At 34.8% G+C, this 72,089-nt stretch overlaps 1 protein-coding gene across 1 annotated transcript; it reads left to right on the forward strand.

Annotated features, from left to right (window-relative positions):
* Nucleotides 1-3,283: 3,283 nt before the first annotated feature.
* LOC131658259 (protein neprosin-like) lies at nt 3,284-42,332 on the forward strand. Its single transcript, XM_058927572.1, has 11 exons — nt 3,284-3,446; nt 3,894-3,946; nt 4,033-4,038; nt 5,544-5,657; nt 39,256-39,678; nt 39,797-39,883; nt 39,979-40,191; nt 40,710-40,874; nt 41,179-41,232; nt 41,320-41,466; nt 41,851-42,332. Exons 1-11 carry the CDS (start codon nt 3,284-3,286, stop codon nt 42,226-42,228), a joined length of 1,803 nt encoding a protein of 600 aa, XP_058783555.1. The 3' UTR covers nt 42,229-42,332.
* Nucleotides 42,333-72,089: the final 29,757 nt, after the last annotated feature.

A 72,089-nucleotide genomic window follows, 5' to 3' on the forward strand; every position in this document is an offset into this window, starting at 1 on the left:
TTATTATTATTATTAATTTTATTATCATTAGTATTTTTTTCTCCTTATTAATATTATTACTATCATTATTATTATTATTATTATCATTATCATTATTTTATTTTTATTAGTTGTAGTAGTATTAGTGTTAGTATTATTACTAATACTATTATTACTAGTACTATTATTATTATAAAAACTAAAGAGTAGAAGTGTGATGACATGCATATATGAAATTATGCATATATGATATATCATTAAATTCAAAGAGAAATCTATAACATGGATGATTTGATGCATGAGTTCATATTTTTCTTAATGAACAAAAAAAAATGGTTAACCAAATAAAGAAACTGTAGAACTAACTAGATAAGTCACGTGAAAATTCCTTAGATAATTTTTCTATACCTCATAACTCTAATAAACACCTCATAAGTCTCTATTTTATTTGTTGGACCAATCAAAATAAAACACAACTAATAACTTTTGAGTCATAAATCTAAAATCACAAATATTTCTCTAGTTTTATGTGTTGGATGAATTAAATGAAGCCAACCAATTTTTACTTTTATAAATTTATTATTTTATCTTATTAACCTTTTAAGAAATTAATATTTTATTTGGCAAAAACTAGTATAAATAGTCAAGCTCTCACCACCATTTTCATTCACACACAAAATTTCACAATTTCATACTACTCTCTTTTAAGTGTTGTTTTGGCACAAATCCAAGATAAGCTTTCGGTGACATTTTTGTTTGTTAGCGGTAAGCCGTTAAAATGCGTAAATTTTAGTATTAATTTATTTCTATTTTATTTTTGTTATAAGGTTTAAATATTTTTATTCATTCAAGATGTCATTAAGGCCATGCTCTCGGTAAATTTTAAAATCTATCAAATATAAACAAGGGTATAGTCTAATTAACATTTGAATTGAATAAATATTTAAATTTTTTCAGAAAAGTACTATTCATGTAAATAGTAATTTCGTAAATAGTGTTTTACTGTTCCGTGATTAATGTTTTTATTTCCTAACAAATCGACAAAAATTAGGCTCTTTCCAGATTTGAAAACAACGTTCGAGAAAATTTTCACAACGCTGTTAACAACAAAAGGTGGGGGCAAGATTCCGTACACGTTGGGACGGTTAGCGTAAAATAACTTAATATATATATGTGTGTAGTGGTGACCCCAAGCCCTACTAGAGATAAATAATTAAGGAGAGCCTATTCTCGGGTAATGATTTTCACGAATCACTAAACGAGGTTACGCGGGCCTTAATTATTTATCATAGGAATAATCTATGAATATTCGAGGTTGTATTGCGCTTTCATTATTTAATTAATTGTCTAAATGTTTATTTTATTTATACTTGGATGATTGTGATTGTTAGACTTAGAAAATAATATATTACTCTTTTAAGGAGAGGAATGACAACATAGTTAGATATTAAGTGTTAGGTTCCCAATAACATAAGGGAAGTTAGATACATTGAGAATTTGTATTTGCTTGGGTTCTGGCTAAGGAAAGACTTAGTCGACTATGTCCTTCACAGTCCACCCCTCTTACCTGGGAAGTCAATCATACAATATTCATTGTACTAACTGAACTGATGGTATGGTGATGAGTGATCATATAGACTTGCATTGAGGAATGTATAAGTCCACCGCCGTACGGTATGGGACGTACGAGGTTGATCGGTCGCCTGCAATCCCGACGGGGATTTTATTTATGCATGCTAGGCAAGACGAGGTTCTTGGCCTGATTTCTCAGGGACGATCGACTTATAACACCTTGACTCCACGTGAAGTTAGGTGGCGTAGCTCTTGGTAATTGGGAGTACGTTGGTGGCATGTGGTCTTGTGATATTTGATCTTGGTAAATGGGATAAAAATCCTTGACAACGTCTAATGACCTGAGTCAGCATATAGTTCAAGGATTCATTAAATAAAGGGACACTGAATAGAGATAGATGCGTGATAAGGCTACGCTTGTTTGGACTAATTGTGTTTGCCATATATATTATTATTTTACACCCCATCCCCACTTTCAAACTTGTACGTCAATCTTAGCCCTGTGTTCTTCTTGTCTTGCGTTTTTGGATTGATCTTTGACGATCAGACGACGAGCTCGAATCTTGCTTACATCCCGATAGTTCAGGATGGACGGTTATGGAGTGACATGGAGATAGATTTCACGACGTCATTATTAGAGGTTGTTAGTGTTCTGTCAAACGCTGATCACATTGTTACTATTACCTAATAGTATCCACAGTCAGTATAAGTAGGAAGTATTTGGCACTATTCTTTCTTTTGGTTTTCTTTATGTAATTTTCTTTTTAGGTATTACCTACGTGGAAATGCCACTAGTCTTAAGTGTGTCAAGCTATATGTAAAATATATTGAAGCATATATATAAGAAGAAGTATATTTTTATTTGTCCAGTCTTGTATTTTAAAAGTTTCAAATTTTCTGTATATTTTTATAAAAGTTCTAGGTCTTGGATATAATTTCACCAATGGGACATTGGTCGTCTCAACCATATTTATAATACATATATACGAAAATTTGACTCAAATATTCGTATTTAATAAATATAAAACATAAAACTACATAATAAATGTTTTTATGATATAAACTAAAAAATCCTGCAATATTTTTATTTTATAACAGTGATGTTTTTTTAACTATCACGTGCGAACGCACGAGTAGATGATTATTTATTTCCTTTAATTTTTCATCTAAAATTTACATTTTTGACGGGTCGAGACTACTTAATTTATATATTTTTATATATATTTCTTAACCATCATTATACTATATTTATTTATTATTTATAACGATATTGCGCAATTCCTGCGAAAGCACTGATATATGATATCTTAATTATTTCATTTATTTTTTCAATTAAAATATACATTTCAGACGTGTCGAGACTAAATTTATATATATTTATATACATTTCTTAATCATCATTATATTTTACTTATTTACTATTTATAGCGACATTGTACGACCCTTATGAACACACGGGTAGAAGACGTATTAACTATTTCCTTTATTTTTTCTATTAAAATATACATTTCCGACGAGTCAAAGCTTCTTAATTTAAATATCTTATATATAAATTATTTTAATATCTTATATATACATTATATTTTTTATTATTTATAGTAAAGTAGAATAGATCCCTATATTATACTTATTCATAATTTTTTAACTACACTACGAGACTCGTACGAACGCACGAGTCCTTTACTAGTACTTTTAAAAAAATCACAAATCATCAACTCTCAATAAATCTAAAATGATTGAAAGAGATGGATCAAAAGAAAAGGATGTGATTTCAAAAAAGATTATTGATAAAGACCATGAACTTAAGCTAAAAGAAAATCGCGAAGAATTTTACCCATCTTCTCATAAGAACAAGACTTGCATCCCAATTTTGGTATCAACCGGCTCACCCACAGGTTTCTACTTTAAGTCTAGGAAAAATTTAGACTTTTCTTCTTCAAAAAAAGATATTACCAGTGTACGTAAATTATTTCATATTTACACATGTTTTATATTCATGTTTCATAATTCTATTTTATATTTCTTATTTGTATCTCATATGCTGCTGTAGAGTTTATCTTATTTATTTAAAACAATAAAGGCGGTGAATCTAAAGGATGATGAGTGTGCTATGGCGTCATATTTGTTTGATTATGACACAAACAAAAATACTAATGAGTTAGTCATTTATATTGCTTATTATATTTAACTTTAGTATTACTTCAAACAAATTGATTACATTGTCAAAAAAAAAAAACAAATTGATTACACAAAATATAAATATAAATGATACATTAATTTTTATTCTTAATTATAGGACCAAAGTTTTAGTTGTTACACTTAAGATACATTATTTTGTGAAGGAACAAGAAAATTGTTTGAATGTTTAAAGCCTCGTGAACTTACTGACCAAGAGGTAAAAATATGTGGTAATAATGTTTGTTTTTAAAAATATTTTAAGATTTTATAATGTTATCATATTGTTTCAAATACTTGATTTAGCTGCATGTATGTTCACTCATGCTGAAAAGAAAGGCCATTTATTTTCAAGGTTTTGGTTTCTACCAACTACTTTTTCGGTATTAATTTCGAACAACTTTAAACTTTGTATTGTTTAATTTGTGTAACTTTTTTGTTTCAATATAACAAAATAATATTACAAATATATATTCTCTTATAGCAATATGTGCAAGCATGGAATGAAGGAATACAACGAACGATTGAAATATACCAAGACAAGTTTATGGAAATAATAGATACAATTGAGATATTGGGATTTCATGGTTAACTCTTTGACAATGACTCTAAACTCAACTAAAATAAAGGATTATCTCGTTTTTTTTATCCTTATACTACATATTGCTCAAATTTTGATGCAAAGTAAGTAATTGGTATTGTCCTTAAGTCTTACATTAAAGCTCTAATTTTGTATGATAGTTTTTATCTAATTTTATAGGGTATGATTTTCTTTTCTTTGTGTGGTATTTGTTATGTATTTTCTTGTTTCCATCATGACTATAATGATGGACAATATATTATTGAGATTTTTTTAATACAGGTTTTGTCAAAGAAGTTTGAGTATACGTTTTTCTTATTATATGATATGCTCAAATGGAATTAAATAACTGCTAATTTTCCATTGTTTTATAGAGTTGGGGCATCCTAGAGTGTTATAGCATTGCTTCTGTATGATTGTGGTGTTTTGTTAAAAGTTAAAATCAAAGTTTCCACGTATTGATTTCACCAAGCTTCTTCAAGATAGTGTATTTTTTTGTGTAATCAATATAATATTAACGGGAAAACTGAGGGTTCTCCAACTTTTTTACACGAAAGATAGTGTATGAAATGGTTAATTTGTGGGTGTGATTCATATTTAATTTTTTAAAAGTTGGGGAGGAATGTTATCCTATCAACCTAGTAAATAGTAAATAGTGGGTATCTCTCATTTATATAGTGTTTTATGGAGTATTATTTAATATAGTTATTCTCACTGCATTAAGTAACACATGTAGTCTTATTTTACTATACATTTATAGAGTATAGAGTATTATTGTATTTGAATTTTAGTGTATTATCTTTTCTATCTAGTTAGAGTATATAAATGAGCTAGTATTCTCTTTAACTCTTCATAGAAAATAAAGAGAGTTTGTACTTATGATGCTAGAGATAAATTACTACTTTTCGTATTAATTCTTCTTGAATGGAGTTGCTTAACTATAAGTTTTCTAAACAACCTGTCTCTGGAATTACACTTCTGGTTGGATTGAAAAGACTTTATTCTGACAGCCTTTATGGGACACTTCGGACATGAGACGACTATTACCAGTCAATGGGCGAATGTAATGAATCTTGGTGTTGAAGTTACCTCTTTGATCAGTGAGGGCCCATGGATTTAGTTTGTCAAATACTGTCAAGGTAAAGGCTCATTTTAATTTGGTCATTGTTTTGTTTGATTGTGTAATCTTGTCAATTAAGTAAGATCATTACTTTTAAGACGATTTTGTCATTGTCAGTCATTGGAAGGCATGGAATATTCAGACTGGTTTAAAGTTACTCTTGATGGATTTAAGGGGCAAATCCTTGCAATGAATTTTGACAATGATGATACACTTTTAGCTGGAGCTGAGGTAATTACCCACATGATTTTCTATGGCTGTTTGTTATTTGAATAAATCAAACTTTTTGAAACAGTTCTTTTGAATTTTATTATTTAAATTGCGGGATGGTATAATTTTTGCATGGAGAGACAACTCTGAAGTCAATTCCCCTTTTAAACTAGTTACACACTATGTGACCACTTTAAATCTTTTATTTGCCTTGTCGTTGGACGCCCCAATAAGCTTTACTTAGGATCCTTGGACCAAAGCATTAAGGTATTTTTATTGTTTATTTACGAGGATTTTTGTTTTTCTTTCAAAATTATGAATTGCTCAATGAAGTTTTGGTAAAATCTATAAAACTAATATTACAAAGTTCTTAGATGTCTAATTCTTCATTTTGATGTAGATATTGCTAAAATATTATTTATTTTTATCTTGTGTTGTGTTGAAATTGACATTATCATAGTTGTGGGTATACGATATACAATTTTTCGTGGTATAATATTTTACTTTTAAAAATGAAGTAACGAAATGTAATTGCTATTATTGGGTCATTGCTTTATCATTTATTAATTTTTTATTTTGTAAGTATCTTTGGGATTTTTAATTATGTACGTTGCTTTTGTTTCATGACAATATCCAAATTTTGTATTGGTTTGATTTAAGCTTGCTTTTCCCTCTTTACCAATTACAATATAAATCATCCCTTTTTCACCTTTTAAGTATGATTTGGAATAATACATTGTATCTCTTACTACCATCTATACAAAACGATATTATTTCTTCATATATTTCTCACTTCTCAAATGGGGAGGTGAATATTATGTCACGAAGAAGAATATGTTTGACATTGTTGATGCTTCGTTTATTGAAAGATTCAATGAGGTAGTATAATTTAAAATATTTTCGTATTGCATGTATTTATTGAAAAATATGTAAATTATTGTTTTGATATGCAATTGTTTAACTTATTATCTGTTGAACTGATAGATATTCACAAACACTTCATTGTATGAAAAAGGGACAATTGACCATATTCAACAACTTCGGGCTCAATGTTTTTTGCAAATGGTTAGAGCAAAAGGTTGAAGAGCAAAATCTACGACAAGACCAAAGACAAGTGGTTGAAGAGCATAAGGACCAAGGAAACAAATAAATATTGTCAAAACAAAAGAAAAGGAAGAACAATTATATATAAATGTAGGTTTTGTTCCATTAATATTTTGTAGATGTTATATGAAAAAATAACTGAATATTTTGTTGCTGTTACATGAAGAAATATTTTGACTTGTGATTGAATATTTTGTTTTTGTTACATGAAGAAATATTATAACTTCTTGATATGAGATAATTTGTTTTTGATGTATGACTTTTTTGTATTAAATAATATGATTTTTATGTAAGACTTATATATGTTGATGTTAGAATATGTTTGTTTTGCCCATGCTTTTTGTTTACCGAAGGAATGTAATATTAAAATGTTTGGTTTAATGGTTTTTTTGAAATAACATTAAAAAATAAATCACGTTCTTTTACACACGTAATAAGGTATTTGTGTACTGAATGTCCAGCGGTATACACTAAAATATATGGTTGAATGAAATAGGGTATAAATGAAATTAAATATAATTTAACTATCACATATTTTACACCAATGATAACTAAAATAGGATGTAAGTTTATTGACATTCATAGTAATCATTATTCATTTTACACCCGATTTTTATTAAATCGAATGTAAATTTGTTTGAGTTAAATGTATATATGTAACAATTTACATTCGTTTTCTATAAAAAAAGTCGTATTGTGTCATATATTTACATCCATTTCAAAATGGGTGTAAATTCGTCAGACATTTCCCACCATTTGAATTTACACTCTCTAATAACGGGTGTAAAAAGTATAAAAAACAAGTGTAAATTTCTCTTTCAGCACTAGTGCCTAAAATTTAAGATAGGATTCGATTAATTAGATAGACAATAATAAGAAGAGTCTCTCCCTCCCCAATAACAGATGGGAACAAACATTTGAAATAAGATAGATCAAGATACTTCAAATAAAGGATGTTTTTTCTTTATGCAACACCATTTTGTTGAGGGTGTGTCAACATATATGAATTTATGGATAATTTCATGTTTAATAGTGAGGTTGGAAAATGCATGATTGACATATTATTTACCATTGTTTGATCGAATTATTTTTATACCTTTTTGAAAGTGTGTTTGGACCATATTATTAAATTAGATAAATAATTATGGTGCTTCTGATTTAATATTCATTAAGAAGATCTAGTTACTCGATTACAATCACCAATAAACGTGACAAACCATTTGGAACCAAAAATATTATAGGTATGTGCGGGTCCCTAAACATCATAATGAATAACATTAAATAGTCCAGAACTCTTATTTAAAATAAAAGAAAAATAGCCACAATTGTGTTTTGCTAAGTGACAAACATCACACTTAAAAGACTCAGCATAATATTGTAAGAACAAAGATGAAAACATATACTTAATCATATAAAAAGAATGATGTCCAAAACGCTTGCGCTGAAGACAAATTTGTGAGTTAGAAGAGGAAGACACAAATTTGAGATAAAAAAGAATACCTTTGGATCATCTAACTTCTCAAAGAATTAGTGTAAAATTTCCTTTTCTCAAGCAATTTTAACCGTTGCTACCGCAAAAATCACAAAGTCGCCACTGAACTTTATTTATTCCAATAAGGGAAAGGAAATATCCAATAAACCTCAAATAAGAAAAAAGGATGATCTCACGAATAAGAGAAGGGTATGGAAGTCAGTTATGCAAGAGGAATGTGTCAATACTCCTCACGTCCGTAGTACTCTACGTGATCTACTCTTGTTGCAATGCATGAATTATTAAAGGAAAACAAAGGTTTTAAATAATTGTGCTCGCTAGGGTTTCCTGAACCCTGTGTCTATGTACCCACACTGTGCAATGGAGAAGTTAGAGCATCGTAGCTCTTCCCAACATTTTCTGTTTTGTTTGTTGTGTGCTTTTTATGGACCAGGAAGTCCTTATGCAAAGAGTATCAAAAAGTATGATCCCTAAAGAAACATGATTTGCATTGGTTGGTGTTTTTTGTTAGGTGAATTCCTCAAGTTGTCCTCTTAAATAAGAGATATAAGAGTACATTCACCTTTAACTTTGAACTTTTTTTAACATCTTAAAGTGTTTTGGATTTTTGTTAATAAAAGTGTTTTAATTTTATTAGGATGCAACAAGAAAGCAAAAGTCTATGGGGAGACTTCGTCCTAATGTTGTCATGCAAAGTGAACCTAAAGTTAGGATACATGGAATACTACCTAAGTGTTATCATGCATGGTTATGAACATAAGGTCTACTTGATTCAACCTTAATCAAAGGATCATGGTGGATCAAGATATCCTACGGGTGCATGTGATCAAACAAGCAACATATAAAAGTACCTAAACATGCAATAGGCAACCACACCACAAGGAAATGTCAAGAAATGAGAATCCTAATAAACATGAATTAGGGTAAACCAACATGTGAACATGAATCACTTTAATCAAGAAACTTAAGGAGATAACACTAAAGAAATATCACCTAAACATGAATTAGGGTAAACCAACATGTGAACATGAATCACTTTATTCAAGAAACTTAAGGAGATAACACTCAAGAAATATCACCTAAACATGAATTAGGCAATGTACACTACAAGAAAGTGTCAAGAGACGAGAGAGATCACCTAAACATGAACTAGGCAAGATATTTGAACATGAATCAGAATCAAGGAAGAAAGATTTGACTTGGATAAAAAAACCAAAATAATTGAAAAAAAATGAAAATCATGACAATTATCTACAAATGTCAAATTACCTGAAACACATTTTTACCACTTTTTTATACCAAGCAAAAATCAATTTTGAAGTAAAAAATGTGAAAGAACCAAAAAGATACATGCCACTGGCTTGGGGGTGCAAACCCTAAAAAATCTTGAACTGAAATCAAGTTACAACGTTATTGGCCCTGGAAAGGGGGGATGGGAAAAATGTAGTGTGTAAGGCCCACACATAATTAGATCCAATTACCAAATAAATCAACATTTTTCATGAATTAAAAGAGAAATAGTGACATGGCCATTCATTAAAGAAGGTGTACCAATGAGAGAAGGACACCTCACTTGTTGACCAAAAAAGAAAATAGAAAACACATTGACGCCAGAGCCCTTGCTTTAGCCGTCTTCTCCGGTGATAGGGTGTCATACCCCAAAATTTTCCCATCATATTTCAATATACTCTGACTCATATGATCTTCAGACTATGCAAGGATTGGACACTTACCTATCTCCTAAACAACAAGCCACAAATTAGGGTTTTGCTTCTCTCAAGGTGAAATCAACTTCTGATGCCTCAAGAGGACTCTATGGCCTCTCATATGCCTCACAGTATCCTCATACCAAGTTTCAGGCCTCGATTCACAAGATTGCCTAGTTAACTGCTCAAATGATCCACAGTCGACCAGTTTGACCTAAAAGTCAACTATGGTCAAATCACAGTCAAAAACTCCCGATTTTTGGTCAACATCAACATTTTGAGGTCATTTTCATCATTTGATAAAGGGTTGATCATGATTCATCAAGAAAAGCCCCAAAGTTGACAAAACTCAAAAGTTTCTAATTAAGGTTTTGAACTAAAAGTCAACCCAACTTTGACTGGCCATAAGTCTCTCATACTTTATCAAAACTTCCCCAACCAAAGCTCATTCTCAAGGAAATTCACTTCTCTACAACTTTGTTGTTGGGCCCAAGCTCAAGAAATGCTTCATTTGGGAGATATGGATCAAGACATTATAGGTTCTTCTAAAAGTCAACAAAAAGTCATCTTTTTCCAAAGAGTTGAACTTGAACATGGAAGCTTCAATGAAGATGAAACCAAAAGGGTCATTTAGAGGACACTCTAAGCTTTCTAATATGTCCTAAAACATTTCCATACAATAAAAATTGAGAGTGTTAGGATTGGTAGAAGTTGGCTAAAAATCATGAAATACATGAATAATTTTGTATTTTTGAGTTAATGGGCCTGAGACTTTGACTCCAAACATGCTTACGACCTAAAATATGACCTCTAAACCCATCCTCATATTTTTATTATTTTTATTTATATTTAATTGAATTTTATTCAATTAAAAGGTAAATAAATTAAGTGAAATATAAAAATAATTGGATTAATCCATATGGGTTCATTTTTAGTCATCCAAGAGCCCAAACAACACTCCAAAATTGTCCAAAATTCGTGGAGCTTGATGGTTAAGGGATTTTTTCAACTTTGGAAAGGTTTCATGCAAATCTTTTTTTAATACTTCTCTCAACAATAACTTGAAGTCCAAGCCCAATGTTTTGCCCTAATTCTATCCATTATAAAGCCACAACTCATTCAGCATGGGGAGGGACGAAAAATTGACAAGAGAAAGTAGGATTCCAAAGAGAGAAAAATCTTTAAAAACTAGGGCATAATCACAAGCTCTTTGGAGAAAGTTTCAATCAATTCCAAGTGTGCCATTGTCTTCCTAAAGATACCAGGAATACAAGCATATCATTCTTGCAGCCAGTCACACACCAGAACTCATTCATACATCTCTATTGGTTTGGTGATTTTCTGAAAACTCAAACTCATGATTCATGCATTACTGATTGATTTTACATACATATACTTGTTTATGATGATGTTTGGGATGATTTTGAACCGCTGTTTGCAAGTTCTAACGTAAGGATGAACTACTATCATTGTTAGGGCAATTCGGTTTGTCTTCTTCGAAACCTTAGATGCAAGACGTTTCAGCCAAAACTAACACTTCCATTGAGTTTTCGCAGGGCTTGAATTAGTGGACAAGGATCTTCCTTGTTGTTGTTTCACACATATTTCGCAGGTACATGGAGAGGATCCCGTCGGAGAAGACGGTGGCTCCGGCGTCCCAGGCGGCATGGACCAGTAACGTGCATGCGTGGCGTTTTCAGACACTTCCATTGGCCAGTCAACGATAATAAGATCCTCTCTTTCTTTTTGATTTGTTCTTCAAGAGAGATGGGGCCCGCGCGTTGACTGATGTTGAAAATCTCATTTAGCTTCTCGTTTCATATTTAATTTTTACTAATTATTTACTAACAAGAAACACACTGCAACATAATTAGTAGGTGGCTGCAGCTTGTAATCCAAAAGGACCTAGGCTCGATCCCCAGGGTCCTGCATGTTATTTTTGTTTTGTTTGTTGGTTTGTGTTTTCTACAGATCTAGCGCATGCAGTCCCAAGCACACTACGATGCACCTTCCCATCTGCACCGTCCAATCCTGATCAATCTAAATCCAAGGGCCCTGAGAACGTTGTCCACCATGCTCCTCCAGGAGAGTCCCGCACTGGATTGCAGCCTGTGCTATTTTGTTTATTTGTTTCTTATTCCAATTTTTGTTTTTTTTAACTAATCTCCTTTCTTTTCCTTATTTTTTTAATCAACCAATAAAATTAATTTAATTAGAGTTAGGTAAAAAAAAAGGTTTTAGTTTTTATATGATTAGTTTAATTAGCTTTTAGTTAATCATAAAATCTTAATAACAAAAATAACTAGAGTTTTTAGGCTAAATTAGCTTTAATTTTTTGATATAATTTCTCGCATTTAACATAATTATTTCTTTAATTAACTTTAATTAGGTTAGTCATATATAATTATTTCATTTAGGTTAACTTGTACAAATTAGGCTAATTATTTTTGACGACTAAGATTAGAAAATTAGGGTTCTCAATTAACTTTAACCCTAAATATTTTTATTAACCCTAATTTCTTCTCCTGATTCTTCCTCTCACCCCACACTCCAATGAATGTCGCGTGCTTGTTTCGAATTTCCGCCTTTTATTTAATTATTTATTTTATTATTTATTTAAATTCTAGAAATTGATGTATAGGTAGCCAAGGGTATTTTTGTAATAGCGTAGGAACCTTTTCTTTTTCGCTTTTACTTTCCGCACTATATAAACTGCAATATACTTGTTTAGATGTATGGTTAATAGGATTGTATGACAAGATAAAATCAATCGCTAGCTAACCTTAATTCAAGATAATATCTTTGAACATAACTGTCGCGCGCTCGGTTTTTTGGCCATACCTCTCGCGGAGAGATACGCGAACTGACTCTTTTTTGTTTCTGCTTTTGTGTTTGAAAATCAGAGAGTCGCCACCGACCTTTTATTTTATCCAATTAAGGAAAGGTTTATAAAAGAAACAGAAAAAAGACCTTTAAGAAATTTTGGGTAAGGGGGTAGGTTATACAAAGGGAAGGTGTTAGCACCCTTTGTATCCATGGTTATCCATGGGCTCTTTAATTTGCTTAGCTCACTTGTTTTCAATTGCTCTGAAATGCTCGTATGTGGTTTGAAATACCTTTGTAAATTGAATTTGTAATGATCCTTGTGCGGATGTATACAAAGTGTTTTTATCTTTCAAAAGATGTTTTTGAAAAAAGAACGTTAACTTCGTAATGATCCTTGTTTGGATATATAAAAAGTATTGTCTTTTTTGAAAGTTTTATTTTGAAAAACAATGATATATGAGAGATTTGTTTGTTTTGATTTGAGCAAGCAAATTAGGAGGTCTACCCTGAGTTATAAGGTCTTTATCCCATTTCCTTTAAAAATCTATCCTGTCACCGGATATAAACAAAAGTTCGATTTTGCGTTTGGAATAATAGAATTTGATTTTGATTTTGAAAAGAATGAGAAAGGGATTACCCTAAAAGGTGTAAATGTGATTGTGTTTTGATTCAGGTATTTTATCTTTGAAGTTAGTGATCTAACGATTCAATTTTATCTTTGGCATGTACGCAGTTTATATGTGCTGGAATTTAAAATGCGGAAATGTAAAATGCAGAAAGTAAATCTACGCTATTACATCGATTGTGCGGGAAATGTAAACTACGCTATTTACATGAATTTGACAACCTATACATTTATCTAGGAATTTAAATTGCAAGGAAATAAAAGAAATGTTTTTGGTTTTTTATGATTGTTTTTAATTATAATTAATGCATGACTAATTAAATTAAAAATGAGGAAAAAAGATGAAAATAAATTTCAAACCTAAAAATTAAGTTCAAAATATGTTCAAAATGCTTGTTAATTAATTTTAAAACAAAACTAATTTTTTTGGGATTTTTGAAATTGATTTGAAATTGATTAAGTTAATTAACACATAATTATATAAATAATTACACAAATAATTAAAACTTAAAGAGAAAATTATTATAAACATGTACAAAATTAGTTTATAATATATAAACAATATTTAATATAAAGAACAATTTTTTTTATGATTTTTGATTGGTTGAAAATAATTTAAAAGCAAATATATAAATATATACTAATTAATTATACAAAATATTGAAATCATGAAGAAAAATAAAATATTTTTATTTCAGAAAATAAAATATTATTTTATCAACTTAAAATTATTTTTTGTGTATTTTTTGGATTTTTGAAACTATTTTAAAATAATTTTGCAAAGAAATTAAAATAAAATAGAAAAATAAATAAAGCAATGATCATGTGTGGTAATTAAATAAGGTCCATGCTATGGGTGCGTATTTTGATGCGTTGGATTGAGAGTTAGTGAGATCAGATGGCTCAGATATTGAGGCACATGGCAATCAATACACCTGCAAAGCACTGGATTAGAGGTTTTTTTAAATTTAAAACGTGCGCGTGCCAGCCAATGGGATGAGGACACGTCTTCGTCTTCAACCTTCAGACTCCTCTTTTAACAGCGTTTGTTTTCAAAAGCGCTGTAATAGGTGAGCATCAATCCTGCAAAATAACGAATAGGGGTAAACGTGCATAGAAATTAGGCGCGATAGGTCCATTCAATTCGTCTTGTTCCACTGAATTCAACCATGCCCTTAATTTGTTTTATTTTTGGCTCTAACTAAAAACCCTAAATTTGAACTAGAAAACCCTAAAATGGTAGCTTCGTGTACAAGCCCCCAAACTTTAATTAAATGTCCAGAAACGATCAGGACATCAAACCAAACTCAAATATATGTCTACATCTTGTTAAACATGCATGAATGATCAGATACGAGTTGGTTTTTATTTGAACAAATCGTGACCTGTAGTGCTTGATTTAGTGAGTTTCAAAGCTTGCAATTGATCTGGTTATGTTTAGTGATGTTCAAGGATGATGTTTGAATGCTTAGTTTGTATTGAAAATGACTTAAACTTAAAATTCGAATTTCAAGTTTCTTTGAATTTTTACAAGTTGTTACAAGAGTGATATATGCCTATGGGAGCTTCTAAATTCGTCCTCCTTTGATTGCTGAAGTGTTATGGCCTATATATAAGCATTGAAGTGCTTATAAACTAAGCTAAGAAGCAATAAGTGCTTTGTTGAATTTTTGAATATTATATCATATGTAGCTTTGAATTCAAGCAACCATGGCTTGATTTTTCCACTCTCTTCTGCTGTACTATCCTCTTGAGGCAGAGCTTTGAATGTTTTTTGATGAGTCATGCTTAGAAATTAAGCCATCCATTATCCTTCCATTTTTCATTTTCCATTTAATCTTAAAATAGGATAAAATTAAACCAAAAAATGAATAAAATGGTGTGGGCTTTGTCTTGGTCGTGGGAGGCCCATTATATCATGGTAATGATGTTTGGATCCTGAAAACTTGGCCCCATTTGGAAAAAAATACATTTTTGAGCAATGTTGGTTTCATGCATTTTCCCAAAATTTAGCCAACTTCAACAAGATGTAAATCCCTCAATTTTTGTCATATGAAGGAGATCTTGCACTTTTTGGAAACCTCAAAGAGTCCTTTAACCAATGTTTTTGGTCTCATGTCAAAATGATATTTGATGCTCCTTGTGTATCCTTTTGAAAAAAGTGTCTTTTTGTTGACTTTGAAAATGACCTGTAATGTCTTGGTTCATATTTTTCAAATGGTGAACCTAATGACCATGGGACCAATTTCATTTGAAATATAATTGAATTTCCTTCAAAATGATCTTTGGTTTGAATTTTTTGGATGAAGGATGAGAGAGTTATGACCAGTCAAAGTTCAGTTGACTTTTTAGGAGAAAACCCTAATTTTGAATCTTAGGGTTTTATTGATTTTTGATCTTTCCTTGATGAATTATGATCATCCAATTATCAAATGATGAATCCTTTGACAAAATATGGATGTTGACAAAAAATTTCATTTTTGACTGTCTGTTGACTTTTTTGGTCAAACGGGTCGTCTGTTGACTGTTTGAGCTGCTGACGGTGCGTCTGAGTGAATTGAAGTTTGAAAATTTGTATGATGGTACTTTGAGATGTATGGAGGTCCATGAAATCCATTTGAGGTCTCAAAAACTTGTTTCTCCTGAAAAAAACAATAAACCCTAAATCAGGGACTGTTTGTGTAGGAGACAGTTAAGCGTACCTGATTTTTATGCAGTGCTGAGTCTCTGCTAATCATGTGATATTCATAAGACTTCTAGGACAAAAATCTTGGAATTTTGAAATGCAAAAGTTTGATTTGATTGATGGTACAAAACACGGAGAATTGTACTGTCAGCAGTTTGACTGTCAACTGACTATTCAGGCATGAATGTAGCAGTTAGAGTGAAAAATCAACAGTCAAAGTTAATTTTCTTTTTGTTGTTTTTGTTTTATGTGAAAGATGAAAGTTTATTTACATGACTTGTTAAAAAAAACAGACATAATAAATAACTAATATTTACTGTACGCGAGCAAAATTACCGATAATAACCCTGAAAATCATTTAATGCACAGAAAAAATAAATACTTGACTGGCAGAAAACACACAAAATATTATCTGAATAATTAAGCAACAATATGACAAATAGTACAACATTTAATACTGACAGTACAAACATTACATACTATAATGAACAGTACGACGAATAAACGGTACATTTAAGAAAATAAGAGATACGGCAAACTTTAAGAATGACGATTAATAACCCATGCTATGACCAACAGAAAATAGATGATCGGGAGTGTAACCATCGCAGGTCCACATTTTTCAGGACTATGTAGACAGAAGAAGGACATGATCACCACCACAACGGTGATGACCATAAGAAAACACGTTTCCCACCGCTTCGCCATTTTGCCGGGGAGGAAGAGAGAATGGATATGAAGTAGAAATTTGAGAAATGATTTAGAATTTGATGTGAGATTTTATGAAAAAAATGAGAGGTATTTATAGAATGAAAAGAGGGATAGAGACGTTGGGGAATGAAGTGATTCCGTACAAAAGGAAAATTTGAGTGGAAGTAAGATTTGAAAGAAAGTGTATGATAGTGTTGGGAAAAAGAGAGATGTGTAGAATAAAGTTAAGATTTGATTTTTGAAAAAGAGATTTGAAAAGAGATTTTGAAAATAATGGAATATAGTACAAAAGTTAGTGGGAAACAAAAATTAATAATAATTTACTTGTTACCAGTACAGTCTGAATCCCGGACTCTGCGCCTGCAAAAGATTTAACTATGTACCAATTGTGTCAGTACTATTTATCTGTAAACAAATATCAAATAAATAGCGTGTGTGAAGCAATAAACAGTAACTGGCGTTTGCGTAAGAATAAATTCAACAGCAAGCCAAAATACTGTATAAGAAAAAATTCTAAAAATCAAGTATTCATAAATCAGGATGTGAAAATCCAAGATTATATGAAACTCTTAATTTTTAGATTGAAATTTTCTTGAAAAAAGATGCGGGCAAATTTTGGGGTATAACAGTTGCCCCTATTCAATCTTCTTAAACCTGAAGAGATTGTCTGAAATCTGAAGGTGGAAGATGATTGAATATTTTAGATGCCCTAAAAATTTGCACTTACCTCCATCGGGAGTGATGTTGGAATTTGTCTTTGAATGTTGTCTGAGAAATGTGGTTGGAAGATTGAAACATTACCTGAGATGGGCTTTCAGATGCCATCTGGCAATTGTGTTGATGGTTTGTTCACCAGAATGAATCCATTGATTATATCTTGATGAAGGATTTGAGAACCTCTGCGTCGACCGTTTCGGAACCGTCCAAGGTTACCGTTTTAAGTCTAGGAGGATGATCGTTACGGAACTGTCCAAAGTTTTTCCGCTTTAGATTTTGAAAGTTGATCGTTGTGGAACCGTCTGAGGTATCAGCTTTAGATCTTCGATGGTAGATCATTTTGGAACCGTCTGAGGTATCAGCTTTAGATCTTCGATGGTATATCGTTTTGGAACCGTCTAAGGTATCAGCTTTAGATCTTTGATGGTAGATCGTTTTGGAACCGTCTGAGGTATCAGCTTTAGATCTTCGATGGTAGATCATTCTGGAACCGTCTGAGGTATCAGCTTTAGATCTTCGATGGTAGATCGTTCTGGAACCGTCTGAGGTATCAGCTTTAGATCTTTGATGGTAGATCGTTCTGGAATCGTCTGAGGTATCAGCTTTAGATCTTCGATGGTAGATCGTTCTGGAACCGTCTGAGGTATCAGCTTTAGATCTTCGATGGTAGATCGTTCTGGAATCGTCTGAGGTATCAGCTTTAGATCTTCGTTGCTTGTTTTTGAGTTGATAAGTGATTTGAAAGGAGAGATCTCTTCAGAATGAATCCTTGGCTTGATTATATCTGAGAGGACTGCTTATTTGAATAGAGTTCAAGAGGAACACTGTATGTGATTGAGAACATCTTTGTTGAAGACATCCGTCTGCCTGAAAAATCAAGTTAGTGATATGCAATGGCGTGATGTATGTAATGCATGAGATTCTCTAACTAAAGGAGAAATATGCATGTTATGTATGCGTTTGTCATGAAACATTATATGCTGTGTATGAATATGCGTATGACGTATGATGTATGATGTATGATGTATGATGTATGATGTATGATGTATGATGTATGATTGGGAAAATAAATCCCAGCTAGTCAGTCATCTGGGGATGAAGGTATTGTGATTGTTGATGATCTTTTGAGTGGGAATGAGGAAGATGCATAATCCTCCGATGCACTATTTGACCAAGTCCTGGTGTGGAGACCACACCTTCTGGAGATAGTAATCTGGAACAACCCTGCTGGGGGATAAGATTTCTCGAATCACTTCGTTTGGAGAGAAAAATCTTATCGAGGAATTTGCTGAGAAATGCATTTCTCTTGGGGATTTTCTTCTGATGCTGGTTTCGGGATGATGTCCAAATGATTGGGACATTACCTGAATGCTGTTCCTGTTTTTCCTGGTAAACATCAATCATATTCAAATGCACATGTTCATTCAAAATTATCATTGGGACGTTTACTTATTCAAAACAGAAAAAGGTGAAAATGTTGATTTTGAGCCTAAGCTGCATTGATTTTTGAAAAAGAGCCATGATAGGCTGATTAGTTCAAGAAAACAAAAATCCTAGTAGTAGGAAATTGTCATAAAGCTTTGAAAAATATTTATAAAGATAAATAGCTATGTGAAAACAATCCAGTCAAGTTTCAATTCTGCTATTGCCAATCTGTCTTCGAGCATCTCATCCCTCACTTGTTGGAAGAAAGTAATTGGACTGATCGGTGTCTTTGATGTGTTGAATCTTGAAGGTGAATAGGCAGCTATACAGAACATAGTTGTACGCTTTATTCCCTAACTTTTGCCTAGGCTGCCTTTTCAGGTTTTCAGCCTACCGGGATAGTATTATTTAGTCTCTAATTTTTGCCTGGACCGCCCTTTCGGGTTTTCAATCCACCGAGACGCTCATTTTTTGCCTAGGTTGCCCTTTCAGGTTTTCAACTTAGCGAGCTTTTCTTTTCAAGCGAAGTATTTTTTGACTATGTCCGCATTCACAGGGTGTGGGAAATCCTCGCCATCCATGGTGGTAAGCAACATGGCACCGCCGGAGAATATTTTCTTGATTACAAATGGTCCCTCATAAGTGGGAGTCCACTTGCCTCTGGGATCACCTTGTGGTAAGATGATGCGTTTGACAACTAAGCCACCAGTTTGGTATGCTTGACTTTTGACTTTCTTGTTGAAGGCTTTGATCATACGCTTTTGGTACAACTGACCATGACAAATAGCTGCGAGCCTCTTCTCATCAATCAAGTTTATCTGGTCCAACCGGGTCTGAATCCAATCGTCTTCGTCTATATCGGCTTCTTTCATAATCCTTAGGGAAGGAATCTGAATTTCAATTGGGAGAACTGCCTCCATACCATAGACTAAGGAGAATGGAGTTGCCCCTGTTGAAGTACGCGCAGATGTGCGATAACCATGAAGAGCAAAAGGTAACATCTCATGCCAGTCTTTGTAGGTTACTGTCATCTTTTGTATGATTTTCTTGATGTTTTTATTGGCAGCTTCCACTGCGCCATTCATCTTTGGTCGATATGGAGAAGAATTATGATGTTTGATCTTGAACTGTGTGCAAAGTTCAGTAATCATTCTGTTGTTTAGATTTGTGCCATTGTCTGTGATGATCCGTTCAGGGATGCCATACCGACAAATGAGATTGTGCTTGATAAACCGGGCCACAACATTCTTGGTGACAGAAGCAAATGAAGCTGCTTCTACCCATTTTGTGAAGTAGTCAATGGCGACCAGGATAAAACGATGTCCGTTGGAGGCAGTGGGCTTGATTTCTCCAATCATATCAATACCCCACATTGCAAAAGGCCAAGGAGCTGTCAGGACGTTTAACGGGACTGGAGGTACATGTACCTTGTCTGCATATATCTGACATTTTTACAGGTTCGGGAATGATGATGACAGTCCGTCTCCATGGTAGACCAGTAATAACCTGCTCTGAGGATCTTTTTAGCCATTGTATGTCCACTTGAATGAGTACCAAAGGCACCATCGTGTATGTCTTCCATAATCTGTTCTGCTTCCTTCTTGTTTACACAACGAAGTAAAGTTGAGTCATGGTTGCGTTTGTATAGGGTTCCATTACTTAGAAAGAATTTGGCGGCAAACCTCCTTAGAAACTTTCTGTCGTTGATGGACGCCCCTTCAGGGTACTCCTGAGCTTCGAGATATCTTTTTACTTCATGGAACCATGGTTTTTCTTCTGTTCCTTCGGCATCGATCTCATTGCAATAGGATGGTTCATCTTGTCTGTAAATGGTGATTATCGGCGTCTCATTGTCCCACCTGACTTTGAACATGGATGACATGGTAGCTAAGGCATCAGCTAGTTGATTTTCCTCGCGTGGGATGTGTTCAAAAGTGATTTCTTCGAAATAAGGAATCAGACTCATCACATATTCTTTGTAAGGAATTAGATTCGGGTGCTTCGTGTCCCATTCCTCTTTGACTTGGTAAATTACCAAGGCCGAGTCTCCGTAGACCTTCAGGAACTTGATTCTTAGATCGATTGCAGCTTTGAGACCCAGAATACATGCTTCGTACTCGGCTATATTGTTAGTGCAGTTGAAGCATAATCTGGCAGTGAATGGTGTATAACCTCCTGCAGGAGAAATGATCACAGCTCCGATGCCATTGCCAAGTGTGTTAGAAGCTCCGTCAAAAACCATAGTCCACCGGGATCCTGTCTCGGGTCCTTCTTCTGGTCCTAGTTGTTTGTAGTCATTGACTAGCATATTGTCCTCGTCTGGGAAGTCAAAGTTCAATGCTTGATAATCATCCACTGCTTGATGAGCCAGATGATCAGCTACCACACTTCCTTTGATTGCTTTTTGTGAAGTGTATTGAATGTCATATTCTGTTAGGATCATTTGCCATCTTGCTATTCTTCCAGAGAGAGCATGTTTTTCGAACACGTACTTGATAGGATCCATTTTGGAGATTAGGAAAGTGGTGTGATTTAGCATATACTGTCTTAGTCGGCGAGCCGCCCATGCTAAGGCACAGCAAGTTTTTTCGAGTAGTGAGTATCTTGTTTCACAATCGGTAAACTTTTTGCTAAGATAGTAGATTGCACGCTCCTTTCGGCCGGACTCGTCATGTTGCCCCAGTACACACCCCATTGAATCTTCTAACACAGTTAGGTACATTATCAGAGGTCTTCCTTCCACAGGTGGTAACAAGATTGGCGGTTTTTGGAGATACTCTTTGATTTTGTCAAAGGCTAACTGGCATTTGTCATTCCACCTTTCCACTTGATCTTTCTTCAACAGTTTGAAGATCGGCACACAAGTAGTGGTCATGTGGGCAATAAATCGGGCGATGTAATTCAGACGTCCCAAGAATCCTCTGACTTGTTTCTCGGTACAGGGTATAGGCATTTCTTGAATGGCTTTGACCTTGGCCGGATCAACCTCAATACCTTTGCTACTGACTATGAAACCTAAGAGTTTGCCGGATCTTACTCCAAAGGTACACTTATTTGGATTCAGTCGCAACCTGTATTTCTTGAGTCTGTCAAACAGTTTGTGTAGATGACCCAAATGTTCTTCTTCGGTGTTGGACTTTGCAATCATATCATCGACATACACCTCTATCTCCTGATGAATCATATCATGAAATAGAGCTACCATTGCACGTTGATAGGTTGCTCCTGCGTTCTTTAAACCAAAGGGCATTACTTTGTAACAAAAGGTTCCCCAGGGTGTTGTGAAGGTTGTTTTTTCCATGTCTTCGGGTGCCATCTTGATTTGATTGTACCCTGAGAATCCATCCATAAAGGAGAATACCTTGCATTGTGCAGTATTATCAACCAGCACATCGATGTGAGGTAAAGGGAAATCATCTTTGGGACTTGCCCGGTTCAGATCTCTGTAGTCTACACACATTCTGACTTTCCCGTCTTTTTTGGGCACGGGTACTATGTTAGCTATCCAAGGAGGATAACTCACAACTTTCAGAAAGTCGGCATTGAATTGCTTTTCAACCTCATCTTTGATCTTTTTTGACATATCAGGCCTACTCCTTCGTAGTTTCTGCTTGACTGGAGTGCTACCTTCTTTGATTGGCAGGTGATGAACCACAATGTCCGTGTCAAGGCCAGGCATATCTTCGTAGGACCAGGCGAATATCTCGACGTAGTCTTGCAACATTTGAATCAGTCTTTGCTTGACACTGTGTTCTAAATCAGCCCCTATTTTGACTTCTTTCTTTTCTTCGTTGCTGCCCAAGTTGATAACCTCAATTGGTTCCTCATGAGGCTGTATAGCCTTTTCTTCTTGTTCTAGCAGCCTTGCAAGTTCTCTTGGTACTTCACAATCTTCCTCACTTTCGTCTTCAGTTTGGTAGATCGGATTTTCAAAGTCATGACGGGCAATAGCAGAATCGTTATCGACTGGATCCAACGTGAATGTGAATCTGCATTTTATTTATGTGAGTGTGTGTAAGAAAACATAGCTATTTGAAAAGAAAAGAAAGAAAAAGGATCACAAAATTTGAATATGCAAACGTCCCATGATTTTATTGAATGCACATGCTCATGATATGATAAACCCTTATAAAAGGACCAGTGTGCTTCGGGCAAGGTACACGGCTTTCAAGCTCATGGTTCGATAGCACAAGAACCATTTTTATCTTTGCACAATATACACAAAGAAAACAGGAAATTGCATTTACTCCTGATCGAAGGAGATCACATCCTCAGTTTTCCAGTTGTTCAATCCATTGTTGTGAGCAGGGAGTATCCAGCTGTTCCAGTTGCAGTTGTCTTCTTCATCTCCCACAACATTGATTTCATTGGTGGGGAAATGAGCCGGTGATCTTTCGGGATAAGTAGGATGATCTGTTGGATATGAGGATCCAGGTTGAGGTACCTCTGTTGGCTGAGCGAGATACTCGATAAGGCCGTCCCATCCAGTCGGGATGATGTCTTTGAGGGAGACTTGTGCAGTCTGCTGAGTAGTGTACTGTGACAAAAAGTAACCCTCGTTATTTGGTGTTTCCCTGGTGTTTTCAGGAGTAAAATTGTCATCATAATGTTCATCCCATCCAGTTGGGACAATGTCTTCCATGGCGATTTGTGAGCTCGGAGGAGCGGAATATTTCACCATAAAGTCATATTTGCCACTTGGCTCTCCTAGTGTATCCCAAACTTCTTTAGGTGGATTTTGATATTGCTGAGTGCTGGGACTTGTGAGACTTTTGTCATTCTCAAATTGATCACCCCATCCAGTTGGGGTAATATCTTCCATAGCAATAAAAGAATTCTGAGGTGCGGCATATTGATAATTATATCCGCCGCTTGGATCTCCCAAAGTATCCCACATTCCCATGGAAATGGGCGGAATTTCATCTGGATATGGCTGAATGATATGGTTCAAGAACACTCCATCGTCTTCAATGGCGTTTACTCCTTGGCTGATGAAATGTGACATTAATCCTCCAGAACAAGGACTTTGATCATTCTTTTGATTTCCACTATCATAGCCCAGGCCTAGCTTGTCGGACTTGTAAGGTATATCGAGGAGTTGTCCCCATACTGTGCAATCACCTTTTTCGATCACAGCTTTGGCATCTTTGAGAGAAGCCATAGTTGTAGTTGGAGTAGCAGAAATATGCTTGGTGGTAGAGACATCTGGAGAGACCACCTCAAAAGATTGGCAGGGAGTTTCGATGAATTCGTCATCCAACTCGACATATTTGGAATTGCTCAGGTGACTAACCACATATTCCTCTTCGCCGTAAACTGTGACAATCTTTCCTTTTACTGGATATTTCAACTTCTGATGCAGGGTAGAAGTTACAGCATTTGCCCCATGTATCCAAGGGCGTCCTAGTAAACAGGAATATGCTGGGTGAATTTCCATTACGTAAAAGGTAGAATCAAAGATCTGAGAGCCCACTCTGATTGGGAGATTCACCTTTCCGTACACTGTTCTTGTTGACCCATCGAAGGCTCTTACCACAACATCGCTTGGTTGTAACACAACTCCTTCGAAGTCAAGTTTTTCCAGTACTGTTTTTGGTAACACGTTCAAAGAAGAACCGTTATCTACCAGCACATGAGATAGAGTGGTGCCATTACATTCAATGGAGATATGTAGGGCTTTATTGTGATTCTTTCCAGCAGAGGTTAGATCAACATCAGAGAAACCGAGGCCATTGGTCACTGTTAGATTGGCAACACAATTTTCAAATTGATCGACTGAAATCTCTTGAGGCACATGCGCAACTTTCAGGAACTTCATCAGAGCTTTGGCATGAGCTTCTGAATACTTTAACAGAGACAACATTGAGATTTTTGAAGCAGTGTGCCCCAGTTGTTCGACAATATTGTAATCACTCTTGTAGATGATTTTCAATATTTCCTCCATTTCTTGCTTCGATGGATCTTCAACAGTGACCTCCACCGGTATTTGAACTGGCTCAACTTGTGGCTTTTTGCCTCGAGCGTCGATATCTTGATTAGGAACTGGGACCTGGACTGGACCAGCAGCAATATTTGGAGAAATTTCTGGTGAAAAGATTCTTCCACTTCTTGTGATCTTGCTGGTACCCACAATATTATCCACAGTTGGAGCAGTAAAATTCAGGGCCTCTTCAGTCGAGGTATCCTGTTTAACTCCATGGACATAAACATTAGTGTCGTAACCCCACGGGACAGATTTGTCTGAGGAGTATGGAAATGGAGTTAGACTAGCAATGATTACTGATGCCACCTTGAGTGTAGCGGAAATTTTGAAAGGAGCCTTGGCAGAGATTTTGAATGGTAAGCTGGAGATCACTGAGACATCCTCTATTCTCATCCCGTTTGCAAAGACTTTGCATAAAACGTCCATAGAAGGGAGCCTCTCAAACATAATGATACGGCGATCCATCCATTTTTGAATTTCCATTCTCAGATTTTCACAACCATTGGGCAGGTATGAGCAATAAAAGCAATCAGGGTCACAACCTGGAAAGTAGCCAGCTCGGATTAGCTTTCCTTTGACTTCAAGGAGCGGAGTTGACAATTCGGTCACATCATAGATGTAAACAGTGTCTAGGATAGCATTGACAGTTTTGTCATGCTTCGGCATGGGTGCCGTGATGACATTTGGAGTTTCTCGAGGATCGAACTCAATTTCCCCAGCATCTATCATGTCTTGTATTTTATTTTTCAGGGCCCAACAGTGATCTGCGTCATGTCCTGGACAGTTTGAGTGATACGCACACGCTGCATCGGGGCGATAACTCGGAGAGGAAGTGTTGACATTCTTTGGAGGATCTTTTAATGTGATCAGATATGCTTTTAGAAAATGCTGCAATGTCTGAGAGATTGGCATATTGATTCTGGTGAAATTTCTTCTTGGCGCATCTGGTCGACGCGTATATTTTGGCTGTTGATCTTTTTGAGGTGCAGATGCGGAGATCAGAACTGCCCCTACAGATTGGTGATGCTCATTCTTGCGACCTTTCTGAATTTGCATTGTATTGACCTCATTCCTCCCACTGATGGGCCTTTTTGTAGTACCAGAGGAAGAGCCTATTTGATTTTTTCCATTTTGAATGTCGCTTTCGACACGTTCCCCAGTCAATATCAGGTCAATGAAACCTGATGATGAGCTTCCCAGCAAATGACTATAGAAAGGGCCAGTTAAAGTGCCCATGAACATGTCGACCAGCTCGCGATCAGATAAGGGTGGTTGAACCCTTCCAGCCATATCTCTCCATTTTTGTGCATATCCTTTGAAACTTTCTTTTGGTGCCATGGACATGCCCCTTAGTTGAGTACGGGTTGGTGCAAGATCAGCATTGTATTGTGCCTTTTTGATTAGGAACTTTGAACTTTGGAGGGATAACAACATCTGAGATGAGTCCCAGATCATTGAAATCTAAGCCAGGTATTTTTTGTATCTCCATAGCTTTCATGCGTTCTTCCAACTGCTGATACTTGTCATCATCCTGTTCGTCTCCAGAATGATAATCTTCTTCATTAGAAGAGAGAGAGGGTTTGGCAGAACCCTGGTTGCTGTGATTGTCTCCTTGTTCACCATCACCGACTATTTCAGGGATCGGTGGCTTTTTGAACTTTTTGGCTGGGATTTTGATCTTTCTTTTCAGTTGGCTCAAGCCTACAGATCCTTTGGGCTTCTTTTTCTTTTTGATTATCAGGGCTTTCAGTTCTTGTTGCCCTTTTGCCAGTTCCAGAATTGCCACTTGAACTTGGGCGTTCTGTGCTTCGAGATTCTTGATGCTTGTTTCAGATTCCATCTCTTCTGACTGAAATAAACAGCGAGGAGATGAGAAATCCGTCATGTGAACCTGTTATGCAATGTGTATGAATGCAATGTATATGCAATGAATGAAATGTATATGCAACGAATGAAATGTGTATGCAATGTTTTCAAGGATCTTAGAGTTTAGATTTGTTAAAACAAAAGAAAAACAAACATTTGTTAGTCAAAACAATTTATTATTATTTTTTCTTCTCTTTTTTTTTTTCTTTTTTGCCTCATTCGGGCTTACAAAACAGAAAATAAAGAAAATGAAAGATCCTTCAGGTCTCCCATGGACGCTTTCTCTTTGCACCCAGGAATGTGTTGATCTGCTGCTCTTCTTGGAGTTGTCCGGTGAGCTCCAATAATCTTCTCTCATAGTCTTGACAGTGTGCTTTGAAGGTATCTCTTTCCTCTTTTAATTGAACCCAAGATTTTTGCAACTCTTCCAGGTCAGTTGGCATATCCGGATGTAGAATAACTTGAGGTTCGTCTCCTTCGGCTTCCGGCTCAATAGTCACAGGTAGAATAGCGGGATATGGCATGATGAGTTTCTGAGCATGAGCCCGAACCCATCTGAGGTAAGGTTCCATAGGAATAGAATTCCATTGTCCCAAAGTTTTGCTTTCTATTCTATAGACACTGCCCCACGCATGTATAAACCTTCGTCGATGTCTGTGGGAATCATCCTCGTAATCAAACACAATGCCACGGATAATCATGTCATGAGGACCGTTGCTCCGTGCATATCCGAACTGGCGTAAAGCTAAAGAGGGATTGTAAGTGATGCCCCCTTTGATGCCAAGTAGTGGCACATTAGGGTACTCTCCACAATGATCAATGATAGTAATGTCTCTTTGAAAGAAGTTGTTCCACCGGATATCTGAATGAGACAAAGACATAATCCTGCGAGACCATTGCATTCTTTGTTCATTTCTCAACACTGATCGGGGAAGATGAAATGTAAACCACCTAGCCAGTAGTGGTATACAGCACATAAGAGTTCCTCGTTTCTTCATGGTACGAGTGTGTAGAGAATGTAGAATGTCTCCCAACAATGTTGGTACCGGGTTACGGGTTAGGAAAAGGTTGATGACGTGCACACTTATGAATTGGTCGGGATTAGGGAACAAAACCAACCCATAAATCAAAAGAGCCACAACCTTCTCAAAAGCTGGGTAACTTTTGTTTTCTAGTAGTAATCGAGCCTTTTCCATTAAGAACTTAGCAAGCAAACCCTTAACTCCACTCTTTGTTTCCCAATTGGACTCGATTTCTGACTTTCGCAAATGTAAAGCAGCAACAATGGTTTCAAGTTTTGGAATCCTTTCTAAACCAGTGAAAGGTAATTGATTTCGAACAGGTAATCCAATTAGTTCAGAGAATTCTTCCAAAGTGGGTACTAACTGGTAATCAGAAAAGGTGAAGCAATGATGTTCGGGATCAAAGAACTGGAACAGGACCCGTATCATGTCTTCTTCAAATTTTGAGGTAACCAAATGGAGTAGGTGACCGTGCTTTTCGGTGAATTGAACATTCCTGGGGAATTCTGATACTAAGTTTTTCAGTTCAGATGGCACCGTTGAGATGTTGATTCGGATGTAATCTCTGGTGGCGGGAGCCATTACCTGCAATAACAAAGGTAAACTCTTTGATCCTTGAAATGATTAGTGAGAAAATGATATGCTTATGATGCTTATGATGTTATGATGTCAAACATGTGGCACACAAAAACAAATCAAACAATAGCCTTAAGTTTAAAGGCTTGCATGAAGCTGATAGGTGATACCCTCCCCACTGAAGTTGAGATGGTTAAAACCTGTCCTAGAATAGTATTCGGGTTCTATGATCCTTGGAGGTAACATCTCAATACGGCGCTCGGACGGCCGATCAAAATATTCCTCGAGGATAACTAACTTCGATCAACTTCAAAGCTAGCCACTTAATAGGCCACAAGTCAAGTTCAACTAAAAGGTTCTAAGACAAATTAGTGTTTAATGACATTTCGGAAGCCTAATATACTCCTTGATCGTTTTCAAGGGACATCAGTATAAACCAAAGTATCGCACTAACGGTGACTACCAGATCAACCGTATCGGTACATGCCGTACAGTTTCCTTGGTCTATTGTCACATACTTAAGGTATCTCGAGATTCGGGTTAGAATCTTTCACACAAGCAAAATACCCAAACAACCTTTTGAAAAAATAGAGCAATCAAGTCAAACAATTGAAAACATCGGAATGATCTATTCTCTAAAGGTAACCCCTTTTGAAAACATTTTGTTTTTAGAAAGTGTCCCCAGCAGAGTCGCCAGTTCTGTCGCGCGCTCGGTTTTTTGGCCATACCTCTCGCGGAGAGATACGCGAACTGACTCTTTTTTGTTTCTGCTTTTGTGTTTGAAAATCAGAGAGTCGCCACCAACCTTTTATTTTATCCAATTAAGGAAAGGTTTATAAAAGAAACAGAAAAAAGACCTTTAAGAAATTCTGGGTAAGGGGGTAGGTTATACAAAGGGAAGGTGTTAGCCCCCTTTGTATCCATCGTTATCCATGGGCTCTTTAATTTGCTTAGCTCACTTGTTTTCAATTGCTCTGAAATGCTCGTATGTGGTTTGAAATACCTTTGTAAATTGAATTTGTAATGATCCTTGTGCGGATGTATACAAAGTGTTTTTATCTTTCAAAAGATGTTTTTGAAAAAAGAACGTTAACTTCGTAATGATCCTTGTTTGGATATATACAAAGTATTGTCTTTTTTGAAAGTTTTATTTTGAAAAACAATGATATATGAGAGATTTGTTTGTTTTGATTTGAGCAAGCAAATTAGGAGGTCTACCCTGAGTTATAAGGTCTTTATGCCATTTCCTTTAAAAATCTATCCTGTCACCGGATATAAACAAAAGTTCGATTTTGCGTTTGGAATAATAGAATTTGATTTTGATTTTGAAAAGAATGAGAAAGGGATTACCCTAAGAGGTGTAAATGTGATTGTGTTTTGATTCAGGTATTTTATCTTTGAAGTTAGTGATCTAACAGTTCAATTTTATCTTTGGCATGTACGCAGTTTATATGTGCTGGAATTTAAAATGCGGAAATGTAAAATGCAGAAAGTAAATCTACGCTATTACATCGATTGTGCGGGAAATGTAAACTACGCTATTTACATGAATTTGACAACCTATACATTTATCTAGGAATTTAAATTGCAAGGAAATAAAAGAAATGTTTTTGGTTTTTTATGATTGTTTTTAATTATAATTAATGCATGATTAATTAAATTAAAATGAGGAAAAAAGATGAAAATAAATTTCAAACCTAAAAATTAAGTTCAAAATATGTTCAAAATGCTTGTTAATTAATTTTAAAACAAAACTAATTTTTTTGGGATTTTTGAAATTGATTTGAAATTTATTAAGTTAATTAACACATAATTATATAAATAATTACACAAATAATTAAAACTTAAAGAGAAAATTATTCTAAACATGTACAAAATTAGTTTATAATATATAAACAATATTTAATATAAAGAACAAATTTTTTATGATTTTTGATTGGTTGAAAATAATTAAAAAGCAAATATATAAATATATACTAATTAATTATACAAAATATTGAAATTATGAAGAAAAATAAAATATTTTTATTTCAGAAAATAAAATATTATTTTATCAACTTAAAAATATTTTTTGTGTATTTTTTGGATTTTTAAAACTATTTTAAAATAATTTTGCAAAGAAATTAAAATAAAATAGAAAAATAAATAAAGCAGTGATCATGTGTGGTAATTAAATAAGGTCCATGGTATGGGTGCGTATTTTGATGCGTTGGATTGAGAGTTAGTGAGATCAGATGGCTCAGATATTGAGGCACATGGCAATCAATACACCTGCAAAGCACTGGATTAGAGGTTTTTTTAAATTTAAAACGTGCGCGTGCCAGCCAATGGGATGAGGACACGTCTACGTCTTCAACCTTCAGACTCCTCTTTTAACAGCGTTTGTTTTCAAAAGCGCTGTAATAGGTGAGCATCAATCCTGCAAAATAACGAATAAGGGTAAACGTGCATAGAAATTAGGCGCGATAGGTCCATTCAATTCGTCTTGTTCCACTGAATTCAACCATGCCCTTAATTTGTTCTATTTTGGGCTCTAACTAAAAACCCTAAATTTGAACTAGAAAACCCTAAAATGGTAGCTTCGTGTACAAGCCCCCAAACTTTAATTAAATGTCCAGAAACGATCAGGACATCAAACCAAACTCAAATATATGTCTACATCTTGTTAAACATCAATGAATGACCAGATACGAGTTGGTTTTTGTTTGAACAAATCGTGACCTGTAGTGCTTGATTTAGTGAGTTTCAAAGCTTGCAATTGATCTGGTTATGTTTAGTGATGTTCAAGGATGATGTTTGAATGCTTAGTTTGTATTGAAAATGACTTAAACTTAAAATTCGAATTTCAAGTTTCTTTGAATTTTTACAAGTTGTTACAAGAGTGATATATGCCTATGGGAGCTTCTAAATTCGTCCTCCTTTGATTGCTGAAGTGTTATGGCCTATATATAAGCATTGAAGTGCTTATAAACTAAGCTAAGAAGCAATAAGTGCTTTGTTGAATTTTTGAATATTATATCATATGTAGCTTTGAATTCAAGCAACCATGGCTTGATTTTTCCACTCTCTTCTGCTGTACTATCCTCTTGAGGCAGAGCTTTGAATGTTCTTTGATGAGTCATGCTTAGAAATTAAGCCATCCATTATCCTTCCATTTTTCATTTTCCATTTAATCTTAAAATAGGATAAAATTAAACCAAAAAATGAATAAAATGGTGTGGGCTTTGTCTTGGTCGTGGGAGGCCCATTATATCATGGTAATGATGTTTGGATCCTGAAAACTTGGCCCCATTTGGAAAAAATACATTTTTGAGCAATGTTGGTTTCATGCATTTTCTCAAAATTTAGCCAACTTCAACAAGGTGTAAATCCCTCAATTTTTGTCATACGAAGGAGATCTTGCACTTTTTGGAAACCTCAAAGAGTCCTCTAACCAATGTCTTTGGTCTCATGTCAAAATGATATTTGATGCTCCTTGTGTATCCTTTTGAAAAAAGTGTCTTTTTGTTGACTTTGAAAATGACCTGTAATGTCTTGGTTCATATTTTTCAAATGGTGAACCTAATGACCATGGGACCAATTTCATTTGAAATATAATTGAATTTCCTTCAAAATGAGCTTTGGTTTGAATTTTTTGGATGAAGGATGAGAGAGTTATGACCATTCAAAGTTCAGTTGACTTTTTAGGAGAAAACCCTAATTTTGAATCTTAGGGTTTTGTTGATTTTTGATCTTTCCTTGATGAATTATGATCATCCAATGATCAAATGATGAATCCTTTGACAAAATATGGATGTTGACAAAAAATTTCATTTTTGACTGTCTGTTGACTTTTTTGGTCAAACGGGTCGTCTGTTGACTGTTTGAGCTGCTGACGGTGCGTCTGAGTGAATTGAAGTTTGAAAATTTGTATGATGGTACTTTGAGATGTATGGAGGTCCATGAAATCCATTTGAGGTCTCAAAAACTTGTTTCTCCTGAAAAAAAACAATAAACCCTAATCAGGGACTGTTTGTGTAGGAGACAGTTAAGCGTACCTGATTTTTGTGCAGTGCTGAGTCTCTGCTAATCATGTGATATTCAGAAGACTTCTAGGACAAAAATCTTGGAATTTTGAAATGCAAAAGTTTGATTTGATTGATGGTACAAAACACGGAGAATTATACTGTCAGCAGTTTGACTGTCAACTGACTATTCAGGCATGAATGTAGCAGTTAGAGTGAAAAATCAACAGTCAAAGTTAATTTTCTTTTTGTTGTTTTTGTTTTATGTGAAAGATGAAAGTTTATTTACATGACTTGTTAAAAAAAACAGACATAATAAATAACTAATATTTTCTGTACGCGAGCAAAATTACCGATAATAACCCTGAAAATCATTTAATGCACAGAAAAAATAAATACTTGACTGGCAGAAAACACACAAAATATTATCTGAATAATTAAGCAACAATATGACAAATAGTACAACATTTAATACTGACAGTACAAACATTACATACTATAATGAACAGTACGACGAATAAACGGTACATTTAAGAAAATAAGAGATACGGCAAACTTTAAGAATGACGATTAATAACCCATGCTATGACCAACAGAAAATAGATGATCGGGAGTGTAACCATCGCAGGTCCACATTTTTCAGGACTATGTAGACAGAAGAAGGACATGATCACCACCACAACGGTGATGACCATAAGAAAACACGTTTCCCACCGCTTCGCCATTTTGCCGGGGAGGAAGAGAGAATGGATATGAAGTAGAAATTTGAGAAATGATTTAGAATTTGATGTGATATTTTATGAAAAAAATGAGAGGTATTTATAGAATGAAAAGAGGGATAGAGACGTTGGGGAATGAAGTGATTCCGTACAAAAGGAAAATTTGAGTGGAAGTAAGATTTGAAAGAAGGTGTATGATAGTGTTGGGAAAAAGAGAGATGTGTAGAATAAAGTTAAGATTTGATTTTTGAAAAAGAGATTTGAAAAGAGATTTTGAAAATAATGGAATATAGTACAAAAGTTAGTGGGAAACAAAAATTAATAATAATTTACTTGTTACCAGTACAGTCTGAATCCCGGACTCTGCGCCTGCAAAAGATTTAACTCTGTACCAATTGTGTCAGTACTATTTATCTGTAAACAAATATCAAATAAATAGCGTGTGTGAAGCAATAAACAGTAACTGGCGTTTGCGTAAGAATAAATTCAACAGCAAGCCAAAATACTGTATAAGAAAAAATTCTAAAAATCAAGTATTCATAAATCAGGATGTGAAAATCCAAGATTATATGAAACTCTTAATTTTTAGATTGAAATTTTCTTGAAAAAAGATGCGGGCAAATTTTGGGGTATAACAATAACACACTCCTTTTTTACTGTTCACACACTCACCTTTAGGGTTTCCCCTCTTCTGTTGCCTTCGAATAATAGTCAAGTCCCTCGAGCGTAGGGATACCTTAGCATATGCTGCCTACAATTCAAGACCATCATAGTCCCTACGGAATAAAGATCATAGTCCCTTCGATGTTGCCTACGATAAAAATGATCTCGTCCCTCGATGTTGCCTCGATAAATGATGATCGTCCCTTCGAATGCTAAGGTATCCTTACTGGCTGTCTTTATGACTATTCATATCTCATAGGACTTCCTACCCTCTTCATGGTATGGATAGCCCCTATGACGATTCGATGACCCTTCGATGACCCGCACATCCAATAGATAGGACTACCTACCCACAAATGGTATGGTTAGTCTTATCCCTTAAACGAAAGTAGAAAGTATAGGAAAGACCAAACATAAGTAGCTCTTAGTTTGCTTGCTCAATTTAAAAATACTTTTCACACCCCGTTTTTCAACATTGTCTCTTCAGACATTTCCAAAATCAAACTATTTCTCAAAACACACACACACACACACACACACACTTTCTTTTTCAAGCTTTTCAAACAAAATAAAACGAGCTAAGCAAACTAAGAGCCCGCAGATAACTACGGATGAAAAGGGTGCTAACACCTTCCCTTTTCATAACTTACCCCCCGAACTCTTTTTCTCAAAAGGTCTTTCCTGTACTTTTATACCTTTCCTAATTGGACAAAATAAAAGTCGGTGGCGACTCTTGCTCACCGTAACACATTGTTTGAGAAAAAAAATAAAAAGTCAGTTCTCTCACCGAGTTACAGAGGGCCACCAGCGGAGGTGGCCACAATGCAATATAAATGATAAACATTATGCCTACTCCACTCGGTTATTGCCCTTGATCACGGATATGACGTTTTTTTGCAAACAACAACTTTATCGTCAAGAACAAACGTGTGCAAGTTATGCCCTAAAAATGAAACTCCGTGAAAATGCTTCAAACATGGCCTGCTTCGTGGAAGGAATTCAAATGTACTCAATATGCCCTAGATGTACATGAAAATCTAGCATGAGGAGGTGAAAAGGTTGGGAAGAATACCTAAAGAAAGGATGGTTCGTTGCCCTCTTGAACCTTGCAAAGATAGAAGAAACTCTATTGTGTTGCTTCCTTAACCTTCAAAAATGCAGAGGGAAACGAAAGAGGTTCAGGATCTTGAAAAGAAATTCAGATGCAATAATGGAGAAGTTATTGAACTTGAAGGTTCTTAAACCTCGTTTTTGCGTGGCTTAGGCTAAATGCTTGGATCCAAAAAGAATGAAGAGGGTGTGCTCAAATGACGAAACTCTTTGATTCAGTTAGAGTTTGTTAGATTTCTAACAAACTTTTTTAGCGTTGAGTGTAAAAGAGAATGGATATTTTAAGCAAGATTGAAGATGGTGAGTGAGAAGATGGAATGATGCGTGTTTCCTTTAATTTGGCTGTGGAGATTGAAATATATATGGTCAGGTGAGAGAGTGGTGATGAGTCACCACCACTGATGAGGTGTAGTGAGCAAACTTCACCTACAAGGTTTTGACGACACATTTGGCTATATTTCTCTTCCATGTATGCGTAGTGCATAATTGCTTAGCCAAATGAGGTAATTGCATGATGATGTGTGCATGCTGCATGATGGTGACGCCTTTTGCTCACAATAATGACATAACATACCATTCTAAACAATTTGTCATTTTGTTATGCATGGCCATGCAACCACCTTTGTGGGAGCATAACTCATCGAGCTTTAATCCAAATGCCATGCGATTGGTACCACCTTAAAGAGGGAAGGAAAATGACGAGCTTTTATGTTCGACACACCTTGAATTGGAGTTTAGAACTTCATGAAGTTTCAGCTCAAAGTTAGTCTCTTATTACTAGCGAAATAAAAGCCTGTGTTTTTCTTCCTTGATTTCCATGGACATAACTTTTTGCTTAGGCCACCAAATGAAGAGTTCTTGATGTAAAATTAAAGAGGGAGGAAAAAAATATACATTATTTATGTTGATCACAACTTGAATTGATGCCTGGATCATCAAGATAATCAAGCTCAAAGTCAACCACTTGTTAAGCTTAAACACTTAGTGAAAATTTCAAACATTTTGCCAACTCAACTAGCATGATTTCTTGACTTTGGCCTCCAATATCTTCCAATCAAAAGATTCTTTTGGATCAAATCCTTTTACAAGCATGTAGTATAATGCAAGATCTTTCATTCAGGCCTTGGTTTGCACATTTTGGCTCGTTGATGAATGAGATATGAATCTTGTGAGTCATGCATATGACCATGGATATTTGGTACTTAGAATTTTTCTCAAAATCCTAATTTTACCAAATTTGTGATTTTCTTGATTTCTATTGATAAATCTTGACTCAATCTCATGTAATGATGGAAATTGGCTTGACATGCTCATAGTTGTCCAAATTTCTCAAAAAGTCAAACTTTGACTTTGTGAACCATATGAGTTAAACTTTGACTTCTACCATCTTTAAACCCTTGATACTTTTGAGATAGCCAATGATACACATGATGACACCTCATCTCATATCAAGAAATCTTTTTTTGGTCAAAAAGTCAACCCATAGTTGACTTTGACCAAAACCTAATTTGAGCCAGATGAATTGGACCTTGCATTTAATCCTTGAGACAATGGTCATAAATGCCCATATGATGAAACCCTCGCTTCTTGGAGAGTACGAGGAGGATGTCTTAAAACATTGAGACCCAATCACATATTTTTTTCATACAGATCATCAATTGAGACTCAGATGAAACCCTTTCTTTGATGCTTCTTGAAGAAGAGGAAATAGACAAACTTGTGTCTTAATAGATAACTTCATGATGATGAGATGCTTAATCTTTGCCTTAGTTGAGTATAGTATCATTCTCCTTGTGAGGCGCTCAAACTACAAGATCTTGATCTCTTAGCAATTAGAAGTCCAATGATATGTATGAGTACTGCATTGATCATGACCTATTGAGATATTCAAATGAATGATATTCAAGCCTTAATAGGTTTAAAATGAGAGGGAAAATTTTGGGGTGCAACACTAACCACCCCCCCTATGGCAAGGTACTGAAAACACAATAAGAATTAAAAATATTACTTTACAATTCTGATCATATGAAAGCTTATGGATGAAAATTAAATGGTTAGAAAATGTAGGAACATGAAGTACAAATTGTAACTTGAATGAAAGTTGTAAGTCAATATTTGCAGTTCCAACATCAAAGGTGAAGTACAAGAGGATAATAATGTTTAATGAAATGTCATATGATTAGGAGCACCAGAGTCAATAATCTAAATATTCTTAGGAATATTACCACAAATTGTAATAGATCGACAGTGCAAATTCTTACTAGTAATTGTTGAAGGTGTACCATAATTTATAAATTATTTCGTTGACAAGACAATTAAAAAAGGTGCGTTGAAAAACTAACAGAATAAAAACCAAACTTAAAATAAATACCTAGAAATGAAGTATGTTAGAATTCGATTTTGATCACACAGACTGAATGAGGAGGGCCAAATGGAAAAATGATGACTCGATCATAAAAAATAGATGTCAAGACAGCATCGCGTGTTGTTGAGAATATTTCTCGGTGGGTATTTATTTTATCGTATCCACAGGGATTGAAGTGATATTACCGCCGCTCTATAGTTTACAATGTTTTAAGTTATGGTTCGATTGGTTTTGGTTTTGGTAAAAGTAACATTCATAAAAGTTTGTAGCAATGAGTAAAGTTTAGAAAGATTAATATTTTAAAAGGCATATCAAGACTATATTTCATCAACCTATTTTGCATGTATTCAGTTAATCAAGCACGTGAACTTCATTTATAATCAATATAACCACATTTCGCTCATCTATACTGGTTGTGTCCATGATGGTATTATATTTTTTACCGTATGGTTTACTCGACGGTATCTCAACCTATTAAACAACACAAATAACATTTATGAACCGATACAAATTGAATATCAAATTCCACTCCATGTCTAGAATTGGACTTTGGTAGATAATAAACTTAGATCAAGACATAAAAGATGTATTTCACAATCTTGTAAACCACAAATATTCATTAAAAGCAAACATTACCATCTATATTGATTATCAAGTTATTCACACACAAAAGATTAACGGAAATACATACAAGTGAAGATTGATTACATCTAATCTTGATACAAAAGAAGTTTAGTTATCCATTGACATGGTAGCTTGTTTGACAAGGAAAGGAGAAAGATTCACAAGCATCAATGTTGAAGAATCGAAGATTAATGCTCCAAGTTATTGATTCTGAGTTCCTCTATTTTCTCAAGTGTTTTTGATCAGAAAATGAAGAGCTAACCCCAAAATATCTAGAACAACTCTGTTTATTGGGGTTTGAAAAAGCAGACTGCACTAAGCCCCAGCAGGGAGCGCTTAGCGCGGGTACGAAGATATTTAACTTAAACTGCCATAAACCCTGCTTAGCCCAAAAAAAGGCGCTAAGCGAGCTTGCCTCTGCCATAATCTTCTCTAGGCGCGCTTTAGTGCACTAAGCGAGCTTCTACTTGCACAAATCCATCCAAAATGCATCTTTGAGCTTGTTCTTTTGTCTTTGAGTGCCCAAAGCTTTAGTCATGCAAGAAAAACCTACAAAATAAATTGAAATTGATTAAACTACAAGAAGTTTACAAGAATAAGCTAAAAGTTAAATATCCATACTAAAGTTAGGGTTTTGTCATAAAACTTCGCTAAAACCAAGTGAAAAGTGCTACAAAATACTATTGAATATAAACACAATTTGACCCTTAACACGTGTGACATACATGTAGAGGCGGGAATGAGCTCACATGTTGGATTAAAAGCGACTCGTGAAGGCGCATGCAATGATTTGTGGTGATGGAGTTTTTGAGTGTGGCCGATCTAGGGCGCCAATCACTTAGGTGTCGGCATAGACATTGATAAAGGTTAAAAGATGACTAGAAACAAAATAAAGAATGTTAAATAGTGATGATCCAAGATTGATGGTTGAAAAAAGTAACAATAAACGAGTCTAAAAAATCAAGAGCTTTATAATACTATGTTGTAAAATAACATTTTGATATATTAAAAATTATCATCTAAGAGATTTAACACTACTGCATGTCTCTGACTGAATTTGAATCCATAACCTCTACTGCGTGCCTAAGCCCTCTATTGCGTGCCTAGGGCTGGAATCAAACCTAGAATCTCTGGTCAAGCTGAAAAAGACCCCCCAAATGGTCTTGGGTAAATGATTGGTTTTTGTAGTTGGAAGAATAGTCATTTTAGACTTCAATTAGAAACATATGTGCTTAATCCATAAAGGTTATTTACAGCGATACTATTTATTAACATTTAACTTTATTTATGTTTAATCTATAATATTGACATGTAAAAGTAAAACACAAGTTAAAGACAGCAAGAAACAAGAAAGTACAATCCCACACTTTACTCTATTTTATATATGTTGAGTAGGATCATAAAATTCAAACCACTATTCTTTCTTTCTCTCTCAATCACTCACTCACTCTTTTCTTGGTAATTGTTCTGTTTAGAATCAGAATCGACATGAAGGAATACTCAGTTTCCTGCAAAAGACATAGCAAACACCACACTAAAAGACAACACCATGTTGTCTCAAAACAACCATCTGCACAAAACCATTCTCTCATATTGTCCACTTCCCAAAACATTCCACCTATGCTACCTGCTTTTGTTTCTTTGCTACTTCTTCTTACTTCAATTACACCATCACTTTCTCATCACACCATTGTCTCACATTCTACTCACCACTCAAAGACTAACCAAACTTTCAAACCAAGTCAAGAGTTTCTCAAGTTAAGCAGAATCAGAACTCATCTCAAGAAAATCAATAAGCCTCCTGTCAAAACAATTCAGGCATGCATTTTTCTTTTATGTATATACCGATATACCGATATAAGTACAACGACTTATGATATGTCTGTAAGTTGTTTTCAGCCTATTTCTATAAACTTGCTTTCTCATTTTGCTGCAGAGTCCAGATGGTGATTTGATAGATTGTGTTTTATCTCATCAACAACTAGCTTTTGATCATCCTAAGCTTAAAGGGCATAGACCATTGGTAATAGTTTAATAACTATGTACTTAGAAAAACACAAAATGAACTTGCATTAGTTTGAGATAACATGAAGTAATTAAGAGGTTTAAGGTTTACAGAATCCACCAGAAAGGCCAAAGGGATACAAAAACAATGGAGAAAATGTTAGTGAGATGTTTCAGCTTTGGGCTGATTCCGGTGAAGCGTGTCCCGAAGGAACGGTTCCGATCAGAAGAACAACAGAAGAGGATATTCTTAGAGCAAGTTCTATCCAAAGATTTGGAAGAAAGCCAAAACCTGTGAAGAAAGATTCAACTAGTAGTGATCATGAGGTAATTCATTCTCAAAGTTTAAGGCATTTAGAAAATAATATTAGAGAACCGCTGAGGCCAGACCCTGTGCTGTAGCCCATGTTGCACATCCGCAAAGATGATCCTCCTGAACGCAGTTTAAATATATGGTTAATTACGTTTTAATTGTGTTTAGATGATTAATAATTTGCAAAACCTACATTAATCATCCACAAAATGTAATTAACCATTATTCATTATCCACTATTAGTCTTTCTTTATTTCATTCCCCACCTACATTTTCCTTGACAGAAAGAAAAGAACAGCACTGGCTTAAGAGACAGTGAAAGGACACCACCACTTGTGTTTGTTTGTACCAAAAAGTAATATCAAAGATTCAAAATCATGATTTTGATGAGAAAGCTCTTCTTGTACCTACATTGGTTATTTGATGCCAATCATTTAGAATTTTTCAAGCAAAACTCCTAAAAAAGGCCTATGTATGTAAATTGCAAATTTACAACATATCTATTTCTTGACAAGTTTTTATCTTATTGCAGCATGCAATTCTTTTTGTAAATGGAAACCAATACTTTGGAGCAAAGGCAAACATAAATGTGTGGACACCACAAGTAACAAATGGATATGAATTTAGTTTGTCACAAATATGGGTTATTGCTGGCTCTTTTGGTAATGATCTCAATACCATAGAAGCTGGTTGGCAGGCATGTCCTTACACTTTTTTCCCTAAATTATTCCTTTTCATGTTCATTTAATAAGTCTCAGGTTCAAATCCCCCCGATGCCAACAATTTATGTGTTGGACCAGTCCATACAAAACTTTGCTCTGACTTGTAATTGGGCCTCATATTAGTTGATCTTTAGTTCAGATACCGAGTTTTCAAAAACAAACACTTAATTAAGTGCTCATAGCATATATATACTTATCATATAAGTGCTTATACTAGATAATCTAGTTACTAGGAATGCATTTGTTCCTTCTCATAATAGGTTATATCTTTCTTCTCAGGTAAGTCCAGAACTATATGGAGACAAATATCCAAGGTTCTTCACTTATTGGACTGTAAGTATTAGTAATAGTAATTAACTTATGCAACTTTTTTTTTCTTCTTGTGCATTGATTTGAAAGACATGTGCTATTGAACAACAGACAGATGCATATCAAACAACTGGATGCTACAACTTACTATGTTCAGGTTTTATCCAAACAAACAACAAAATCGCAATAGGAGCAGCAATCTCTCCCATTTCAGCTTATAACAATAAACAGTTTGATATTGGCATAATGATTTGGAAGGTGAGCATTAAGATTATATGAACTAAAGTATTTTCTTGTGTTATATCAATGTTATTGCTTTATTTTTTATATGACTTTATTGAATTTCTCAGTAGTGGACCTTAATGGAGTCTACTTTAATTATGTTCTTTTCTATTACTTTATTAAAGCAATAATTCACGCTTTACTTTTATTCTGGTCTTACTGTAAACAGCTTCTAAATACTCAAAAGCTGAATTTTTCACCTATAGATCTATGATGTTCAATAATCAAAATATTCAAAATAATCTCTTTTAGTCAATGTGTCACTAGTGGTCCTTTCTATGACCAAATTGAATAGTACTATAAGTGCTTATATTATAACTTACAATAGAAAGCATGCTGAGAAATGATTGTGAACAACAGGATCCAAAGCATGGACACTGGTGGTTGGAATATGGTTCAGGACTGTTAGTTGGATATTGGCCAGCAAGCATGTTTAGTCACTTGAGGAATCATGCAAGCATGGTACAGTTTGGTGGAGAGATTGTGAATACACGTTCTAAGGGTTACCACACTGGGACTCAAATGGGGAGTGGACACTTTGCAGAAGAAGGGTTTAGAAAAGCTGCTTATTTTAGAAACTTACAAGTGATTGATTGGGATAATAACTTGCTTCCTCTAGCTAATATTCATGAGTTGGCTGATCATTCAAGTTGTTATGATATTAGGCAGGGGAATAGTAATGCTTGGGGGACTTATTTTTATTATGGAGGTCCTGGAAGGAATGTAAAATGCCCATGAAAAAAAGTCACACTTGTTGTATGATATATTATAGCCTTCTTTGTTACATATTTTGTATTCCTCATCATTGTACTCCTTCTAATTATAATTACATGAGCATTAACAATAATTAATTACAAATATTTTCTATTTGATTTTTTAGTCTATTTTAGGAATATAAGAATATACAATTAAGAGAATCAAATCATATGAAATCATTCCATATTAACATCCCCTCAAATTGATGCAGATAGCCAATGAACATCAATTTGTTAACAAGAAACTGATGATGTGGACGAGGAATCGCCTTTGTAAAAATATCTGCAATATGAAATTGAGTGCTAACACGAGGAAGTGATATTAGTTGATCATCATAGGCATCACATATTGAATGACAATCGATTTCGATATGTTTGGTGCGTTCGTGAAAAAACTGGTTTGCAACAATTTGGATGACACTTGTATTGTCAGGATAACGTGAAGTTAGCCTTGCTTGAAGAAATCCAAGTTTATTTAAAAGACCACGAAGCCAAAGTATTTCTAAACAAGCAGCAGACATGGCTCAAATATTCAGATTTAGAAACTTTTGCTTGCTTCTTACTTTTCCAAGAGATCAATGAAAAAATAAGAAACAAGCATCAACTAGTGATATATCGAGGAGTATCGTGACACCCTCCTCAAGTAGCATCACTATAAGCACTCAATTGAAGAGAAATTTTGACGTGAGAGGATAATTTGTGGTGAGAGGTTTCATTCAAGTAGAGAATTATACGTTGAACTCCATGCAAATGAAGATGACGAGGATAATGCATGAATTGACTTACTTGCTTAACATAAAAATAAGTCAAAGCGAGAAATAGTTAAGTAATTAAGGCTACCCACAAGTTGTCGATACAATAAGGGATCAAGCAAAAGATCACCATCATCACTATGATATTTAATACTAACCTCAAGGGGAGTATCTACCGGATTAGTTGATTGGAGACCAACCATAGAAATCAAATTTGTAGAATACTTGTGTTGATGGAGGAAGATACTCTTGGATGTAGAATAAACTTCAAGACGAAGAAAATAATGCAGTTTGCCAATATCTTGCATATGAAATGACACTTGTAACTCCTGTTGAAGCTTCTGAATGGAAGCATTATCAAAACCAATAATAACCATATCATCAACATACAAAATAAGTAAGACAATTCTCATTGATGTGCTATGAATAAATAGATAAGAATCATACTGACTCTGAGTAGAGGAGACATTTAAGTTTGTAGGTGCATGAAATGTCCGCATCGAACATTGTGTTGGTCGTGGAGGACGTGTGCGACAATTATATATAATATGACCTTGTTGCTTGCAATAATTACAGAACTTTTTTGCTGCAATAACGAGAAATATTTCCAAATTATTTGCAAGAGAAACGTTGAATTTATCTCATATCACGACCTTTACTTCTACTCTGAGCAGCATATGCAACCACAACAGACTTAGAAACGATAGCTTCAGTAGACATGTCTCCTTGAGTAATGAGACGTTGTTCCTCCCTTAAGAGTTCTCCAACACATATATTCAAAGAAGGAACAATATTTCTATTAAGCAAAGCACCTCTGACAACTTCAAATTATGGGCGAAGTTTCATGAAAACTGATCTTGGCTACTTGTTTTGTAAACCTCTTGGACAGTCGCGAGAAAAATCTTGGGAACATCAGCATGAATAATACCATAGTCTTCTGTCTACAGATTCAAAAAACCAGAATGATATTCTTAAATAGATAAGTTACCTTGTTTGTAATTGGCTATCTCTAGCACCTATTGAAAATGTTTGGGTGCATTGTCTTAGTTGTAAATACGCTTCAAATAATTCCACATTTCTTGAGCAGTTGAAAATGATCACAAATTAATGATCATTTGAGGATTAATAGTGTTGAGGATCCAAGTGATTATTTGAGCATCTTTGGTTTCCCACACATCTAATGAAACTTTCTCTGTAGGTACGTTTGACACATCGTCTAGGTGACTCCATAAGCCCTTTTGCTTCACATAATTTTTGAATTGAAATTTTCAAGTAGAATATTTCTTATCGGTAAAACGGACACAAAAATAATTTCTTTCGCTTTCCATAGTCAAGATACAAATAACAACATGTTTTAACTAAAGCTCTTGATCACGTGCAACAATATCTCTCTCTTTAAAATAAAGGGTCAAATATGTTTGTGGTCCTCCTAAATTTTTCAAATTTCATTTTTAGTCCCTCAAAATATTTCCTTCAAATAATGGCCCTCCTAAAAATTTTCATCCACACTTTTGGTCCATAATACTAAAATCGTCGCTAATTCAGTCACTAAGTAATATATTGTCGCTAAAATCGTTACTAATTCTATCGCTAAGTTGCAGGAGAGACCAAAAGTGTGGACGAAATTTTTTAGGAGGACTATTCTTTGAAGGAAATATTTTGAGCGACTAAAAACAAAATTTAAGATATTTAGGAGGACCATAAACATAATTAACCCAAAAAAACATGTAACAAATATATAATTCCAGTAATACCTCACCAAACCAATTGCCAAATCACGAGCAATTGCTGAACACAATTATGCACAAAACAGTTGCTAAACCAATCCACAAACTTCATTGAGAAATCACCGAGCAAAAAGAAACCCCAAAACAAACTGCAAAGCACAAGAAAACACGGAATGCAATCGCAAAGCAAAATCAATCGCAAAACCAAAGCATGATTACAAAGCAACATCGAATCACAAATCAAAGAACGATCACAAAGCAACACTAGATCACGAATCAACAAAGAATTCTCGATCATGAATCAACGAAGAAATCACGATCACAAGGCAACATCAAAAATAAAATGGCACGAAATCGCAAACAACTACAATCAAGGTTTTAAAAATATTTTTGAAATGATATGTTGTAAATGTGCCTTAAAACCTTTGTTGATTAAGAGAAATAAAACATGTTTCGAGATTGCCAAAAATCAAGAAGTAGAAAAAACAACAAGAATGTCCGGTTTGGGCAGTTCACGAATTTCGGGTTCGACCGATTTGATTTGCGGATCCGTTATTTATTGTTAGAATATTGGATATATATTAATTTAAAAATAGTATAAATTAATATAAAATATATTATAAGATATTTATAATATTTTATTCTAATAATTAATGAGTTGTGTTTTTTGTGCTTGAGTTTTGGCTATTATAAATGTATCTCCTTGTTGTGTTGAAAAGGTGACAATCTTAGAGCTTACAACAACAAGAGAAAGCAAGGGTTTAAATGCATAACATAGGGTTTTGGCTATTCTCAAGGGAAACCTTAAAAAGACAAGGGTTATGGGAAATCTTTGAAGTTATCTAAGGGAATTGGGAAACACTTGTTTACACCTTGAGTTTGGATTATTCATATATTGAAGCTTGAAGAGGTTGGGAAACACCTGTGTACAAAATAGGGTTAATTTTTGGGCGCCTTTAGGGTTGTTCTTGGGACTGTGAAGACAAAGGCTATTTTCTTGTAACTCTTATGTAATCTCTTATAATAACTTTCTGAGTATAGTGAATTGGAGAGTTTCTCTCTCTCTCCCAGAGTAAATCATTTGATCAAAATGGGTAAACAAACCTTCATTGTTTTCTCGCCTTATTCTGTTATATCATCTGTGTACGAATTATTATTGCTGTAGACCATTTATTTTGGTTGTTACTATTCTTTGCCTCAGAAATTGATATTGACTTTTGTCGTAATTCACAACAAGCTTCACAAAAAGTGGTGCAGTGAGCATGGAGCAAAGAGGTATTGTTTACAAGTGAATAACATGGTTAGAAGGGAGATCGAGAAATTTTCCGGTAACAATGACTGCGGGTATTGGAAAATTAAGATGCAAGCAATTTTAATTCAAGAGAAATGTATCGATGCTTGCATGACTTACACAGGTACAAAATACAGAGATGTTGGATAAGACCAGAAGTGCCATTATCTTGTGCCTCGGGAATAAAGTTCTAAGAGAAGTCGCCAGGGAGCAAACTACACTTGCTATGTGGGCAAAACTTGAATCATCGTATATGACAAAGTCTTTAGCTCACAGGTTGTATCTGAAACAAAAATTATATTCATTTCGAATGGTGGAGAACAAATCCATAGTTGAGCAGCTTAGAGAATTTCACAAGATTATTGATGATCTTGAGAATATTGAAGTGAAGATTGATGATTAGGACAAGAATTTGCTTTAGTTGAGTTCATTACCTAAATCCTTTAAGCACTTTAAGGATGCCTTTCTTTATGGTAAGGAAGGTACTATTACTTTGGATGAATTCCAGAGGCGGTGAAATCTAAAGAATTTTTAAAGTCGAAATATTTGAAGATTGAAGATAGTGGTGAAGACTTAAATGTGTAAAGAGGAGGAGGTAAACGTAAAGGGATAACAAAATCAAAGATGTCTGACAAGTCAATGGTAAAATATTTTAATTGTCATAAAATTGGTCACCTTAAAAGAGATTGTCCCGAGAGAAAGGTCAATAGAGATTCTGTTCAAGTTGCAGTTGCCTTGGGTGAGGAAATTTATGAGGATATCGTTGTACTAGTAGTATCAGGTTTGGAAATTAAAGATAGTTGGGTCATTGAATCAGGTTGCTCTTATCACATGTGTCCAAGAGTAGAATAATTTGAAACTTTAAAGATGGTGCAAGGTGGAGTAGTTCACTTTGGTGATAATAAGGCTTGCAAGGTTCATGGTATTGGTACGGTTAAATTTGAAATGTTTGATGATAGTGATCTTCTTCTTCACAATGTGATATATGTTCTAGAACTTAAATGAAATTTGTTATCTATAAGTATGTTTGATGTTCTAGGCTATTGCACTGGAGTTGAATATGAAGTGTTGAAGATTTCGCATGATGAAGTGAATATTTCCAAAGGTTCTAAAATATGTGGTCTATATATTTTAAAAGGTGCAAATATTGTCATTCATTCATCAGTAACTAGTGGAGGCTTTTATGACAAGGAAGAACTATGTGGTTTGGGTTTATGGCGTTATGAATTCCTTGAGAAAGTTTCAGAGGAGTATAATCAATTTTGCAGGAGTCAAGGGATAAAAATGCATGTTACAACTGAGTTGTTATTGAGTTTTTTGGGGAACATATGAAGATAAAAAGCTTACTTGGTTGGTAAAGAATTTCTCTAGAGGGAGAATAGTGAAAACTAAGAGAGAAACCTGGGAAAAACTATAACGGAGAAAACCCAATTTGAGGTGGAGTTTCCTATTATGGATACTAGTAGTAGTGAGGGAACGCTTACAGAGATCTTTGATTATCATTTGACTCATGATAAGGTAAGGAGGGTTATTGTAGCATATCAAAGGAACGGTTATGCTAACCTTGGATATTATGTTTTAATGTGGCTGAAGAACTGCAAAATAAAAGAAGAAAACCCTTCAGGGAGGCATTTGAAAACAGGTGGAGTCAAGGGTGGTTGAAAAATCATACTTGGAGGCTTGTTAACTTACCTAGGCACAACAAGGTAATTAGAAACAAGTGGATGCAACACGGTTCAAAGTCAAGGTGGAGATTATTGTAAATTGCCTTACAACCTTTGTTGATGAAAAGCAGGAAAACATGTTTCGAGATTTCCAAAATCAAGAAGCCGAAAAACAACAAGAATGTCCGGTTTGGACAGTTCCCAGATTTCGAGTTTGATCAGTTCAAATTTCGGATCCGTTATTTAATGTTAACATATTTGATATATATTAATTTAGAAATAGTCTAAATTAATATAAAATATATTATAAGATATTTATAATATTTTATTCTAATAATTAATGAGTTGTGTTTTTGGGCTTGGGTTTTTCCTATTATAAATATGTATCTCCTTGTTGTGTTTAAAGGGTGACAATCTTAGAGCTTATAACAACAAGGGAGAGTAAATGTTTAAATACATAGCATATGATTTTGGCTATTCTCATGGGAAACCTTAGAAAGACAAGGATTTTCTGGGAAAGCTTTGGAGTTATCTAAGAGAATTAGGGAATTGGGAAACACTTGTTTACACATTGGGTTTGGGTTATTCATATATTGAAGGTTGAAGAGGTTGGGAAATACTTGGGTAGAAATAAGGTTAATTTTTAGGGTTGTTCTTGGGAACATGAAGGCAAATGCTATTTTCTTGTAACTCATCTGTAATCTCTTGTAACAACTTTTTGAGTATAGTGAATTGGAGAGCTGCTCTCTCCCCTAGAGTAGATCGTTTGATTGAACTGGGTAAATAAACTTTGGTCTTTTTCTCTCCTTGTTATGTTATATTATCTGTGTACGAATTATTATTGTTGTAGACTATTTATTTTGGTTGCTACTATTTTTTGCCTCACAAATTGATATTGAATTTTGTCGTAATTCACAACAAGATAACAAACACATGAATGGAAGGAAAAATTCCAAGAGAGACCCAGCGTGGGTTCGTTTAACAAGATCAAGCTAACACAGTTTCACATGTTTGATTTGATTGAACCTTCTGATACCATGTTACGAATTCTGACTTCTTGTCATTCCTCATTGTATTCCTTCGATTCGAATTCTGGCTTCTTGTCATTCCTCATTGTATTCCTTCAATTTATAATTGCATGAGCATTTACAACAATTAATTATAAATATTCTCTATTTGATTTTCTAGTCTATTTTAGAAATATAAGAATATACAATTAAGAGAATCAAATCATATGAAATCATTCTATATGGAGAAATGATAAAAACAAAATTAACTAAAATGGGTCACACATATTACAATGGTCCACATTATAGAGAATTATCATAGTGAATCCTAACTACTGTTATAAACCCATTGTGTCTCTTCCCGCCATTTCAGAAAGAAGAGTGTGTTTTTTTGTGTGGATCATCTCCTATTTTCTTTCTGCCGTTTCAGAAAGAAGAGTGTGTTTTTTTGTGTGTGGATCATCTCCTATTTTCTTTCCGCCGTTTCAGAAAGAAGAGTGTGTTATTTTTTGGTGTGTGGATCATCTCCTATTTTCTCTCATCAACTTTCAATGCCTCCAAATCCAATGTCCAATAAAAGATTATTAATCTAGCATTTAAATAGATATGAAATATAGTCTAAAGGTTAACAATAGTGCCACATCTGAACCGAAGCAGTAGACAAAGAGCTGTAACAACCCTTCCCGACGACGTGGATTCTCGTGACTACATCTTTCTTTTCTTTACTTCATTTTTTTTTCTTTTTCTCATTTATCTATATGTGGTTTTAGTGTTTACTTTGTTTGTGCATAGTCGTTGAGAAAATGGTAATACTTTTGAAAAAATTGTAAGGTTTAAATATCGGCTGCTGTCGCATAAAAACTTTTGCAAAATTATTGTGACACTGATTACAGTCGTTGTGGTGTAAATTAACCCTAATTTGTTCTTAACATAAAAACGTTGTCGCGGTATCTTTTTCTTCTTCCTATTTTAGGGTTTTGGTTTTGGTTACATGATTATAAGTAATTTTGCCATATTGATTTTAGTGTAGTTTTGCCTTATTGGTATTATTTTTAATTTTGGGTCATGTACCATATATATATATATATATATATATATATATATATATATATATATATATATATATATATATATATATATATATATATATATATAGTAGGGAGGTGTTGGTTTCTTTCTATTTATTGAGAACTTAATCACTATTTCTTGCACTCAATAATTGATGCATTTTCATATTTCTTGCACTCAATAATTGATGCATTTTCATATTCAATTAATGAATTATTGAAATTCTATTGTTGAGATTTTAAGTTATTAATTTTTTATTTTTAATGAAATTAAAATTTATATTAAATTTAAATTATTTTGATTTTGATACAATGAATACAATTAACCCAGATACATCAAACTTTTCCTAAGAGTGAATGAATTAATATTGCTTTCTCTTATCACAACCTTTTTTTAATACAAATCTATTCAACAGATATGCAAATGTTTTAATTTAAAACTCCAACAAATATGCAAAATGTTTTAATATAAAACTAAAACAACTTAATTTTTTTTAGAAAGTCAGAGAATCATGGTTTTTCTGCCAGCATCATTTCATTTAAGGGTGTGATGGTTTGATTTTTAATATTAAACATTTATTTAATTGGATATAGAAATCAAATCACATTTATCTTTTAAATTTAGCTACAATTTTAAAATTAGATTTGATCCAAATTCAAATTAAATTTTTTTAGAAAAAAACTTCCTAAAATAGATATTTATCTCACAAATTTCCATTAGCATAAATCTATATTATATCATAAAATATTTTAAATTAAAAATCAAAACAAAAAGAATATTTATTTTTTCACTAATATTTTATTGTTTGAGTAATTTGCATGAATTTGGATATTCAAGTTTGCTTTATTATTCAATTGAAGTTGTTAGAGTTGAATATTCTTTTGTTTCATCTTAATTATATTATGACTATTTCACTTAAGGTAAATAATACAATTAATTTTTTTGTAAAAAAATTATAAAATATTTTTTTATCAATAATATATATAAAATTTTCCAAATTATAAAATAACTATTATATTTTAACTATTTCACATAAAGTAAAGAATTTAATTATATTGTCGATAATAAAACAAATGTTAATATTTTATTCAAATTATAAAGTAATTTATAATTAAAATAAGTTATTTTTTAGAAGTTAAATAGCATAAGAAGTCGTATTCTTCTTCACAACTAAACTAAATTATTATAATGAAAATAAATTTTTAAGTTTTGATTGCGAGTTTCAAATGGAGGGAAAATGAGGACTTTAATGAAGGAGATTCTTAAATTTATTTATTTATTTTTTAATTTTTATAAAAATTGTGTTTTTGTTTAAAATGATAAGTGAATGTATATTAATATTATATTTTAATTTTTAGAATATTATAACAACATAAAATATATTAGAAGAATTGATTCAAGACCTCCAAAATCCAATTCCAATATAAATATATTTTTTTTTTGAAAAGATTCCAATATAAATTTTGATTACTCCCATATTAAAAGGATTTTGTATTATGAATAGAAACAAACCTTCATTTGGGTTTGGCCCTCTTCTCTACAAAATAAAAAACAAATTTTCCAAAATTCTCCAAATCAAAATTTTTCAATTCTTTTCAATATATCATTTCCTTTTTTTTTCTTCAAAGTCTTTCCCCCCTTCTCTTATAAACTCCTAAACAAAACTTTTATATTTATGATTAAAATTAGTTGTTGAGTATAAAAATGAAAACATTATGCATTAAAGATCGTAGATAATGATTATAGGGTGACTCACCTATAACATTATCTACCTTATTTATGGTTCACCCATAATATTTTTATTTTTTTTACTCAACTACTCTTTTTAGTCATTTAATTTTTTAGAATTTTTTAAACCAATTAATAAGTTTGATTATAGAGTTTTAATCATATTAATTATTTATTTACAAATATGTGTCTATATATTTATTAAAAGAAGTTGAATTATTTATTAAAATCCAAATTAAACATGAATATTATGCTTTTTATTTTTGAATTATGAAATTGTTTAGTATTCATGAAGTTGTGTCAAACATTTGGAATTATTTTGTATTTTTAAATAATAATTAGATTATAAATGAATCCCAAAATAAAATATGAATTGATAACCAATCATTTTTTAAAATATTCAAACATTTTAAATAAATTTGAATTTGATTATGAATTTGAACCTTATATCAGATATTTTACACACTCATACTCTATTCTAAGATCATCCCAAATTCCTAATCCAGACACAAATAAAAGGAGACATAATTATTTTTTGACTCATTCATTAACCTATAATTGACACTTGGTATTTGCCTGCCATGTGCAACACAAAATTAACCAGTCAATTATTATAAGGGATTGTTTTTCCTACCTTTAGTGTTGCTCATCCAATACAGTGAAATTTCATTAATGCCCTTAAAATTTGGATTTTAAATTCTGAACACACTCAAAAATGAAAAAATACACTAAATGGAAGATGTGAAGGCCAACAAATATCTGGAGATTGGACTATGGACCCTCCCGTCACCATACCACACCCATTTCTCAGAGTGAGACCAATGTAACATTTAATTAATTCGGATTCCAATATCTAAATTTGTACGAATTCCAATCTATGGACGCGTTTGATTAATAACCTCACGCTACAACTTTTCCTCTTCATTCTTCAATTCACAAACTTACTTAGAAACAAAAATATAGCTCGTGATCTAACTTCATTTCCATCATTTCAAGTTTTCTTGTTACTTTTATTGCATTATATTCAAGTCTAAAACATAAATCAACCTATACTCAACTCCATTTAATAGAGGTTTCTCATTTTTCTCCAAATTTAGTAAATTTTTCATGTTCATATTTTGTTTTTGTATTTTTTATGAATGCATTATCTATGTAGGTTGGTTATTGTAACACCCCTCTAATAACCCGCGGCAATTAACGAAATTAAATCAGAGTAATATGCAGAAAGAGTGTCACAATTCATAATAAAATAAACCTCGTTTGGTCATATGTCATGCATTCACCAAGAACATCTAAACATAACTCATAATTCAAATTATCATGTTTACACAGCGGAAATAAATCATCGAATCAACATCACATCATTAATGTATCAGACTTCAAAATAAATTAAAAAAATAGAGTTATCATCTAGAACTCAAAACATCGCGTTCCCAGTGTAACATCTACCAGAGCATGACACCTGACACAACTACTAAACCGACTTATGAGCTACTCCACACCAAGTCAAGCCGCTATCCTTAATCTGAAAAATGACAACAAGTAAGGGTGAGTCTCATCACAGTTAACCAATGTTATTGCATCATAAATAACAATATATCCTAGTTATATTATTCACCCAATCGTTTCATAATCAGACATTCCGTTATACACATCTTCATCAATTATCAAGTCATAACGCAGAATACATCATTCAAGTTATAAAAGTTATGCATATGTATGAAACTGACACTATGCATGTGGTACCAAACATCATCAATGGGAATCACCCACCGACCGATCTAACATCATCCAGATACGGCCCTGCCAGCATAGATTCCACACAGTGGAAATCTTGCCTTTCACTGAATCCTCTCATCATTAGGATTCAGCCATCATCAAATGGTTATGAATGCATGCAAACATATATACGACATACTTTCATCATCATCATACTATGAGTAACATCATCTTATACTCACTTCTTCATCATCATCATACTATGAGTAACATCATCTTATACTCACTTCTTCATCATCATCATCATCATCATTAACAAGCATGTTCATATATATACATTAACATTATTCAATAAAGCATATATCACTAATTCATACAGATTTATTAGTTCAAAAGTTACACGTCGTCAAACTTTCAAAATTCACAAAACAGCAAAAATCTGCATTTCACGCTGGCCATACGCGTACCAAAAGGGACAAAAATCCACAACACACGCACCATACGCGTATGAGCAGAACCTGTTTTCCACACAAAGCACACACGTACGCGTACCAGCTAGCCATACGCGTACCAGCCAATCACCATACGCGTATCATACGCGTACCAGCAGGAGGTGCATTCTGATGCACAATTGTGGAGCGTGCCATACGCGTACCACCCCCCATACGCGCATCATACGCGTACCATACGCGAATGGACAACAGTTCCAAAAACCTGCAACTTACCCATTCGTCTTCTTCGCGAATCCATTCGTTTCAGCCTGCGATTTGGGTCTAAAACCAGAAATTCCACATTCTAAACAGCATAGGATTCATCCAACAATAATAGTATATGACTCTATATTCGATTTTACTCATCACAACCTAAATCTACTCAGTTTTTAGGGATTAACAGTCATAGGTTTCAACCCAAATGATGAACACAAACAGTAAAATCAGAACATAGAACCTATTGATCTAAACAATACTCCTAATCAACATCATCATCCACAACACAATAATAGAGATTAAATGGAGAGTCCCCCCTTACCTTAGTTAAGAATTCTTGATTGGTCTCTCCCTCTTCAGTTCTCTTTCGGTTCTTCGTGTTCCAACCTTCAGACTCTCTTTTCCACGTTTTGTCCTTTCTTTCCCCAATTCTAATTATTTTATGAAAAATAATAATAAAATTAGTAAAGACTTTACTACAACACACCCCTTTCTTTTACTAATCTCCCACATGGCCCAAATGCCACAAACCATCCTCTTTTCTATTATTTTCATAAAATCCATAATAATTCCAATTATTAATCGAATATCCAAATTAAATTAAAATTAAAATTATACGGGTGTTACAACTCTCCTCCACTAAAAGATTTTTCGTCCTCGAAAACATACCTCAGGTAAAGAGTTCCGGATAAGAATCCTTCATCTCGCTCTCTAGCTCCCAGGTAACATTTCCCTCAGCTGGTCCTCCCCAAGCTACCCTGACCAAAGCTATTTCCTTGCCACGCAATTGCTTCAGTCTTCGGTCTTCAATCCTCACTGGTAGAGTCTCAACTGTTAAGTTGTCTTTCACCTGCACATCATCTACTTGGATCACGTGGGACGGATCCGAAATGTATTTCCTCAACTGAGACACATGAAATACATCATGCAAGTTTGCAAGCATCGGCGGTAAAGCAATACGATATGCCACTTCTCCCACTCTTTCAGAAATTTGGAATGGTCCAATAAAACACGGAGTCAACTTCTTTGACTTCAAAGCTCGACCAATACCCGTCATAGGAGTAACTCTCATAAACACATGATCTCCCTCTTGAAACTCAAGTGTTTTCCTCCTCTTGTCATGATAACTCTTCTGACAACTCTGAGAAGCTTTCATCTTCTCTTGAATCATCTTAATTTTCTCTGTAGTATGTTTTACAATTTCTGGTCCGATCACCGCACTCTCACCATATTCGTACCAACACAACGACGTCTTACATCTCCTACTATACAGAGCCTCAAACGGAGCCATACCGATACTCGAATGATAACTGTTGTTGTAGGTAAACTCAATCAAAGGCATATAACTATCCCAAGCACCTCCTTTTTCCAACACACAAGCCCGTAACAAATCTTCCAACGACTGAATCGTCCTCTCAGTTTGTCCATCCGTCTGCGGATGATAAGCAGAACTCAATCTCAGCTTAGTACCCAAGGCCTTCTGCAAACCTTCCCAGAACTTCGATGTAAACCTCGGATCTCTGTCTGACACGATACTTGAAGGAATACCATGTAGACTAACTATCTTCTCAATATACAACTGAGCCAGCTTCTCCATCGGATAATCCATTCTTACCGGTATAAAATGTGCAGACTTCGTCAACCTGTCCACCACGACCCAGATAGCTTCACAATTCTTGACATTTCTCGGTAAACCAGAAACAAAATCCATTGATATGCTATCCCACTTCCACTCAGGAATAAACATCGGTTGCATAAACCCATATGGCTTCTGATGCTCAATCTTTGACTTTTAACACGTCAAACAAGAATACACAAACTCAGCAATTTCTTTCTTCATTCTAGGCCACCAAAACAGCTTTTTCAAATCATGATACATCTTAGTAGCACCAGGATGAATACTTAATCCACTACGGTGTCCTTCTTCCAGGATACTTTTTCGAAGCTCGACAACATCAGGAACACAAACTCGATCACCAAACCTCAGTATACCATTCTCGTCGATTCTAAATTCACAGCCCTTGTCTTGGTTAATCAAAGTTATCTTATCAATTAACTCAACATCAGCTTTCTGACCCTCTCTGATCTCTGCAAGAATACCACTAGTAAGCTTTAGCATACCCAATTTAACACTAGTAGGAGTACCTTCACATACCAAACTCAAGTCTCTGAATTGTTCGATCAAATCCAATTCCTTCACCATTAGCATAGACATATGCAAAGTCTTCCTACTCAATGCATCATAAACTACGTTTGCCTTACCAGGATGGTAATTCAAACCAAAATCATAGTCTTTGAGGAATTCTAACCACCTTCTACGCCTCATATTCAGTTCCTTTTGATCGAAGAGATACTTTAGACTCTTATGATCACTGAACACCTCGAATCTCGAACCATACAAATAATGTCGCTACAACTTCAAAAAAAAAACCACAGCTGCCAACTCTAAATCATGAGTCGGATAATTTCTTTCATGCACTTTGAGTTGTCTTGACGCATACGTGACTACTTGTTGATTCTGCATCAGCACACCTCCCAAACCCATCAGTGAAGCATCACAATATACTACGAACGATTCTGTAGGGTTCAGCAAAATCAAGATCGGAGCACTTGTCAGCCTCTTCTTCAACTCTTGGAATCCTTCTTCGCATTTTGCATCCCAAATAAAGGCTTGACCCTTCCTGGTCAATTTAGTTAACGACAATGCTAACTTCGAAAACCCTTCAATGAACTTCCTGTAGTAACTTGCAAGACCAAGAAAACTACAAATTTCCGACACTGACTTTGGAGCTTCCCACTGAGATACTACTTCTATCTTCGTAGGATTAACAACAATACCATTCTTAAAAATCACATGTCCTAGAAAACTGACTTCTTCCAACCAAAATTCACACTTTGATAACTTGGAAAAAAGTTACTTCTCTTTTAACAGTTCTAACACAGTTCTGAGATGTTCCGTATGCTCCTCTTCACTCTTAGAATATATCCGGATATCATCTATAAACACCACCACGAACTTATCGAGATAAGGATGAAAGATCCTATTCATATACTCCATAAAAACACCAGGTGCATTAGTAACTCCAAACGGCATTACCGAATACTCATAATGTCCATACCTCGTCCTAAAAGCGGTCTTCTGAATATCATCATCTTTCACACGAATTTGGTGATACCCAGACCTCAGATTAATTTTACTAAATACACACTCTCCAACCAGCTGATCCATCAAATCATCAATCCTCGGCAGTGGATACCGATTCTTGATGGTAACTTTGTTCAATTGTCTGTAATCCACACACGGTCTCATCGAACCCTCTTTCTTCTTTACTAGCAACACAGGCGCACCCCACGGAGAAACACTCGGACGAATGAATTTATTCTCAAGCAATTCTTCCAATTGTTTCTTCAGTTCAACCAACTCAGACGGCAACATACGATACGGTGCCATCGACACTGGACTAGTTCCTGGAACCAAGTCAATAGCAAATTCTACTTCTCTTTCTGGTGGTAATTCATTCACATCTGCCGGAAAAACTTCTGGAAATTCACATACCACCGGTAGTTCGCTACTCGCTACTTTCTCTTTCAAATCCATCAATGCAAACAACATAAATACAGTTGCACCGTCTCCGATAGCTTCATTCACTTGCCTAGTTGTCATGTTCATATCATCGGCACTGACAGCTTCAGGAAAAATTACCGTCTTCGCAAAACAGTTGATATGAACACGGTTGAATTCCAACCAGTTCATTCCCAGAATTACATCAAGTTGTTTCAAAGGAAGACACACTAAGTTCATCCCGAATTCTCTACCAAAAATGTCAACCGGACAATTCAAACAGGCAGATGAAGTAGTTACTGAACCCGACGGAGGAGTGTCAATAATCATACTTCCATTTATGTCAGATATCTCTAAATTCAACCTCTTAGCAAAATCCAAAGAAATAAAGGAATGAGTTTCCCCAGTATCAATAATCGCAACTAAAGGTGTGCCATGAATGAAACACGTACCTTTAATCAATCTATCATCTGGAGTAGTCTCTGACCCGGTCAAAGCAAAAACCTTTCCTCCCAATTGGTTCTTCTTTGGCTTGGTACAATTCGGACTAATGTGACCCTCTTCACCACAGTTGTAACAAGTCACAACCTTCTTCTTACAGTCAGCAGCAATACGGCCCACTTGATCACACTTGAAACACTTCTTCTATTCCAGCTTACATTCGTTCCTACGATGTCCCATCTCACCACAATTATAACATTTGATACGAGCACCGGAATCTCCTCCACTAGGTTTCTTCCAATCAGTAGATTTACCTCTACCATATGGCTTACCTCTATCCATATGTTTCTTCCCCTTTTTGTCAACCAACTCGCGAGAGTGAGATGACCTCAGCTTGATGTTATCCTCTTCAAAAATCCTGCTGCAGTCCACTAAGTCAACAAATCTCTGAATCCTCTGATATCTAATGCCTTGCTTGATCTCGTCACGAAGGCCATTCTCAAATTTGACACACTTTGAGAACTCGCCAGCTTCATCATTGTTGTAGTGAACATAGTACTTTGCCAACTCAACAAACTTCGCAGCATACTCTGGTACCATCATATTACCTTGAACCAGCTCCAGAAATCCAATTTCTTTTCTGCCCCTAACATCCTCAGGGAAATACCTTCTAAAAAATTCTCTTTTGAATACAACCCAAGTAATTTCTATACCATCAGTATCTAGTTCAGCTCTGGTTGCCATCCATCAGTCATCAGCTTCTTTAGACAGCATATGTGTGCCATACCTCACCTTGAGATTCTCAGCACAATCGATGACTCTGAAAATCCTCTCAATCTCTTTAAGCCATTTCTGAGCACCCTTGGGATCATGCGTACCCTTGAACAATGGAGGATTGTTCCTCTGAAAATTCCCCAGTTGCCTATCAGCACCAATCCCTGCTCCTACAGCATTTCCTCCCAGCACACCAGCAATCATGCCCAGAGCCTCGGCGATAGCATCATCATTCCTTCCTCCTCTTCCAGCCATTGTTCTGCTTAATCACAAACAATTCAGTCAAAACAAAAGTATCGACAAATAACTCGTATTAGTCGCATACACGGGAAAGACTGACACTAAGACTCTGGTCACAACGACCGACTATGCTCTGATACCACTATTGCAACACCTTTCTAATAACTCGCGGCAATTAACGAAATTAAATCAGAGTAACATGCAGAAAGGGTGTCACAATTCATAATAAAATAAACCTCGTTTGGTCATATGTCATGCATTCACCAAGAACATCTAAACATAACTCATAATTCAAATTATCATGTTTACACAGCGGAAATAAATCATCGAATCAACATCACATCATTAATGTATCAGACTTCAAAATAAATTAAACAAATAGAGTTATCATCTAGAACTCAAAACATCGCGTTCCCAGTGTTACATCTACCAGAGCATGACACCTGACACAACTACTAAACCGACTTATGAGCTAATCCTCACCAAGTCAAGCCGCTATCCTTAATCTGAAAAACGACAACAAGTAAGGGTGAGTCTCATCACAGTTAACCAATGTTATTGCATCATAAATAACAATATATCCTAGTTATATTATTCACCCAATCGTTTCATAATCAGACATTCCGTTATACACATCTTCATCAATTATCAAGTCATAACGCAGAATACATCATTCAAGTTATAAAAGTTATGCATATGTATGAAACTGACACTATGCATGTGGTACCAAACATCATCAATGGGAATCACCTACCGACCGATCAAACATCATCCAGATACGGCCCTGCCAACACAGATTTCACACAGTGGGAATCTTTCCCTTCACTGAATCCTCTCATCATTAGGATTCAGCCCTTATCAAATGGTTATGAATGCATGCAAACATATATACGACATACTTTCATCATCATCATACTATGAGTAACATCATCTTATACTCACTTCTTCATCATCATCATTAACAAGCATGTTCATATATACACATTAACATCATTCAATAAAGCATATATCACTAATTCATACAGATTTATTAGTTCAAAAGTTACACGTCGTCAAACTTTCAAAATTCACAAAACAGCAAAAATCTGCATTTCACGCTGGCCATACGCGTACCAACGGGGACAAAAATCCACAACACACGCACCATACGCGTATGAGCAGAACCTGTTTTCCACTCAAAGCACACACGTACGCGTACCAGCTAGCCATACGCGTACCAGCCAGTCACCATACGCGTATCATACGCGTACCAGCAGGAGGTGCATTCTGATGCACAATTGGGGAGCGTGCCATACGCATACCACCCCCCATACGCGTATCATAAGCGTATCATACGCGTACCATACGCGAATGGACATCAGTTCCAAAAACCTGCAACTTACCCATTCGTCTTCTTCGCGAATCCATTCGTTTCAGCGTGCGATTTGGGTCTAAAACCAGAAATTCCACATTCTAAACAGCATATGATTCATCCAACATCAATAGTATATGACTCTATATTCGATTTTACTCATCACAACCTAAATCTACTCAGTTTTTAGGGATTAACAGTCAAAGATTTCAACCCAAATGATGAACACAAACAGTAAAATTAGAACATAGAACCTATTGATCTAAACAATACTCCTAATCAACATCATCATCCACAACACAATAATAGATATTAAATGGAGAGTCCCCCCTTACCTTAGTCAAGAATTCTTGATTGGTCTCTCCCTCTTCAGTTCTCTTTCAGTTCTTCGTGTTCCAACCTTCAGACTCTCTTTTCCACGTTCTGTCCTTTCTTTCTCCAATTCTAATTATTTTATGAAAAATAATAATAAAATTAGTAAAGACTTTACTACAACACACCTCTTTCTTTTACTAATTTTCCACATGGCCCAAATGCCACAAACCATCCTCTTTTCTATTATTTTCATAAAATCCATAATAATTCCAATTATTAATCCAATATCCAAATTAAATCAAAATTAAAATTATACGAGTGTTACAGTTATGATATGTAACACCCCACTATAAGACATGTCTAGAATAATATTATATAGGCGTTAAATGGTATTGAATACATCCATAAGTGTCTTAATTAGAAAATTGAAATCTTGTACAATACAAAAAATACCAAAAAAGGTACATCATATACATCATATGTCTCAACGAAATGCTACAAAAGAACTACTTAACATAAACAAGACAATGAAACATTTACATCTTCGGCCTGCATGCTACCTTTCATTTATGTTTTTCATGCCTCGAGCTACCTGGAATATACAACATGAGTAAGGCGAGATACTAAATCTCAGTGAATTCTAAACTACACCTTGAGTCCACTCGGCTTTACCAGGTTAACTATCCTTAATTCTCTCCTTACTAGCACTACATTCATATACTATTTCACAAAACTAAGGAACAAAACATATATCAACTTCATACAACACGTGAAAGGTGATATCCTAGGTACACTTTCCATGTAAAAAAACAGAAGCTCGGATTTCTAATGTCAAAATCTTGATGAACCACTAGTCCAGCTAGTGTTTTGAATGTCCTTAACAAATGATGATTTGTTACCCATTAAGGAAAGGTCTTTCGATTTTCCCTGCATTCCTTCTCCTAAGGAATTACTCTCCTACATTTCGAACTACACTCCTGACAAGACATAGGAATCAAGGCTTTCACATAATTGATTCACATTTCTCATAATCTTCCTGCCGGTTTGTACTGAAGGTCGAAGTGTTATGACACACCCAAAATTTTCTCACCATAAGCATACACATACATACATATCATTAGGATTTTTCCTTTGAATCCTAATGACTTAACCTAGAGGCTTGCACTAATACCATTGTCAATCGAGTGATCGAATTTCATTCGATTCTTCTTAGCGATTCATATCACTTAATTTTTAGGCATAGGGTGCAATCAATTACACTGACTATATCCCCAAAAGTATACAAAATTTTAGGCATGTAATCAATTATACTTTTGGTGTATCGGTTACACCAACTCGTTGCCTCAGAAAAACCCGACATTTTAGGGTGAAACCAATTACACTAACGGTGTAACCAATTACATATGCGATTTCCTTAAGAAATTCATGCTTGAACCCAGATTTTTCAACAATCAACCACGCATAACATACCCTAATGCATTCTATCATTTTAAAGGAATCAACACTAAACAAAAATAACATATGCAATTGGATTTACTTAGCATATATTCAAACATTCATGAATGTCATGAACTCGTGTCAACAATCACAAGAAGATCATGTATTGCAACATAATTTCTCGTGAAGCTCATAAAATCACAACATGCAATGATACAAGCATAAAATTAATGAATGCAACACATTTTCAACAAGCATTTCATTCAAATAGCGTAAACCATACACATTATGAAAGAATAAGGTGTTGATAACAAAATCAAACCCTTATCCTCATTCATTTCATAATGTGGTTCTAATTCCCCAAATTAAAAGCCTACTAGAACCAACATTGAAGTTTAAAACCTGGGCTTTCTTGAAGGATGGAGATAAAGTTGATGATCACGGATTCGATTCTTGAACTTTGAAGCTTCTTCTTCAATGAATCACCTAAACTTCCAACATTCAATTATAATGGAGCTTTGATCTTTAAATTACATCCTATCTTCTTCTTTTTGTATCTTTTACTTTCTACCTCTAAAATCTCTTCCTTATTCAAATTCTCAAGGTTAGAGTGGAAAATGAAGAAAATGAGTAAAAGTTTCTCACAATGAACTTATATAATGTTCATGATAATTTACAAAAAGTACACTTGGTACTTAAATCATTTTGCTAATCGATGTCATCTCTTGCTAATCGAAAAAATTATGGTCCCTAATATTTATTGTTCTAATGACACTCATTCTTTAATGACTTAGAATAAGATTAGAAAAAATGAGGGTGTTACATGATACAAGTCATATTTAAAATCATAATAGATTGGTTTCTGATGCATGTATATAGATTTTCTCAAGTTTATAGCATAAGGGTTCTGTCTGTTTGTGCTATGCAGTTCTGGTTTTTTTTGGAGATTGGAATCCTGACCATGAGTCTGTAGAAATAAATCTGGATTTTCCTTTTCAGCATTGTTTGTTTGATTTTTCATGTCATGTCCTTTAAATTTGGATTCTTTAACTATGATATTGACAAGTGAAAACCGCAAGTACGCGATTGTGTCAAGTAGTAAAAAGATCAAACCCACATAGAGATGTATGGTTACCGAATTCTTATTCTAACTTTGTTGATCTAAAGCGATCACAAAAGTGTTTGTTTTGTGCAGATTGAAATTAAAATTAGCAAATAATAAAGATAGCACGTGGGGTTTGTGAGTGTCTATCTAAACTCACCTCGACGACCATCCAAGTTTAATTACGAGAATATTTAAGAATTTTTACAGAAAAGTAGATAAAAGTGTGTGTCACCCACTTTCATGGCGTGTGCAATCTAGACGTTGTTCTCAGTAAGACTAAATATCTTTCTCAATAGAAAGCGAGTTGCCTTGTCACGGTGGGTGCCTTTCTACTATACCATTTAGTAATCTGCGTACAGACATCAATGCACGTCCTTTCAGATCATGATCGTGTTTAGTTGTCTTTGCTTTCGCAAGCGACATAGAAGTGGTTTTTGAAATCTGGGTTCTTAAATAAAAACAAACTCAAAATTTTCTCGTAATAAAATATGGATGAATCAATGGGGGTTGTCATGAGATAAGATCTCACAATACCTTGTCCTTATGGGAATACTCACACTTGGTGAGACAGACAACTGAAGGATAGAAAAACACTTAGAAAGGGGGGGGGGGGGTTTGAATAAGTGTGACTTTAAAAACTCTTAAGATAAAAACAATTGCACAATGATTTTTATCCTGGTTCGTTGTTAACGAAACTACTCCAGTCCACCCCCTTAGAGTGATTTACCTCACCTGAGGATTTAATCCACTAATCAACCTTGATTACAATGGTTTTCCACTTAGATACCCTCTAAGTCTTCTAGAGTATTCTGATCATAACCTGATCACTCTAGGAACCTTTTACAAGTTAATGTAAAACAAAATCTTACAAGAGTATTGAAATGCTTCTTAACAAGTTATAATCAAACTGTGATATTTCTCTTACATTCTAAGCTTAAATCTCACTAAGATATTACAAATGAAGTGAGGTTGAAGATGAAGTTTGAGAGCTTTTGAATTTGACAGCGTTTTTGTATTTTTGCGCAAGAGTTGTGTATTCAGCTTCTCATCAGAACTTCTATTTATAGGCGTTATGAGAAGATGACCGTTGGGAGCATTTAATGCATTGCGTGATCCGTACAGCTTTGCATTTAATGTTTCACTCTTTTGTCAACTACCTCGAGCCTTGCTTTTCCTGCTTTAACTGACTTTGCCTTTAATATAGCTTCTAACGTTCCTTTTGTCAGTCAGCGTAGCCTGCCATCTTGTACTTGCTTCTGATCTGATGTTTGTAGATACAACGTTTGAATATCAGAGTCATAACAGCTTGGTGCAGAGCATCTTCTTGTCTTCTGACTTTGAAGTGCTTCTAGCGTGATACCATAAGAAATTCAGTGTTTCTGCTTCTGAACTCAAGTTCTTCTGATGCTTCATAGACCATGTTCTGATTCTGCTTGACCATCTTCTGATTTCTTGCGAGAGCATGTTCTGATGTTGCATACTTGAACCTTCTGAGTCAGTGCTTCTTGCGCTGAATTGTGCATACTCTTTATATATTTCCTGAAATGGAAAATGCATAGGATTAGAGTACCACATTGTCTTATACAAAATTCATATATAATGTTATCATCAAAACTAAGAATATTGATCAGAACAATTCTTGTTCTAACAACAACAATCAAGAAGTTATAAGACATTGCAAGTAAATTGAAATGTAAATAAAGTAAAGCAATCAAAAGTAAATTGAATAAAAACTTACAAATAAAGAATCCAAGATTAATATAACAAAGTGTAGAATGATTACAAGGGAAAGCTAGAACTAAGGATTCAAAGTGGAAGCAAACAACTTAAAGAAAAGTAGCAAGTGTAATGGACGATAGGTGATAAGTGATGCCTTCCCTCCAAGCATAAGCCTTTATTTATACTAAACTAAACCATAAATCATCACTAATTTTCATTTATTTTGAGCTTAATAATCATAACTCAATAACATAAAGCCTAAGGAGGTCATGGAAGCCTAAAAGTCACAAAACGTCCAAAAAGCTAAGAATTTGTAACTGCCTAAGGAGATGACATGGCATGTGTCATAGAACACAGCCAAACTGTGTTAGTCTCGACAATTTTGTATGGGAAGAGCCCCTTCTCACAGACACCTCACTGAGGAGGTGGGAAGCGCAACAGAAGGGATGTAAAACAGAAAGAACATGAAAAAAAGAAATAAAACAAAAAGGCATACACAATTAAAAGTGTGATTTGTCTCCCACGAAACGCTTTGTTTAACATTGTTTTAGCTCAAAGGACCATGAGTACAAGTGCTCATGGTGGTTCTTTAATAATAAAGTGTATTTCTTCCTCTACTACATCATTAATGACTTAATGCTTTAATCTATGTTCATTCATAGTGAATGATCCTGTAGACTCGATCCAAATATTTATTGCTCCATATGGTGTCACCCTCTTCACCATAAAGGATCCAAACCACTGAGATCAAATTTTTCCAAGAAACAACTTAAGTCTCTAATTAAATAATAAGACTAGATAAACTTCTTTGAACTCTCTTTTAAGGATTCTTTTATCATGTCATCTCTCAGTTCTCTCTTTATACAGTTTCGTGTTTTTCATACACAAAAAATTGTAATTCTTCCAACTCACTTAATTACGATTTTCTTTTTTTCTCCTGCTGCCTGATGTAATACGGTGAACTGACTTTTTAATAATCGAAATGTCGCAGTAAGCAAGAGTCGCCACCGACTTTTATTTTATCCAAACAATATTCGGAAAGGCAAAAAGAAACAGAAAAAAACCTTTTAAGAAATCTGAGTTCGGGGGTAATTTATGCAAAGGGAAGGTGTAAGGCACCCTTTGCATCCATGGTTTTCCATGGGCTCTTAATTGCTTTGCTTGCTCGTTTGTTTAGAAAATGTAGATGAAAGAGATAGGGACTTTAGCTTGTGAATAAGCGTTGCCCTTTTGAGAAATTATGAGAAAGAATATAATAAAAAGGTTTGAGCATTGCAAGGCAATTAGGGGCAATTACCTTAAACTCAGATGATAGGTCTCTTTTTAGCCTTTCAGAATGAAAGGGTCTATCCTTGCCATAAGAGGGCAGGAAGCCTTTCGTTTGGAGGTTGAAGGGTCGTCGAAGCATCCTTTGCCATAAGACTGTCCCATGCCATAGAAGGGCAGGTAATCTAAGGCAAGGATCAGAATAAGCCATTTTTCGTTAGGCAACCAGAAGATACCTCAGCCTTTTTTCGTAGGCAACTTCCGAGGGTCGTGGTCATTTGTGTATCGAAGGCAGCATCATTTAGGGTCGTGACCTTTTTATCGAGGCAACATGGCTGAGGTATCCTCGTATTCGAGGGACTTGGCTTATTCTGCAAAAAAACACAAGGCAACAGGCAACAAGGCAACAGGCAACAAGGCAACAGAGAGAGGTTACCCAAAAGTGTGCGTGTGTGCACCAATCACGTGATTATATTCAATTATATTATCTTGTAAATTAGCGATTCTAAATTCAATTCATGGTTGCCACTCCCTAGGATTACTAACCACGCAGTTATAAGGCAATAAAGGGGAGGGGAAAGTGAAACCAGCGGATCCCCCAATGGGGTTTGGCACAAGTAATAATAAACAGGAAATATAAGGTTAGGGTTTAGGGTTACCAAACTCGTAGCTTTGGCGATCAACAACCCTGAAAATGCAAACCAATAAACAAACCGTGAGTGTATGGCTAATTCAAAGGCAAACAGGATTGACCCTAAAATAAAGAATAAATAAATATATAAAAAAAATAATTAACGAGGTAAGGGTACTTAGCTCTGATTTGATCTGATATGGTCGATAGGGCGCCTTTAAGACTGAAATAACACAAGGCAGAAAAAAGATGAAAGCGGACAAACCCTAATTCTAAAAATAAACCAAATAGAATTTCAATTAATTTAAACAGAATACTTAACTTCGTATTTTGGATCAGGCGCGTAGTCGGGATTAATCATATTGCTAACCCTGAAAAGGCACAGAAGAAGAAGATTTTAGTGTAGGGTTCATTCTCGTAAATCCTAATTCGGGCACAAGTTAACCATGGTTAATAGGATAAATTAGATCGAATTAATTAATTTGGTTTTCAAATTAATTAATTGAATCGACAAAAAAAAATAAAATTTCGACTAAAATATCCCAACCCTAAAAAATAACAAAAATAAATAAACAAGTCAAATTAATTTAAAACATTTAAAATAAATTACTATTAATATAAATGAATTTAATAAACATTGTTAAACTACATTTTGTGAGAAAGACTTTTTAAAGTATTTTTATAATAAATGATAAATGAATGAAAAGATTATATAATCAATAATAATAATAAAATAAAAAAATTTGAAGAGACTTAGCTCTGCTCGCATGTGATGCGCTCCTGAGGATGTATGGTGGGCTACACCTTCTGAGACGTTGGATCTTATGCAGGGAAGATCCTGTGGCTGAGCATTGAGGGCGTGTAGCAGGCTCGCGTGCATGAGATGCATGGGATCAAGAAACTTATGAATTCATAAAAATAAATGCCGAAACTGGGATTCGAACCAGCGTGCCCTCGATCACCAACTCCTAGTCTTTGCCAATCCTGCTGCGCTCGTTAGGTGACATACACACGCAGCAAATAAAATATAATGAAAAAAACAAAATTTAAAAGTGGATAAGCGCGCGTTTTCCCCATCGTCTTCTTCTTCGTAAATTTTCTGAAAACACCAATACTTTTGCCTACGGTTTTTCACCGTAGCCATAGCCCTTTCACTTTAAAACCTGCGAATAACCATTGATAAACACAAAAAGATATTCCAGATTCACTATATGCTAGCCCACGAATCTTATGGAAGTGTTAATTTCGCCCAATTCTTCTTCTAACTCAATACCCCCAAATCTTGACCTTGGAAACCTAGCCATGGTAAATTAAGGTTCCTGTACTCAAACTTAAATCAAACACTTCAGACATCATCGGAATATCATCACAAACGTGAATACATGAGCAAATTATGTTTAGAATGCGTAAAACATGGAATTCGAATTCAAAGTTAGAGTGTGCAAACCGTGAGCGAATGGGGCGAGATTCCGAGCGCCTGGAGCGATAGTGATGATTGAAAAAAGCTTCAGAGATGGCCTAGAAACACGATTCGATCTTCAAGAGTGTTCTGACCTGCCTCAATCTCCAAATCCGAGTTCACTTTTTCTTGGAATTTTTTTTTGAGTCTTTAGGGGTCATGAAGCTGCAGAATCCTTATCAATTTCGTCCCCCCTTTAGGTCTGCATTATTGGTATATATATGACTTGAATTAGGTCTATCAATTGAATCAAAAATTTAGTGAATCCAAGTGATTGGAATTTGGTTGAAAATCATCATCCAATCTTTCCAATTTTGATTCAATTTCACTCTTTTCTTCCTAATCATGATTTTTCCTCAAATATATGATATTGGATGATTAAATCTGAATGGAAAAATCAAATCTTGAATTTAAAAACAATTATTTCAATTTTTATAGGATTTATCCTTATTTAAATGAAAATTCAATTAAATAAAAATAAATATATAAAAAATAAAACAATTATTTTAAGAGTCATTATAAAGCCCATAGTTAACTTTAAAATCCATATATTAGGCCCATTGGTTCAAAACATCACAATTCTTTCTTTAGGGCCTCATGTAATTCTCAAAAATCGACCAACTTGTGCGAGTCATAACTCATTCGATATTTGTCATATGGAGATAATCTATGACTTTTTGGAAAGCCCCGGATGTCCTCTATGAGCCACTTTGGAAGCTTTTTTTTTTTTTTTTTTTCATTTGAGGATTTTATCTTGATGATATTGATGCTTGGATGAGCTTGAGCATATAAAAATATGGTGGGCAAATTTTGGGGTATGACAGCTGCCCCTGTTCAATTATCTTGAACCTGAAGATGTAGAGTGGTTTGTGTGCCAGTCGGTATCTGAAGGTGGAAGATGATTGAACACTAGAATACCGAGAAATTTGCCCTAGCTGAAGTAGGGACTTTTGTCGGAGATGGGCTTAAAGATGCCATCCAGGCCTTTGAGAGAAAGTTTATTGGAGATTGATCGTGTCAGCACCGTTCGTAGTAACTGAATTAGATCTTGGATTGTTTCTGAATTGTGTCTTGAATGAGTGTCAAAAGATGGGAGTTATAAGAATGTTTCAGAAGTCTGGGGTTCATGCTTCCAGAATGTGCATCTGTTTGGAATTTTTAGAATGTCCGGGGTTCGAGCTTCCGGGATGTATATCTGATAAGAATGTTTCAGAAGTCAGGGGGTCATGCTTCCAGAATGTTCATCTGATTGGAATTTTCAGAATGTCCGAGGTTCGAGCTTCCGGAATGTATATCTGATTGGAATGTTTCAGAAGTCTGGGGGTCGTGCTTCCAGAATGTTCATCTGATTGGAATTTTCGGAATGTCCGGGGTTCGAGCTTCCGGAATGTATATCTGATAAGAATTTTTCAGAAGTCTGGGGGTCATGCTTCCAGAATGTTCATCTGATTGGAATTTTCAGAATGTCCGGGGTTCGAGCTTCCGGAATGTATATCTGATAAGAATGTTTCAGAGGTCTGGGGGTCATGCTTCCAGAATGTTCATCTGATTGGAATTTTTTGTTGATGATACTCGTCTGCTTGGGAATTTACCTGAAAGACAAAGTTAGCAGCATGCAATGCCATGATGCATGTATTTATGTGACGAGTCTCTCAAAATAAATGAGAAACTTGTATGTTATGTATGAATTTATTATGAGGTAATGTATGCAATGTATGAATATATGATGTATGACTGATGCTTTTGGAGTGTTTTGAGAAAATAAGTCTCTGTATTATTGTGATTTTGATGTTTGATCTTGTCTTGAAGATGTTTAGCTGGGGATTTATGATTTCTGCTTGGGGATGATCAGTAACTTAATGTACCCTGACTGGGGATAAAAGATATTAGTAAACCATGTTGGAGAAGAACAAAGTGTTGGAGAACCAGTAGTGTTGAAGATGTAAACTTTGTTGGGGAGCCATTTCCTTGTCGAGAGTGTTTGAAGATATCTTCTTAATGATTACTCTGTGGGTATATGATCTTATGAAATTGGAATTACGGGAACACATGGATTGCCTTGAACATTGCCCCCAGTATTATAGTACTACCATTCCTGGATTTGATTAGAACACGCCACTGAGTATTTGGTAAAGATGTAAAAATTGGACTTGCATAGATTTGCCCCAGTTAGTAGGAACTTTGGAAAGATTCGCCTCGCGAGGACTTTACCATGAGCGACATGCCCCCAGTAATCACAAACTTAGGATGATGATTGAACACTCGGCGTCCTTGAGAGATTCTCTGAATCTTGATTTGATTGTCCCAGATTGACCGGGGAATAGTTGTAACCATTTGGGATGTATGCCTTTGACCTTTTTGCCTTTGAGAGATTCTTCGAATCTTGACTTGATTGCCCCAGATTGATTGGGCAAAGCGTGCCATTCCCCCTTGTATACATAGGAGACATTGCTTCTTGGAGTAATTTTGTTTGTCGGGATATCTTTCAGTCATTAGTTGTACCCTGTGCAAATTCTTTCTGTTGCTAACGTTTGAAATTATGTAGCAGCATTTGTTTAATAATAAATTCATGAGATGCAATGCATACGTCTGTCTTGATTTTTTTTTTTTTTTTGAAAATAGTAACAAAAGATGTAAAATCGTGATATTTGTAAAACATGCTATTTATAACAACGTGACGTTTGTAAAAATGAAGTATCAACTCAGCATTTTTGGCAAACCTTAAGGAGTCGGGATACCTTTTGGTGACAGTATGCTTTCGAACTAACCATGCTTCAGTTAGGACTTTCAAGGGTTGTAACGTGGCTTGGTTAACGGTTTAAGAAACAAAGGATAAAGGCTCAAAATTTATTTATACCCATCCCCTTCTTCGTGATGTTCTTCCGCCCTAAGCTTAGTTAATTCAACTTACGCATTCAGATTCCAAGAGACTTTGGATTTGCACCTTTGATAATGATGATGGTTCATCAGCAGAGAGAACTTTTTGAGATGGCAGTCACTTCTTCCTTTTGGGTAGTCACAACATTGTGTTGTTCAGGAATTTATTGACTTCTCTTTTTTTCATCTTTTTGATATCCCTAACTTTTGCCTGAACTGCCTCTTTTGAGCTTACAGTCAGCGGGATGCCTTGATTCTTGCCTAAGTCATCTTTTTGATTTTTGACTTAGCAGGCTTTTCTCATTTTTTTTTGAAAGATATTGACTGCCTTGCTTAATGATTGATGAACCATTATTGGCTTTTGGTTGTCATTTCCGACACTTCTTTGATGTGTGCGGATGAACGCTTGTGATTGAAACCTTTGCTGAAAGGTGTATTGAATGATTCTCTTAAAATAGAATGCACAGCCAAATTAACTGAGAACTACCCTGCCCCAGGTTATGATCAAGGGTTTTAATTAGTACAAGAAAGAAACTTCTACTCCTTAGGCTCAAAAGGGGTTGACGAGGGATTAACATCCTTATATCTCCACTGTTTAGGAATTGAAACAATGCCTGTACATCGTCAGCATAGTCCATTCAAAAGCATACTGTATGAGGTTGCGGTATCGTTTTCGTCATCCTCCCTCAAAAGGCTTACAGCTTAGCATGAGTTGAATAAACACAAGACATATGCAAAGTAAATACGCAATTTAAAATGAGTGATAGCGAAATAATTTACTCAAGACAAACATATGCAATGCACTGATGATGATTATTAAGACAGATAATGTCTATCATAATTCAAATGTTTAAACAAACAAAATAAAATTTGCGCATGAAAGTAAATCTAATGATTTAAAAGTTCATCCATTTAGACATTAATCAGTCTTGTCGTGACTAGGCATAGGAGCGGTGATCACCACAGGAGTTCTCGGATGGTTGAATTCAATTTCTCCATCATCG

This window comes from Vicia villosa, linkage group LG3, assembly GCF_029867415.1.
Source record: "Vicia villosa cultivar HV-30 ecotype Madison, WI linkage group LG3, Vvil1.0, whole genome shotgun sequence".
Taxonomy (NCBI): domain Eukaryota; kingdom Viridiplantae; phylum Streptophyta; class Magnoliopsida; order Fabales; family Fabaceae; genus Vicia; species Vicia villosa.

What these genes read in the sequence shown, in the direction of transcription:
- LOC131658259 (XM_058927572.1), top strand. Translation starts at nt 3,284, where the DNA reads ATGATTGAAAGAGATGGATCAAAAGAAAAGGATGTGATTTCAAAAAAG. An exon ending in TTAAAGGGCATAGACCATTG is followed by an intron (nt 39,884 to 39,978) that starts GTAATAGTTTAA and finishes TAAGGTTTACAG; the next exon opens with AATCCACCAGAAAGGCCAAA. An exon ending in TTGGCATAATGATTTGGAAG is followed by an intron (nt 41,467 to 41,850) that starts GTGAGCATTAAG and finishes TGTGAACAACAG; the next exon opens with GATCCAAAGCATGGACACTG.